Below are 61,558 nucleotides of genomic sequence, written 5' to 3' on the forward strand. Positions count from 1 at the left end.
ATAGCTTGAAATATTAATATTATAAAAGTATATATTAATTATACTAAGCTATTAAAAGAGTATAGCTTTCTTTATATATACTAGTATATATAAAACTAGGAGGCTATATATTATATATCTGAAGTATATACTAGTATAGCTTACTATTTTAATATAGAGTCTTCTTTAGACAAGTATTTAGCTCTTTGCCTTAGAAAGAAAAAAAGAAATATTTCAGGTTCTTTTATCTTATATATATATCTTTATATAAAAGACTTTCTAGATAAATAATAATTACCTCAGATTCTTCTATCTCAGGCCTTTTTTTATATATAAATAGTTATATATCCAAATATTAACTAGTATTTCTAATAGTTTATTTATAGCTTTCTTTCTTATTTAACTAAAATTCTTTCTATTTTTCTTATAAACTATAACTATAATCCGCCTTTTTCTCTTTTATATTTTCGCCCGGTTCTTTTTTCTAGTTATAGGTATATATTTAAATAAGTTATAATATATAAGAGAAAATTAAAAGTAAAGAATTATATTATAAAAAAAATTTCTCGAATCTTAATTATAGGTACTACTTATAAGTAATTTATAAAGGCTCATTTTCTAATATAAGCTATAGTATAATTAGCCTACTGATTTCCTAATCGGGAGTACCTATTTAATAATAGGAGGCTAAATATAATTCGGGAACTATAATAAGTCCCGATTTAATAATTATATAATATTTAAATATAGGCCTTAAAAGAACTAAAACTATTAAATTTACTAGTATATTCTAAATATATTTATATTCCTATATATATTCTTTTACTTTAAATTTATTAGTTATACTATATCCTATAATATTATAGGCTTTATTTTAGGAATTTTATATATTAAAAAGAAATTAAATATATACTAGAAAATAAATAGAAATATATAATAAGAGCTATTTATTTCTAAAATTATATATTTTACTAATTCTTTTATAAACTTATTATACTTTTTTTTAATCTATTTTATAACTTTATAATATATTTCTTTTAACTCTATAATTCTTATTATTTTTATATATATTATACTAGTATATTTATAACCGAATAAAATAATAATTTAATATTACTATTCTAGATATATATATTTCAGGTATCTAATTCCTATCTTCTTTTATAGCTATTAAGCCTACTAATAATTAGTTTACTAAAAACGAGATTATATAGAATAAAAGGCTTATTAAAAGAAGTAGTTAGAAAATTCTTACTACTTTTAAATAATATAAAATTAAATAATAGCTAAAGAATTCTAATATAGCTTCTTTTAATAAAACTAAAACAAATAAGCTATATTAGTCTAATATAAAGCTTGAATCCAAAAAATACAAGCTTTAAAATAGCCAAATATATTATAAGAAATACTATAATACTTGCCTTAAGAAAATTATATTAGTAACTTATATTATTTACTATAATAATACCTTTAAGATTCTTATTACTATATATAAGAAATTAATATATATAAATAAACTATTTATTTCCTTTTCTTTTCTTTTTAAGACTAATTTTACTATAGGCTTTAATATTATATTTAATTACTAATACAAGCTTTATTATAGCTTATCTAAGAAAAATAATACTTAAATATTCTTATATTATATATATTATAATAAATAAAAGATTCAGAAAAGTAATACTATAATTAAATCGATTTTTTTCTATTATTCTAGCTAGTATATAGTTTTGGATTTAATGAATTTTCGTGTAAGTATCTCTAAAGTTATATAATTTATTCTTATATTCCTATATTTCTTGCATTTTTAAGCTTTTCTTATAATTTTTACGATTTTCATATATTTTTAGGCCTTTCTTATAATTTTCGCGATTTTTATAATTCTTATAATTTTCATAAATTCCGAATCTTTTTATCTATACTTTATTAATACTATAATATTATTTACTAATATTATTTACTAATATTATTTACTAATATTATTTACTAATATTATTATAATATAATTCGAATAAAGAATATATATAAATCTAGTAATTAAAATACTACTTTTCCAAATTCGTATAAATCTATAAGCTTAAGGCTAAATCTATAAATAAAGCTACTAAGGAGCTTACTAAATAGTTAAATAATAATAGATATATTATTATTCTAGCCTATAATAATAAGAGTAAGTTTAAAGAAAAAGTAATTGAAATTTATAAGAAGAAAGAAATAAAGATTATATAAAAACAAGCTTATTACTTCTAATTATAAGGCTCTATTAAGGTTACTAATTATATTTTTAAAAAAGAATTATAAGCTATATATATAAATACTAGTATATATTTATAAATATAATTACTTTTTTTAATTATATAAATAATTAATACTATTTTAACCTCTATTTTATTTAGAAATTATATATTATATAAGATATAATTTAAAAAGTAACTACTAGCTAATTTCTAGGAAAATAAAATATATACTTCTAGGGCTAGGTTTTTAGAAAAGGAATTAGGAAAAGAGAATTTAGAAAAAAGCTTATTTATTAATAAGGATATTAGAATAGAATAAAAGTAAAAGAAAATAATTATATCTAAACTAACTAAAAGAGTTATAGAGTATATAAGGAAATAGAAGAAGAATATAATAAAAAGAGCTAATATAAAAGCCCTAGAATATAAAGCTTAAGAAATTACTATTTTATAGATATTAAAATAATACTATTTTAGTACTAAATCTATAAGAATTCTAGTAAAAGTTCTAGAAAAAATAATAAATATATATAACTAATTTAAAGATATATTATTTCTTAAGCTAATTATATTTAGAGATATTATTTAGTTATAAAATATAGCAAATTTACTATTTTCTAGCTAACTAATACCCTTAATAAGATTATTTCTCAAGTAACTTATAAGCTTCTAATAAAGGAAATAGCTTATAAAACTACTAGAATTATTTTCCCTAAAGTAATTATATAAGAGAATAATTATAGTTTAATTATATTAGTTTAGAAAGCAGCTAGAGTATCTGAGAAAGTAAAAAAGAAAATAGTAATTAAAGAGCTATATAAGAATAAAGCTAATATAAAAGAGGAATTAGCTAATTAAATTAAAAAAAAAAGAATAAAGAAAGCTAGGGTAATTTCTTAATATAATATAGAAATAAGAAAGTAAAGAGTAAAAAAAGAAGAAAAGAGAGAGAAAGAAAAGAAAAGAGAAAAGAAAAGATGAAATATATTAATATATTTTTATTTTTTATAAAGGCCAAAACCTAAATATTTCCCAATTAAGTAATAAGTCTTCTAATTAACTAATAGATATAAATAATTAGGTAATTAGCTCTCCTATCTCGTATTCTACTTCTATTAACTAATTATAATATATAATATACTAATAGAAACTCCCGATTATACTATAGCTTATATTAAAAAACAGGCCTTTATAGATTATAATTTAGTCTTAGCCTAAAAGTATAAAGCCCTTAGTTTCTAGTTTATATTATATAGAAGTACTAAATTATTACAGGCCTGGAAACCCGTTATATAAGTACTAATTACTAAATTATAAGTAGAATTATTTACTAGTAAAGATATTTATAAATAAAAAATATTATATCCGGTAATTATAAAGCTAATTAAAGTTAGCTATATTTAATAATTATTAAATATATTAGGAATTAGAAATAAAACTAATTAAAATTAGCTATATTAGATAATTATCTAATATAGTATTAGGGATTAGAAATAAAGCTAATTAGAGCTAGCTAATATTAGAAAATTATCTAATATATTTATACTAATTCTATTAGCTTTTTATTATAGTAATTATTTCTTTAAATCTTAATAAATAGATTTAATTTACTTATTTCTTAATATAACTTTATTATTTTTAGTAAATATTATAGTAATATAAATTATATTAGTATTAAACTATTTTATATCTCAATAATAGAATAATTTCTTATTACTAGTATATATTATATTAGTATTAGAAAAGCAAGTTTAGTAAGTTTAAAACCTGAATTTATTAACTTACTTAATTATTATAATATCTATTAGTATTATAATTTCAAATACTAATATATTATAAGAAAATAAAGGAAATATATTACTTCTTTTACTTTTTTTATTTCCTCTATTTCTTCTATTTCTTTTAGTTCCTCTATTTTTATCTCTAGACTCTCTATCTCTAATCTTTTTATCTTCTGCTATTTATCCTATAATACCTCCTTATAATACTACAAGTATATTAAAATTAATAATAACTACCTTATTAATAGCTAGTATATTAATATTAATACTAATTCTATTAATAGAAATCTATAATAAAAATAATAATTATAACTTATTATATTTATTTAAAGAAACCCGGTCTTTTTAAAAGCCAGAAGCTTTATTTAAATATATAATAAAGGATTTAGAGAATTATAATAATAATATAAATAGATATTTTATAAAAGAAATAAATAATATAGAAATAAATAAGAAATTATTAGTATATTAGGGAATTTCCGAAATAGCTAAGCTAGAATATTTTTAAGGTTAGAATATTAGAACTAGTATTATTAGCCTTTTTGGGTATACTTCGATTATTATTATATCTAAAGAAGCTATATAAGTATTATATTAATAGAAGAAGCCTTTTTTTTTAAATAAGTTTTAATAAATTTCGAAAATTATTATTTATATTTTTAGTTAAAAGAAATAGAAATAGAATACCGGGCCTTAGCGGGCTCACTAATTCTATATAACCCTTTAAGGCCAAATATTAGCCTCGAGCTATTATTATATTCATTAAATTAAGAAATAGTTAATATATTTTTAAATATAATAATAAAATTAATAATATATAAAATAAACTCAAAGTACTAATATCCGGTATTTATATTATAATATATAAGTATATAAGAAATAAGAAAGAAGCTTTAGAGCTTTTATTACCTACTAGGGAAATCCTTATTTAATATAGTATTACTAAATTAAATTATAAAAGAAAATATAGGATTTAGATAAAGGCTTAGGAATAATTTAAAGAATTCTAATACCGGGCTAAAGAACTATTAAATATTAGTTCAGGAAATATAAATACTTATATAAGTAGCTTAATAATTACTTTTTCTAACTATTTTATTAATAGAAAAAGTTTAATAATTACTTCTTCTAGTTATTTTACTAATATCTTTACTAGTAGTTCTTTATTAGTAATAAAAACAATTCTATATATTCTATTAATAATTTTATTAATAGCTATTTTAGTATCTTTCTTAAATATATCTATTATAATAATTATATTAGCTCCTATTTTAATAATAAGCTTATTCTAAATAATTTCAATTATAATTTTAATAGGTATTATATTATACTCTAGTTTAGGAAATTTTAATATACTAGATTACCCGGATAATAAAAACAAATCTATTATAGTAATAGGAGAAAATCTAGTCGCTAGTAGAAATGGTTTTATATATAACCTGTATTCTATTTATAATAATACTTATCTGGTCTAATAATATAATATTAGTAGAGATATTACTATCTGCCAGTAATAACGAGTTTAATATATCTGGAAATCTGGAACTATACTTATTTTAGTTTATAGCTATTACTATAATTATATAACTATTACTTAACTAGTATTTTATTGAATTTAGTATTATATAGGAACTAAATAGAATAGAAGAAGTATTTATATTATAATATATATTAAATACTTCTAGATATATATAGTAAGTCTTCTTTTATTATAATATAATAAGTTATATTTTCCAAAAATTATATTATTTTAGTAGTTTTAAGGTTTTAGTTATATAATAAAGGCTATAGCCTTTTATATATAACTTGCAGGAATTATATAAGAAAGCTAGTTTTTCTATAATCCTAAAGAATAATTCCTTTTCAAAATTCAATTAATTAAGCTTTTATATATTATATATTATTTATATTTTACTATTTATACTTTTAATTTTATTATCTTACTATTAAATTACGTTTTATATTATAGTATACTTTATATAGGCTTTTATCTTATTATAGTTTCTCTTTTATATATTTTATAATAAGTAATATAAGAGAAATCAAAACTTTATAATTAAGATAATACTTTTATAAAATTCTAAGAAGTTTTTATAAGACGAATTATTAGCTTAGTAAATTTGAGAAAAAAAGAGCTATTATAATACTTTAAGCTTAAGGCCAAAATATTAAGAATATATAAATATTAATCTTAGTATCTTATATTAATTTCTAATATATCTAGTAACTTAAATACGAGTTAGTTATAAGATATAATTATTAGTATAGTATATAAAAATAATAGAAATAGAGGCTAATTATAAAAAGAAAAGAAATAAAGGAAATAAAATAAGAAATATTATACTAAAATAATATAAGTTAGACCTTAGTTAGAAATAGATTTTAGTACTCGGAAATAAAGTTATATTATTAATTTATATATTATTTTTAGTTATAATAAAAACCGGAATAAAAGTAATATTAGTTTTAGTAAAAAGCTTGCTTCTAAATTAGAGAAAAATATTTAGAAGAGGAAATATTTTTAATTTTAAATAAAATAGTAAATAGGAATTAGAAATAAGAATTAAAAAGAAATAAGAAATAAGAAATTATATAAATAATTTAAAAAAGCTTCTAGAAAAGTCAGAAAAATTAATAAAATTATTTTTATTATTTTTATTATTATCTTTAATAATATTATTAGATATATCTAGTTTAGTAAAAATAAGAAAAAATATTATAGGTATTAAACTAATAAAATAGAAAAGAGAATATAAACAATAGAAATAAAACTAGAGAAGCTATTACTTTATTACTACTAATATTAAAATTCGAATTTAGACTATATCTATTATTATTAATTAGTTTCTTTCAAATTCCGGTTTCTAAACTAAAAAATATATTTAAATAAAAAGTTAGTTTTTTAGAAATTTTATTAATAGAAGTCTTAGATATAGAAATTCTATAATTAATTATAGAAGAAATTATTAAGATTAATATAATTAAGAATAAGTATGTATTAGCACCGGATTTGAATCTACTATTTATAAAAGCTTCTAAAATACTATAGTTTTAGAAAAGTAATATTTCTATATTCTTAGAATAATATATAAATATATATAAAAATTATTATATTTCTAATAATACTAAAAAAATAAAAAAATATCTATTATATTTCTTCTATTTATAAGGATTAGATCAGGGCTATATTAAAGTATTATATTAATAATTTAGGAGATTATTAAGAAACTAAGTTTTTTAAGGCTTTACTAAAGGAATTCTAAGAATATAACTAAGAAATATTTAAAATTAGCTATAATTTTCTTAATTAGATTATTATATAAGTTTAAAATAAAGAAATCTTTTTCAAGTCTTATATTAATATATTTAATAGAGTATTAAAGAAGTTATTAAAGAGAAAATAAATAAATAAAATTACTTAGTATTAAGAATTTATAAAAGAATTATCTATTTTAGTAAAAGATTATATTTTTAAGAATATAAATTTTAAGCCTATAAATATTTCTATTTATAAATATAATAATATTCTATTAGTATAAAAAGAAAAAATACTATTTTAATATTACTAATAACCCAAATATATCTAGATTTAAATAAGAATACTTGAATATAATAGTTTATAATATAGTTCCCAAATTAGAAAACAATTATTTTTTATTAGTTCCTTTTATTATATTTCCTAAAGCTATTATAAATATAAATAAGAAAAGAATTTAACCTATAACTAATTATATAAAGCCTATTAAAAGTAGTAAACCCAAAAGAGATAATATTAACTAGCTAATAAAAAGTCTAGAAAAACTATTTATAATTACTATAACTTAAAAGAATTTATAAAAATAGCTTAATATAGCTATTATTATAATTCGGGAAAATATTCGTAGTCTATTTATATAATCTAATTAATTATAATAAGAATAATAGTATTAATAGCCTAGTAAATATAATTCGGGTTTTTAGAGAAAATATATAAAAAGTTATAATAGGAATTATAAAGAATACTATAATAGCTATAATAGTTAAGCTAAAATAAATAAAAAGTCTAGATAATTATATTCTAGAAGAAATTAATCTCAAATATAATTAGAGAATATTACTTAAGTTAATATAGCCTATAATATAGACCTAGAGCTAAGAGAACGAATTTGCTATAAATATTATAATAGAAATAAGAATAATAATATTAATTCAGAATATATTTATATTTTTTAGTTCTATTACTTACTAATAGAAAAGCTTATAAATCGTAAATATATTTACTAATTTAATAGAAAATAGTATAAAGGACTATTTAAGCCTAAATACGAAAATTTTTCTTTTTTTCTTATTAATAAATACTAGTAATTTAACTAAATTATTTCTTAAATCTAAGAAAGAGAATTTAATTATAACTTAAAAGTATAATTTAAGAATATTCAGAAAATAATAGGAAATATCTAATTTACTAGATAAGAAAAAAATAAAAGAACTAATTAACTGGGATTTATATATAAAAATAAATAAGTTATATTTATAAAATCTATATAATTATTTTATTTTAGAAAAAATTATATTAGAATTACTAATATTTCAAGTTCTGGAATTAATAAATAATATTAAAATCTAGCTATAAATAGTATTTCTATTAATATTATAATAGGTTTCTTATAAAAAAAAAAGAAAAAATAGAAATAGCTAAAGAGGTTTTCCGAAAATAAGCTAAAGTAAAAGAAAAGCTATTTTATATAAGAGGCTAAAAGAATACTATTTCAAGAAATAATAAATAAGAAAATAGCCTAATTAAAAATATAAATATTAATATTTCCGGAAATAAATAAAATAAATTAGAAACCTAGTATACTTTTAATTATAATAAATATAAAATTCCTAAAATTAATAATATTCTAATAAGGCTATTAAAAAAAGTAATTATTTCATTTCTAAAAACTTAAAAAAGAATAAGAATATTTATTAATACTTTAAAAATACTAAATCTAGCTATTATATTTTAGAACTAATAAATTAAGAATAATATTCCCTATTTTATTATTCTATAAATAGGAAATACTATTATATTAAATATAGTTAGATATATTAGGAAATCTATAGAGCTAGTAGCTATAGCTTATATAATAAATAGAATATTTAAGGAATTAGAAAGACTAGTTCAAATACCTAATACTAATAGAATTATTTGATTTAAAGATAATAGTATTAATATTTGAATATTATTAGCTTATAAATATATTATATGATTTTTATATTTCTGATTTATATTTTAAGAATTTTAAAAAAGTATTAAATATAAAGAAATAATTAATACTAGAGCTAAAATTAATATTTTTTCTAAAAAGATCTTTAAAAAATACTAGTAAAATAATATATAATACTATAAATTATTAAATATTTATTATTATTAGAGCTAAATTTAGATTTATAAAAATAATAAAGCTTAGAACTAAAATTATAAATAGAATAAAATATATAAATGCGTTTTTTCTAGTTAAAAAATCTTTAAAAATCTTATTTAGTTAATTGTTTTTAGTAAAAATAAAAATAAATATTATATATAGAAATAATAATTTATAAAATAAAAGATTTATTAATCCTAAAAATAACTAAAATACCTGTATTATTATAATAATTTTATTTTCAAAAATACCGGGAAATAAAAGAAAATAATAATTTAAGAATATTAAGTTTCTAGAATTAAGAAATTAAGTAATATAGAATAAAAAACTAAAAGTAAAAAGGAAAAATAAAACCTGGTATTATAACTAGTAATAATATTAAGAGAAATAGGAAAATACTAGAATTTCTTATTAATTTTTTTATTTTAGGTTTAGGAATTTAAGAAATTAATAAGATTTTTAGGAAAATTAAAATAAAAAAGGCTCTAATTAAAATATTATTAAAAATAGTTCCCGATTCAATAGAAAAGAAAGCAAAAAGAATATTAAGTAAAGATATTTCTAAAAAAGAAATAAAGTAGTATTTTCTAATAATTAAGAAATATATTTCCGAAATTATAAAATATAGAATCTAAGACTAGAAAGAATTCTGAAATATATAAGAGCTTAAAGAAAATATATTAGAATATTAAATAAAAAGGCACTTTCTATATTAAAATAGAAAGAAGCTAAATGAAAAGAGTAATAGAGAAAATAGCTATAACTTTTTTAAAAAAAAAACTATAATTTATTTCTAGTTATAAAAATATATAAAATAAAGAATAAAAGTTCCTTAAAAGCATTTTACTAATAGATTTAAGGTACTTGAAATATATTAGCCAAATAGGCCTTAAATTACTTCTAATAAATCTTATATACTAGTAGGCTTTGCTTTATTATAGCCTTCTAAATATTATAAGATTTGTTTCTAAAAGCATTTATAATAGAGTTAATTCTAGAAAAGTATCTATTATAAGTTCAAGATTGGATTTTTAAAGACTGCTTTTTAGAAGAATATAAAAGTTCTCTATTTCTTAAGGAACTTTCTATAATATAAATTAGATATTCGAACCTTAAAAAGTTTCTTTTAGTTCAAATATATCTTTAGAATTTTATATAGTAGCTTTTAATAAATAGTATTGAGATTATTTTTGAAGCTTATTTTATTAGAAAAGAAAATGAATTCTATTTCTATTTCAGGGAATTCTTTTATAGGAATTATTAAAAAAGATAGAGTGAACTTATAAACGAAGTTTCTATAAGATATAATAAACCGCAAGATATCCCGAAGGGTATCCTTATATTACTTTAATTATAGAATACATTAATTAATTATATTTACTAATTCTTGCTTTTATTAGAGCGCTTCGACTTTAGTATACAAGCCCCGCTCTATATCTTGGGTAGTAGTAATCTGGGCATTAATTGCAGTATCTTAATTATTACCGGAATTATTATTATTATTATTATTATTATTATTATTGACTCTCGGAGGCTTCTGAGAGGCTCCGTTAAATGTATTAGATGAGCCTTCGCTATTACCCGCGTCGGGGTTAATTAGATCGATTTCCTCTGCAGGAATAGCTTCGGCGAGGGGTTGTGCATTTCACAGATTTCGAGATATAATTGCTTATCGAACTACCTCCTTTAAGGGTAGAGAGATTAGCTTGTGAGGTGTTTGTTAGTAGGCAATAAGACAATAGAATAAATCAGTGAGTTGTGAAACTACAGTGTCAAATTCAGTACAGAACTAATCTCTGTCCCTCCTGTGAGGTCCAGGGAAGCCTCCTCTAAATAGGAGGCCCCAATAACGTATATACAATTAGTGATTTATAAGCCTAAAGCTTATAATGTAAACAGTGGTTGGTTGTGACATCGAAGGGCCGTCGATCTCCCTGATCGACACCCGCGACATCCGAGGTTCGTTACATGCCCTTTGGTCACGTGCGACACTGCACACATTACATTTTTGGTGAGGAAAGTTGATCCCTACCATGGAAAATACAAGGGTATTCTCGCTAATTGATAGTAGTAATCAGCTTAAGCAATAATAGGGCTCAGCTACTGGCTCGAAAGGGGGGATAATCGGAAAACCATCGCCCGTGTAGTGCGGGGCAAAAGAGGAAGGGTATACTTAACGTAATTGGAGGGGCAGGGCAGGACTTCCCAGTCATTCAATTCGTGTTTGTGTCGCAAACCCCTTTTTGCAATATATGTGATTCAAAGGATTGTATATGATTCTGGCAGGGACTTCTAGGCGACCTCGATTAAATTTACTTGATAGTGGCAAGTTCTTGCCTGTATCCTATTCTGATTTGGAGCAAGAAGAGAACCACAAGGATCGAAGGTAATACGTTCTTCTAATATGTTATCAAACATGGATTTCTCTCGCCATCACTACTTCATCTTATGATACAGTTGTCATCTGCGTCAAATATCGCGATCCATACATATCTATATATACTGTGAAACCCAAAATCGCTATGCACGACTCCCAAGATTTAAAGTTATCCAAAATTACCGAGTCCTCAGCTCCAATCTGGACTCTGCACAATCTTATATATCTCGTCCACGCTCAAACTCGCCGCAGGACGGGGCTCAGTTTTCGGGGATCCTTGTTCTGGCTGCGTCATTGCACGCGCTGGCTGCTTTGGAGCGAAGTCTTTCGTCTCGGTGGTATCCGTGTCCGTGTCCCCTGCAAAGTGGACCGAGCCCCTTGCCTTCTTCGGCGAAGGAGGCTTTGCGTGGAATTGCTTGGTTGGAGATTCTGACATCGTAGTCGGTAGGATGGATGTTCCTTTCGATGCCGGTGGTTCAGATATCGTGTTGGAAGAAGCTTGCTCTGGAGGGAGGGGGGGTGTTGAGACGGTTACGTCTTTGATTGTGGATGTGCTTGTTGTGGTGGTAGGACTGATATTTTCTGAAGGGATAGGCCAATCTGTGTGTGGTGGCGATGAAGTATAGCTCTTTTGGGGAGAGTTGCTGGCTTCGGGGGGTCGAGGAGTCCGCGGGATTGGAATTACTGTCTCGGATGGGGCAGCCAAGAGAGGTTGGGGAGCGGCCACTTTTGGCACCACTATGTTTTCTGGTTGCGATCTCGTTGCGCCCTTGCGAGAAGTTGATGTCTCCGGCTCCAGGAGAGGACCATCGCTCTCGTGATCCTCGGAGCGATTATCATCAGAATGCCTAACGTTATTCGAATTATGATACGTCGGCATCCTCGACCGCGGGATTCCTCTTCGTTGATGTTCTTTGAGCCTCTTTTCATCATATCTCTCGTACCTTCCCTCCCACCACTCCATCTCGTCTTCTCGGAGCTTTTCTATGCCTCCGGGAAAGAACTCGTCGAGTAAGGGTCGTGCCTGTCCGGGAAATGCGATTTCTAAGTCCATGAGTCCGTCCATGACTTTTCGAGTAATTATCTGGTCTACGACGATCAACGGCAGATTCCGCTTCGATGAATCACGGCTGACGGCAGCTACGGCAGCATTTTGGAACATGCCCAACGCACCAACGGCGAGGACGAACCAGGAGTGAGACTTGAGACCCGCAACGGTGATCAAAAGAGCAATCCAGAACACGGACTGGATTGTGCATAGAGTGCCAGTCATCAGGAAGCCAAGAGGAATGCCCCAAAGCATTCTGGCTATTCGGACCCTGACCCCACCCCCATGGAGCATTTCCTTGCCATCTTCATCGTACACTTGATTTGACAAGAAGTCAATCTTCTCCCAGATTCTGGTTGATCGTGGAGACTCTTGGACCGCAAGTTCTTCCAAGTCTAGGCAGTTCCCGCGGCCTAGAATGATCATGATATCTCTTGAGCCCTATACAAAACATCAGAACTTCGCTATGTAAGAACGACGTTTCGAGTAGCGAAAGAGGATGTGACTTACATTTCCAGACGAAATAGCAAAATTCTTCTTCGAATTCCTCCTCGACGGTAACTTCTCCGCCCTCCACTGCGGCAGCGCCCCCGCAGCCAGAGCCCCCAAAGTCCCGGCCCCAGTAATCATCATGACTCCCCATTCTCCCCAGACCCCAATCGGGATCGCCGCAATCCCAAACTGCAGCACCATCGTAATAATACTCCAAACCCTGACTCTCCCTGACCCAGACACCGACGTATCCGTCGTGCACTTTCCCGCCTCGAAAACCGAGATCCGCAGAGCATTGCCCTCGAGAGGATGTTCCTTCGTCATGAAGGTCTCGTTATCCCTGCCTATGCGGCCGATAACCCAGTGCTTGTTCTCTCTCACGTAACCACTGTCCAGATTGAAAATCTTGACTGGGTAATCTGGCTCAGGAAGGAGTCTCCCATCACCGAGGACATTGACGAGAGCAGTGAAGGAGTAGGCTACCCATCCGAAAGAGAAGCAGACGGGCGTGCAGAGGCCACCTGACGTTTCGGCGAGCGCTTTTTGCACGATGTCGCCGCCGATTATCATGAGGACCGAGAGGACATCACTGGGGTTTGTCCATTGGTCTCTGAGGAGGCTTCCTGTGCTGGTTGAGGCTGTTGCTGCTTCTGCTGCACGGGTGCTGAGGATGGTCGCGGGTGCTGAAAGCTCGGCTGGTTTGAGCGCGCGTGCAACATTTTGGAGGAGAGAAGGCGCGGGCATCGCGTCTTCCAGGCCGCTATGCCGGCCTCGTGAGAACTTCTCACTGTGTGTAAGGAATGTATAGACTCAATGACGCACTCCTTCTCCACCGGGGTCTGGTCGATTCATCGAGGCGAGAAGCGTGTCGCGACGTTGTTCACGCGATGAGATGAATTTGAGTCTGACTAGGTACAGCCTCAAGCCACCAAGAGCCACCAATGCATGGTGTTGCAGGGCTGTGAAAAAGTCGAGTCTGCCATTACAGGGTTGCTTGTGGCAGCGCTTTATTGGGTTACAGCTCAGCCACAGCGGCACGTCGCAGATCACCGAGTCCACCCACTTGCTCGGCTTGAACTGTGCGGTTCCCTCGGAAAGGGGGGAGAAAGACAGGAGAATATACTTCAAGACTCATTCGAGTGGTAGAGTGGTGGGGTGGGGATGAATTCTGAAAGCGTTCCTTTACTTATGATAAAGTTGGGAAGCAATTGTAAGTGAGGAAGGGGGGGGATCAAGTACTGCAGGGCCGGAATTATTGTCCATTTATTTTCCTCCCAACTATTTCCGAAATCCCAAGCAGAACCTTCCCAAGTTTTGTGTATTTTCCGGCCCCGGAGCGTACCAATTACAAATACATCAAGTCCGGTAAGGGCTGTGTCCGTTCTCCCTTTCGATCTAGTTTCCATCCCGTCACTGCCCAATTTTACAAATCCAATCCTCGCGAAGTCAAACACCCGACAAAAATATCAAGCCTCCCAAATCCAATTCCCCGTCTTCCCTCTCAGGCTGCTCTGCCATTTGCACTGCCAGCCGCAGCACTCCCATTCGCACTCTTCACTGGCTTTATCGGAACCGGAAGCCTCGATCGTGGAGAAGGAGAAGCCTCCCTCTCGGCGGGCGGCGAGGTTCCTAGGGTCTGAACCGAAAGTGATGGGCTGCTACCATGCGGATGATGCTGGCCAGTCGATGGCGGTTGAGTGTTATATGAGCTGCTACTCGCTGCTGATATGGAGCGAGATCGAGTACCCCTTGGTGTGGCAGCTTGAAGCCCATCTGGTGGCTGGGCCATGAGCACTTGGTGATGGGCTGGAATGGCTGTTTGAGCCGGGGCAGGAGGCTGGACTGGGTATTGTTGTTGAGGCACACTGGAATCCCCTTGAGAGGTCTGGACGGATATAACTTGCGAAGTCACTGAAGTAGAGCCATTGTTGGCAGTCGGCCTCGGTGATGTGACGGTGTACGTTGGTCTTGAGAAGGACGTCCTTCCAGGGCCACCAAGTCCATTTATCGTGAAGGGTACGGTTCTCTTGACTTCCGGTGCGTTCGCTTTAGGAAGTGTCTGCCCTACTTCCGCTGCAATCTGAACCGTTTCTGCCATCTTGTGCGTGACGAGTTTCTTGACCTCCTCCTCTATTGTTTCCGTTTCTGTTTTCCGTGGCGGTGGCCGTCCTCCCACGTACCACCTTTGATCGCTATCAAGTGCCTCTCCACAAATCATCTTATCTTCCTGTTCTGAATCCCCGGTAGCTATCTTCTCGTCATGGTCAATCGAGGCCGTAATGTAATCTCGCCATTTCGACAGTAGGTCTGTATTCGTCTCGCGCCATATCTTGACTCGCCAGTCGTAGGAGACATGATAAATGGTTGACCGGTGTTGCTTGTCGCTGAAACTCCGTTGGACAATGATTTCCTCGATTTCGACCAGGAGGGCAATTTCTGGGATCTCTTTGGGCTTCGGTCGACACAGAATGATAGCAAGCTGCTTATCATCCTTTTGGACCCCTATGGGCGGATTGCTTCTCAAGCCGACCAGCTCGACACCATACCACTCGAGAAGTGTGCTGTCGCTAGGGAAGTGGAAACTGTTCTCGTTATCCCCGAGAATCGCACGCCGACTTTGAGCATGGAGAACGAATCCTGGATATTGCACCAATAGGCCTTCCGGAACCAACTTTGCTGCTCCGACCATACTTGAGAGTGGATCCGGATACTCGAGTTCTTCGTTTGAGAGCCAAGTCTTGGGAGCCCAGCCGAATGAGGGGTCCTTGAGTTTTTCTCCGGGTAGGAAAATGATTCCTGGCGGGATAGACCCTGGACAGGTCTTGTCCAGGAGCTTCCAGAGATCTATCATCATGCCCTGGAGCTGATCATCCTCGACTTTTGCAGCATCTTTTATGAGCCCGGCGTCTTGGAATTTGGTATTCTGGTAATCTAAGTTCAGGAGTGTTGCCAGGGCCAAGGTTTCATGCTCCTGGTGGTTTGTAGTCTGGAGTTGCGTTAGCACCACGAACTGCAGATCATGAGTTGGACTTACCCTCCACCTGGCTGCTCGCCATACACTGGCCAGTATGTCAGTACCATTACCGGCCGGTAACTCATTGATTCGCGCCCTCCGATCATTTCCCAGCAGGTTGTGGAAGTAGTTTCGTGCGGCGCTCGGAATATTCGAGGTCAAAATGTCACTCGCCTTCGGGTACATTTCTTCCAGATCCTCCAGGTTCTTCAATCTCTTTTCTCTCGGCCCCCCTGGTGCAAAGGCAAAATATAAACGCCTGCTGAGGTAGGCTTCTTGCAAAGTCCAGAGTCGACGCATCCATCCACTTGCTAGAATTCGCATAGCAGTTCCCTCATACGAGTCCGCCGGCAACATTTGACCTAGCCCTTTGTCAATGACTACCGTGTATCTTGCATTGGTGTAAACTCCGTGTATTTGCCGCACAGCAATCCTTCTTTGTGCCTTGTATTGCTCATGGATAGGAACGGCCAGTGTATCAATCCAGAACAGTCGTTTTTCTCCAGATCGTGATTCTTCATGTGCTTCTTTGATTAAATCGTCAAAGAAGTCAAGTTGACATTTCCAAAGCTTGTTTGCTTCAGGGTTACCATACCCATCAGACCAGACGTGCGAAAGAGTCGCATATGGCATGTACGGTTTGTATCCTACAACACGGACTGCGCCGTCGTCCCTGTCATACTCCATGAGAGGGACGCGATGCTGGCTTATGAGCTCCACGACTTCTCCAATCTCGGGCCCCATTTGCCAACACAAGTTCTCATTGTTGGAGGCCAAAGGGTGTTTAGGATGGCGTCGACACATTGGCTGATGTTGAGTCACATATTTCCCATCAGTCCCCCGGACCTTGATACTACATTTTTCTTTGGTACAGTCTTTGTGGCCCTCGATGAGGTAGGATGTTACGGCATCCGTTTGTACATGTGATGCGTAGGCTGCCAGTAACGAAGTAGCGTGTGATCTCAATTGTAATTTGAGAATCTCGACCAGTTTCCGGCACCATCCATTCCGCTTCATCGTCTCCAGGACACATGAAGGCGTGCCCCAACCTTCCATAGCATCGCCATGCCACCCGTGGATATTGAATCCGACCTTTTCGACGATCTTGGATTTGGCATTCGTGAGAGTCTCTCCCAATACCATCAGCGACAACCCCAAATTCGGGTGCACGTGGCAGGGATGCCCTTCTGGTTTTATCTTCTTGCCGTCATCGGAGCAATATTCCGTGACGATGTGACGAGCTTTGTCCAGAGCAACTTGGGCGCGTATCATCCTTAGAGAACGGGTATGGGGTTTCTGTTGGGCCACATCATTCCTCCAGTCCTCGAGGTAGCCATTCAATCTCGAAGTATTGATGTACCCAGCTTCCGACACTAACGTCTCAGAGAGCGTTTTCGCTGGCTTACCAAGAATGGTGGAAAGAAGACCGAAGAAAAGCCAAGACTGCAAAAACTTGTTGAAGCTGATGTCGGTTTCCGTCTCGAATTCCAGGGTGTCGTTGGACAGCGTCCACCCGATCTTGTTCGGGAAGTTGTGAAAGTCATGCTTCTTTGAATTGAAGAGATTCCCGTAATACGCCGGCTTCCAAAGGTCTCCCAGTTGAAGGTTCTGAAGATGATCCATCCGTAAGGCAGGTCTCACACGCCGGAGAATTGAAATGGCGGCTCAAGAATCAAAACATGGGGATCTGAACTTCGCCGTGGACTTGAAACGCGGCCAAATCAGTCGCCGATGCGCTGATCATCAACTTGAGCATCTCTCCTTGAAGTATAGAGTGGTGTTTTCGTACCTCAGTGCCAATGGACGGTTCTTCTACCAAGAGGCTGACCCCATGTTTTCCAAGACTTGAGATAGATATTGCGACGATCCGTCCCGGAGCGCGACCCCATCTTTCCAGCTTTCCCTTTCCCCTGGCCCCTGCTTGAGGCTCTTTTTGGAAGACTCGAGAAGCTAAACATGTTCCAGACGATCGAGAATAATTGGAGTCGCTTGATTGGTTTTTAGGGCGGGCTATTTCAAAGAAGAAATGACTGTGGAGCGGAAGGACGGGGGCTGTGTTCCGTGATTTGTTGCTGGGGGGAGCAGCTGAACAATGGGGCATTGTTGTGCATCCGGTGGCGTTCAATTACGACTCAGTGGTGACACATCCTCACATGGGCGGCAAAGCCCGGGCAACCCCGCTGAAAGCCTAGCAACAGTGACACAGTGACACGCATCCACTGACACGGTCTCGGGGTGAGTGGGCGCAGTCAAGTCGCACACTTCACTGTGGCTGTTACCTTCGCCAACAACCTGAAATATGGCCCCAACTGCCTCGTGCGGGAAACTCCTTCTGTTCACCGTTTGAAACTGTATACGTAGTATTCTACACCGAGCATGAACGCTCTCAAGAGGGTGAGGAATATCAGCAGTGGCGACAAGACGACCGCTAATCTCCTCGAGGTGCCGGTTAGCACCTTCAAAGAACTGGACCCAGATGCCTTCATCAAGGCACCCATCGCTCTCGAGTAAGTTGTTCCAGTTGCCTAGAACAGCTTTATTACCGAGATCGCCATACTAATGATAGGAACAGTGTAATATTCGTCCACGGATTAGGAACCAAAGGCACCGCCGGCATTCGAACGCGACTCAAGACATGGCTCCGCAAAGTACGGATAGAAGTGGGCTGTCGGGTCTGGAGGTTTGGGTTTGACGGAAGAGAACTTCTCACTGAGGGGCGACAACGACTTATGGTCCTTGCTGGAAACCTGCTCAAAGATGTCCAACGTATACCGGGAACTCCAACTACACGGAGCAAATCAGAGGCTGGGAAACAGGACCGGAAACTTGTCTTCATAGGATACGATGCTGCAGGCTGGGTTATACAAGAAGCATTGGCATGGTACTCCAATACCTCGACACAAACCGCAAGACAGACGGCGTTGGTTATACTTTTGAATGCGCCGCATATCAAAGATGAAGCTGTATTGAGGGCGTACTTGGAAAGCTTTTCGAGATTGTACCCCGCACAAGACAAAGCCACGCTGCCGTATTCCGTGGTCAAAATCATCCAAGACAACTTTAAGCAACTCATCGAAAGCTCCTTTGGACCAGAGGAGGCACGTATTACCATCGGTGCGAAAGCCAACCCACCTCCAACACCAACAAACTATTTGAAGACGGAAGTCAATATACAGGATGACCCAGCAGTTCTTAGGCGAGAAACCACCGATACCCATCATACCACTGATTCCACTGGGACGAACAGCTCAGAGGGGACGAACAGCTCGGATTCTAGTAAAGATAGCAATGGCAGCGGCACAACGGCGATACTCAAGCCAATACCACTTTGGGAAATTAGGGCTGGGGACGAGACGGATCGAGAGGTTCGGCGCCTACTGCACACTTCGTTGACGCTCCCGGAAAAGTCGGACAACATGGTCTCGCCGAAATATCGAAGAGTTGGCACTGGGATATCCTCTGTATCGCCAAAATCACCAAACAAGCTCCCACAGGGTTCTTCACCACCAACACCACCGGACGAAATCGATGACCCAACCTTAAAAATGGTCCTTGCAAGAAAGCATACTGTGGTCTCAGATTCTCAGGCTGTTCAACATGTTCCGAACTTGCTGGAGGCGCCTGCGACACCCGCACCCTCCAACAGAACAATGTCGGGGGATACCCTCACTGAGGTTTATGTCGAATCCAATCGAGAGAGGAGCCACACGCCAACTGAGATGGAATTTGTGCCAGATATGGATCCCATTACTGAGACAGATGAAGAATCTGCCTCGCAAGAAGACTCACCAGAAACAAAACCTGCCGCTGAGGATGCCCTGACACCAAACCCAGCCGGACCGCCTCCCAACTATGGACAACTTCTGCGTCTCGCTGCTCTATACCAACAAAGCGGAGAGCTCCAGAAGTCCAAGGCGCTCTATGAGCGGCTGGTAAATGTTCCCGCGCTCAAAGACGGGTCTGATATTATTCGATTCCAGATTGCGATCACATGGTTATACGAAGGCCGTGTGAAGATGGCCCAGAAAGTATTCACCGAGCTGGAGCCAAAGGTGAAAGAATCGTATGCCAAACAGCCTCAGCGAACGTGGGAGGTCAGACGCTGGCTCGCAGTGTCTCTTGACATGCAAGGCCTTTACGAACAGGGCAAGAAGAAGCTGATCGCTATCAATGACGCGTTCAGCTCTCTTCAACAAGCCACAGATGTCGGCTTGCTAACCAAAAGTACATTAGCTCTGCTATTTGGGCATCTTGGAAAGTACGAGGAAGCACTGAAGCGTAGTAAAGAGGTGCTCCAGTTAGCGCTCGAGGCAGTTGAAAAGGCCAAAAAGGGAGGAAAGGGCGACACAGCTTCTGTGACAAGACAACGGGGAGCTCTTGGTTCAATTCAATACGATCGGGCCGAGGTCCTCACCTACGTCGGACGATACGTGGAAGCCGAGGAGATGAATACCCAAGCTTTGGAGAACATACAGAGGAACTTGGGCAGCAAGCACGTGTCAACGCTTAACTGCTGGAGTCTCAAAGCACGCCATCTCGCCGCTACCTCTCGGTTACCGGAAGCCGAAGAGCAGTGCCAAAAGACGTTGAAAGTTATGCGGAAGGAAATTGGCAAGGAACATCCTTCTACCTTGAAGACACTTGGTGTTCTGGTCTACGTCTACCGGCTCCAGGCTCGGCTGACAGAAGCGTTAGATACGGCCAAGTATCTCCTTGAAAAATGTAGGACCAGCGACGCATTTGGAGAGGACCATCCAGAGACGATCAGTTCAATGTGGCAGCTTGCTGAAGTGTACCTTGCACGGGGAGACTTCAAAAATGCATTGCATTACCAGGATCAAGCTGTGAAGTTGGCAGACAAAGTCCTCGGAAAGGTTCACCCTACGGTGGTCAGTTACAGAGCCTGCTTGGCACGCGTCTATTGCAATAGAGGAAACTGGGCACATACAGCAACCCTTTGTGTCGACATTCTCAAAGACTATGGTGTGATCATCTCTGAGGCGTTTCAGGATGGTCAGAAGCAGGAGAAATCCGAGCATTCGAGAGATGTGCTTATATCTAGCATCCAACAGGCCCTTGACAGAAAGAAGGCCAAGTCTGCCACCGAAGCTAGACAGCCGATCTATCAACAAGCACTCGACCGAGCTCGCCACATTTTCATTGTGGACAACGACGACTTCGAAACCCTTAATCTCTCAGTTGTCTCGACAATGCAATGTCTCGGTGTTACCGAGCGGGAACGCCTTCACGGAAACCTTGAAGTGGCAGAAGAAATACAAACCAAAGCCCACGAATACATCGAAAAGAAGCTAGGCAAAAACCACGCGGATACTCTGTCCTCGAAATGGGACTTAGCATTGACGAAGCTGAAAAGAAACCAAGACGGCGCCCTGAGCGAGCTCGAGCACGTCACTGCATCGCGAAGAAGAGTTTTAGGAGAAGACCACCCAGACACACTCGCGGCACGGCATCACCTCAGTGTGGCAAAGTTCAACATGTTCCGCAACCTGAGCGAGCTGGCTGAGCAAGCTGAAGTTCTTCGTTTGTGCATCCACCTCTTAGGAGAGGAACACCCAAGCACAAACTCGGCACGGATCGATCTGTCGAACGGATATCATCTGGTAGGGATGCTCACGGATGCAGAGCAGCTGCTGTTGAAAGCGCTCAAGGTCCAGATCAAGACGTTGCCTCATCCAGACCTCATTGGCGCAGCGAGAAAAACGTACGAGACTGCTTTGGACACCTTGGGGCTGAACAAACACAAATCTCATTCCGCCCACGAGCAAAACGAGAAGGATGAGCGCTCTGGAGTATCTCCAGTACACTGCCACGCCCAGGTTGTCTCAAGTCTCGCAGCACTGGCTCTAATTTACGTCGACATGGCCCAATCCGCCGACGAAGCAGCCTTAGCATCTGTGCAAAACTCGAGCCCGGAGAGCGAGAAAGCCCATCAGCTGCTCGTCTCAAAGTTCAACGAGAAAGCCATCGCTCTCCAGCGCGCTGTCATCGAGCAGCAACGACTTCTGGGCGGCCCATCATCCCGCGAAACACTAGAGAGCATCAACACGCTCGCCCTGATATATCAAGCGGCCGGTCTGACAGCCGAGGCGATCGAACAGTTCAAGCTTGTCCAGTCCCGAGCGGATGAGTCGTCGATTTTGCATTTCACGAGCCAGTCGAATCTCGGCACGTTGTTGTTTGCAGCCGGCGAGTTCGAAAAGGCGGAAGAGATACAGAGGATGGCATATGAGAAGCGCACGAAATTTGGAGAGGGGGTCGTGGGACCGAAGGAGTTTGTTAAAGCAGTGTTTAATCTAGCGTTGACGCGGAAGGAGTTAAAGAGGGGTTGGGAGGCGTTGGATCTGATGGAGCAGGCGCTGCGGTTGAGTAGGGATGCATTTGGGCATGGAGATCCAACGACGGAGAGGATTTTGGATACGTGGAGGGATTGGAGGGAAAGTTTGGCGAGTGAGGAAGGGAACAAGGCGCCGAAATACCACGATGCTTCTCGTAAAGACCCAACGGATTGGGACGAATTCTCTGCATGGAAATATGAGGATGATGGTGGTGAGGGTGAAGAGGAGGATGTTGACAGCTTCTTTAAAAAGATCTACAGGGATGCGGATCCGGATAGTAGGAGAGCAATGATGAAGAGCTACCAGGAGGCTAGAACTGGGAGCAGTCCCGGGAAAGGGAATGACGTTTAAATGTATTATAGATACGTGTGTGCTGAGCTATATACCCAGATGTGTAGGATGATACTGTTTCTAGGAAGAGATTGAGGGGGAGGGCAGAAGTTCGTACAGCGGGAGAGACCCCTCTGCCTCCGGTGACTCGGCGAAGAGTAGCGGCAACTTTATGTCCTTCGTACAGAAATGGGACATTGATCAACTCTTCTGCTTTGCATACGCCAAGGATACTCTCTTCAAGTGCTACTGTGGTTGCGACTTGTTATTCGCATTATTTTAACTTCGCTGACATTCTACCCGTTGTCTTCCTCCACACTTCACCGGGATACTATCAGCAGAGCCACTCACAACCCGACCATTTATCCTGAGTACTTTAAGCACCGGAGAAGCAACTATCGAGGTTAAGAGCAGGATCGTCGCAGAACCGTTTATCTTAGAACTCGCTAATGCCAGTTTTCTCAAAGGCTAACACGGATTTCCCCTGAACGGTAACTGTCGACGTGATTATATTAGCCGAATGAGTAGAAGGTAACTCCCTATTTGCCTCGTCTTAGTTTCGTTTCACATCCATTGCCTCATCCTGTGTTCGTGTGAATTTTCGAGTTCCGACCATATTTAGGGCAGGGATTTCACGGTGTGGGAGGCATTGCGACTGTACGACGCCACAATTGGGCCCTTGATCCCCTGCATGAGGCCAGGAGACCAAATTCAGGGCTTGATAGGTTCTCTGTCGCTAAGCTGAGCTTCCGGGTATTGCATGCAGCCACGCTTGAGGATGTTCAACGGACCTCGTGTTTTCCACGAGGGGTTCAACCTCGTTCTTGCATTTCAGTATCGACACATCAGCTTTTCTTCCTTTCTTCCATCAACGTTCCATCCACTCTCATCTCAGCTTTCTCAACGCTTCAAATTCATCTATCCAATCATTCTCTCATCTCAGGGTTTCTTGTACGGAGGTACAGCCCATAAGTATTCACATAGCAACCGAATCGACAGGGGTCTATGAAAATTTAAACCCTCATAACTCTTTCAAAACGCGACATAAAAGCGCCTAGTAAACTCGATTATTATCTCATACACGTATTCTATTATGCTACCTCATTTTTCTGTTTTTTATAGCATTTTGTAGTTGCGTTGTAAGGGTTTGAAGTTCGAACCCCTGCTAGCGCTATATGAATACTTATGGGCTGTACCTCCGTAGTAGTACGGTGGGTCTTGATAGCCCCGGTCGCATTAGCTGTAGAGTGGTTGTTCCAATGCTCATTTGCACCGAGTCAAGTGACGTGTGACTGGTTGAGGAGACGCTGTGGTGGTATTCGGATCCAATTGGCATTGTCTTTGGCCCGGCTGATCGTAAGCTAACCAATATAATCTGCGCCGAAACTGGACCTCTCCAAAGTTCACCTCCGTCTTTGGACCTGAGCAGTCGCTGCTCTAACCTGAGCCCTGAACCCTGAGCTCTGAGCATGCTGGTGAGTCAGCTGGATTATGCTCAGGGGGATCCTCTTCTAGCTCCCTGGAGAATCGGTTACAGTTTCCATGTTGTCTAAATATAAATCTTGCTAATGCCTGCTAGTCTGGAACATAGCCAGCTTTTCTAGCCTATTACGATGCGTGATAGTATCCGTTCTTGCTCCCCCATTACACTCGTTAAGGATCCTTGAAGGTTTATTCCGCCCGGCTAGTTCTTCGACTTTGCTGGTCGAGTTCGCTAAGTACGGAAAGCCGTAAGGATCAGAAGACCAAGCGATTTTCGAATCTGGTTTTCGACCTTCGATATCTGATTTGTGGTATGTGTACACCCCACTAAAAATCGCCCGTAACCAAAATACTATATTCTGCGGGCGTAATTACTATTATACTTATATATATAACTTATATAGAGATAGCCAAAATAAAGCTATTTGCAGTTACTAAATATACTAATATTTGTATTTGTCTTTACTATAATATCTTTAGTATTCCCTCTATCTCTACTCCTGTCTTCGCTCCTCCTTTTTAACTACTATTAATCTTCCTTTAACTTATATAGTCTATATAATAGATTCTATAGATTACGAGATATATCTTCTTTACTATTATTATTCTTACTATTATCTCTTATAATACTCGAAATATTTCTATTTCTATTATCCTTTTTATTCTTATTCTTATTCTCTTTTTTTCTCTTTTCTTTTCTCTTTATTACTCTCTTTGCTTTATTATTCTATTTCGAGGGTATTTATAGTTTTAAAGATTAAGGTTTTACGGAAACTAATTTAGGAAAAGCTAGATTATTTAGTACTATATTAAGGTAATATAAAATATATATTCTATTATTATTATTATTATATCTATAATTATAATAGGCTTAATTAAATTTGCTCTAAACTTATATATACTTCTATTATAGGCCTTTAAAGTTCTTTTTTATATAATTAATATAAAATATAAGTACTAAATAGCCTCAAGTTTAATTATATACTATTTCTAGATTTATTATAATTTTCGGATTATCTAAATTAGTTAGATTATTTCTAGAATAAAACTTTATATCTTGAATTTCTAATATTTTTTATAATTTATATTATTTTATTAGAGATATTAAAAAGCTCGAAATAGTATTATTTATTAATAGTAATAGGAAGAGACTATATGTTATGAGTATAAGATCTTGGGCCTGGAAGGTATAGTTAGACTGTTTCTATTTTGATAATTTAAAGCTAAAGAGAGAAGAGGATCTCGAAGGAGCCTCGGATCTAAATAATTACAAACTATATACGGGCCTATATACTAGCTTAAGCTCGGGATTACGTATAATAATCAGGTGACTATAGATGCCTCGCTCAGATACCAGATGCCTTTCTAGCTCTAGTCTAATCCCTACTAGTACTATATATTATAATAACTATAATATTACTCCCTCTCTCGAAATAAGCTCGTTTCCGAACTTCGAAAGTCCCTATTGAATTTCCAAGTTACAGGTTATATATTAAAGGCCAGGGCCTTTTATATATAACTTTAAAGGATTTCCGTCCGTATTATATAGTTCTGGTAGTATATTATTCTTAGTATAGTCTAACTAATAGGGGAGATTCTGGGGCGGTCCTGGCTATTCGGGATTCTTATTATAGAAGTTCTAAAGAGCTAGGATACTATTACTTAATAAGAAAACAGGATATTATTCCGGATCTGGATCCTATTCTTTCTACTAGACTCGGTATTTTAGCTTTCTATAAAGTAGTTTTATTACTTATATTTCTTAAACTTTATACTCTATTTCTCCGTCTTATAGTTCTAATAGCAGAGGCTCCGGATTTGCTTATCCGGGAAGAGAATTACCTAAATCTTTATATAGCTTCTCTATATAAAATACCGGATATATTCTTATTAATTCCGGAAGCTTGAGCCTAAAGAAATATCCTACTTATTCCAGGATTTCGTATAGTTCTTCTATTTAGTAAGCTAGCTTATGGCTTAAATAATTATTCTTCTAGTACTTAGTAGTAATTCATATCTTGTTTCCTATTTCGAAGTTTACTAGTTAGTAGTATTTATTAGTTTAAATAGTATAATATTCTTATATTTATATTATATTTTCTTATATCTTTTATTATAATTTATAGAGCCATATTACTAGGGCCTTTGCCTCTTATTTATTTAACTCTTTCTTTAAGGTACTTAATTATATTTGGGTTTTCTAGTCAAATAATATCTATAGTTTATAGCCTTTTTCTATAAGAAACGGGAATTAGCTTATAGTTTTATAGACTAGAGCTACCTATTAGTAGTTAATTATTACTATCTATTTATTCTAATTATCCTAATAGTAATTTATATAAGAATATAGCTATTAGTTAAAGTACTAGTTAATAATTTCTATCTGGCTATTAGTTTGGAAATAGTTAGTAATTAATAACTTGAGCTTTATACTAATATATTTATAGAATTCGATCTAGAAATCCGATACGAACTAGGGGCCTTAATTAGATACTATAGTCTCCGGGATACTAATTTAGTAAACTATATAGGTAAGAAATAGGGGCACTAACTCTTTAGCTATTATTATATCTCGGACAGAAATCGTAATAGAGCACTTATTTAGGTAATTAATAAAGATTACTATTATATTATACTTATTTCTATTCTCTGGGTATTTCTTGAAATTTACTAATATATATTACTAGAGGTAGTTAGGGACTAGTAATAGATATAAAAGCCCTAGCTTCTTATTTCTGGAGATATAGAATTATTAATAGATATAGCAGTTATTTCTATACTAATTAATATCTATATCTTGGCCTGGCTAATAGTAGCGGGTCTAAAGAAGCTATTAAAGCTTGGTTCGTCCTAGATATCTTATTAGGGGCTATATATATGCCTCCTAAATAAGAGTAGTATATAAGGGCATCTCAGATATTATTATATTATTAGATATAAATAGTTTGCTATATTATAAAAGGAGGCTGTCTTATAATATTTAAGTATCTTTCTTCTTATTTCTTGCCTTATCCCGTAGCTTTTCTAGTTCCGGTAACTCTTGGTTCTTACTTAATAGCTTATTTACTAGCTAGATACTATTATACTAGGTTTCTTCCTAAGCCGGGCTTACTAAGGCCTTAATTAGGGCTAACTAGAGATCCTATATAATATTATTATTAATCTTTTATTATAGAAGGAGAATTTAGGTCTAGTAAGCTATTATTACCTTATTCTGGATAGTTATATCCTTATACTTCTTATTTAGGATATCTGCTTATTTATTTAACTTATTTATCTAATATATAAACTTAAAGTAATAGTAGGAAAAGTATTCTATCTAGTAAGCTTATCTTACTAAAAGCTTCTTTATAGTTATAAAATACTTGAGAGCTCGGTAGTCTAAGTAAATTATAAAAGATACTTCCTATAGGCCTTTTAGTTCCGCTTATTATTTAGTTAAGAAAAGAATAATAGCAAGTATCTTTTTATTATAGATATTATAGTTTAGCTTTACTAACTATATAGTCTTAAAAAAGAATACTACCGGATACTAGAGTCCTATCTGGGGGTCTTATTATAAGAGAATACCGGCTATAATTTTATTTAATATATTTGTCTTAATTATAGTAAAGAGGTTTAGGTTATAGTAATATAGAATTAGTACCGAGAATATAGCTTACTTTAGCTTAGTAAAACCTTTTTAATACTAGTCTATTTATTTAAACGGAACTCCCTTATATATTAGAGCTATTAGAGGCTTTACTATATAGCTATATTCTATAATAAAGTACTAATAAAAGTTATAAAAACCCAGAAAGCCTTATATTTCTTTAATTATTTTTAGTAATTACTAGTTCTTAATAACTATTATCTTATCTAGGTCTATTTTAATACCTCTAGTAAAGATAATAAAGCCTAGGTATTTTATATAAATAACCTTAAATTCTGATTTCTTAATATTTATTTAGAGGCCAGTATCTCGTAATTACTAAAGGATCTTTTATATATAGTTTTTATATTCTAGGGAATTATTCGAATAAATTAGGATATTATTTAAATAAGCTATATAAAAGATATTAAGATAATTAAAGAGGATATTATTTATATACCTCTAATATATAATAAGGCTATTAGTTAGGTTTTTCTAAAGAACTTTATATTTATAGGCCCTATATCTTATATGAAATATTATAAGTTCTTCTAATTCTGGGTCTATTTAGATCTAATAAAATACTTGCTAAATATCTAGCTTTATATAGATTTTGGCTTAAGCTAGCTATATAAGAATCTTATAAATAAGAGAAAGAAAATAATAATTCTTCTATATTAAGTTATTTAGCTTATAATAATTAATATAGAATTAGAGAGCTTTATTAGTCTTTTTTATAAAAAGGATTAGAAATATAAAAGAGAACTGGCTTGGCTTAATAAAGCCTTATTAGAAGTTCTTTTTAAAGAAATGCTTGATTTCCTATAGCTTATAAATTAACTATTAATAAAGCGGGAAATATACTAGGCTCTCTGGGCCTTTGGGATTATTAATCTAAATCTTGTAGTTATATAATTAATATAGGAATAAGATATTTAATATTTCTTTTAAAAAGATATCTATAAATTTCTTAAATTCCTTTAGTAAAACTCTTACTAGCTACTATAGCTCTATTTCTCCTAGTTATTATTTACCCGAAATAAATTTATTCTCTTATTATAATTCTAGCTTTTTATTAATCTCGAAAAATAGTATTATAAAGAAAGAGTTCTTTTTCTTTTATTGGTTTATCTAAAAAGCAGCCGGCAAAATACCTATAATATTAATTATAGGCCTCGACTGGCTCTTATAGCTTTTCTTTAAATAGTATGGTTTTAATATTTCTATTTCTAGCTTAAAAGAAATCTTTATATTTCCTAAGACTACCTGTATTTCTCTATAGTATTAAGCTTAATTCTTTTATTATATATAGCTTTCTGAATCCGGATTAGAAAGAGAATAAGAAGGTTTCCTTTTTATAAGCTAAGGTCTCTAGGACTTATTTATAGCTATGGCTTTATTCTTTTTATTTATATCTTTTTAGTATTAGTTACTTTTTCCAGGTTCCAAGTTCTTATATATAGTAATTAGGACCTTATTCTAACTCTTTTTTCTAGGCTAATTATCTGGCCAGATTAATTTTCTATTCTTATAATTAATTAGAATACTAGTACTTATAAACTATTATTATTCTAAAATTATATTATACTTTCCTAGTCCTATAACTAGTATAGGTATTAGGACCTTCCGTTTATTAATTAAAAGTATAAACTTAATATAATAAGTAATAGATATGGCCTGCTTACTATTAAATCCTCTTATATTATAGGGTAATACTAATTAAATAGGCTTAATATCTAGAAATTATTTAATTATTCTTATAAATTTGAAATTAATAAAAGTATATCTATTTACTTTAGTATTAATAAGAAAAGAAGTCTTAATATCTAATCTATTATTACTAATTATATAAAGAAGTATAAATGCTTTACTTTCTAGTAGCTAGCTTAAATTAACTTCTGCTATATTTATATAATATAGCCCTAAAGAGGAAACTTCCTTTAGAAGTCCTTATTTCCCTATTCTATATCCTTGGATAGCTTACTTATAATAAGTACTACTAGCTTAGCTACTAAGACTTGTTTTATATATTTGGTTTTGGGCTCTAGATAGCTTCTAGATATATAACTAAATTTATTATAGTTATAGTACTTGAGATCTGAGGATCCAGGCTTCGGGATAGCAGGCTTATCTATTACTAGGGTCTTGGGAGCAGGCTTTATATAAGGGGCGCCTTCTGAACTTGGCTTATCTATATCTTTATTAGCTTTCTTAGATATCTGGTTTTTCTTTTTATAATAAACTCGGATTTACTAGTTATTTATAATATAGTATTATATAAACTTTGTAGTACAAATAGCCGGGTTATTATAGTATATAGCTATAGCCTCTTAGAGCTTCTAGGTAAGCTTATTATTTAGGTTATTCTTAAGGTTTTATAGGTTAATATTTCCGTTTATTATATATTTCAGGAATAGAATATAGAATTCCTAAAAGATCTAACTCTTCTTTATAAATAGCTCCTTAAAAGCTTACCGAGTATTATACTTCTTATTTGGGTTACCGTATAGCTTCTTTAGGTAGATATATAGTTCTCTAATAGTCTTATATATATATTAACTATTCTAGTTTAGGCAGGAGAAGATTAGTATAAGGGTATAACTACTTATATGGCCGGAAATATAGATAATCTTGAGGTTTTTTATCTAGTAAGTATTAGAGTTATTATAGAGCTTATTCTTGATCTAAACTAACTAATTATTAAAGGTAATATTATCCTTAATTATGTTTTTAAAAATAAGAGAATTAGAGAATTTAACTAAGTATTTATTTTCTAGAATAGGGGAACTAGTTATTTCTATAGACTATATAATAAGCTTTTTAATAATGGCTTTATTCTTTTATAGGGCTTGCTTGGTTTCTTTTAGCTAATTATAATAATTCTTACTATAGGTAAGGATATTATATATCTTTAGAATTAGCTTAATAATCTCTTTATATAAAGCCTCTGGGCTTCGGAATAACTCTTGGAAGTTTGCCTTTAATAGAGCAGGTTCCTCTTCTTTTTTAGCTTTCTAAAAGAGAATATCTTTCTTATTATAAGTATTAATAGGATATTTGGACCTTTTAAGAGATTTAATAAGAGGCTCTAGTCCATCTTCTAGTAGTATACTAGTAGTATCTTATACTAGTAGTATCTTATACTAGTAGTATCTTATACTAGTAGTATCTTATACTAGTAGTATCTTATACTATAGCTTCTTCTGACTTATCTAGTTATTCTGGGATTTGCTTTCTTATAGGTCTTTATTTAGTAATAAGGTTACTAGCCTATCTGCTTATCTGGCTGGTTTAGGGCTTTCTTATCTAGTTATTCTAGAGCTTTCTTTTATTCTAATATTAGTTAACTAATACGGGAATAGCTATAGTATATTATATCTATACTTATTAAAAACTAATTAGATAAGTATTATTTAAATCTTTTATAGGATTAAGAAATAGAAGAGCTTTGAATTATATTATAAGTATAAGATCTTGGACCTGAAAGATATAGTTAGACTATTTCTATTTCAATAATTTAAAGCTAAAGAGAGAAGAGGATCTTAAAGAAACCTCGGATCTAAATAATTACAAGCTATATATAGGCTTATATACTAGCTTAAGCTCGGGGTTACATATAATAATTAAGTAACTATAGATATCTTACTTAGATACCAGATACCTCTCTAGCTCTAGTCTAACTTTTACTAGTATTATATATTATAATAACTATAATATTATAAAGTTTTTAAGAAAAAAGAAAAGTTTAGTAGATTTAATAAATTATTATTTTAATATTTAATTAGTACTATATTCTAGCTTTTTATATAAGAAGAATATAACTTATTACTTTTCTATAATATCTCGAGTTTTAAAGTCTTTATATTTAAGCTATATTATATTACTTATTTTTATTAAATAAGTATTAGTTATTAATATTACTAATATTATATATATTATATTTCTTTTCTTTTTTAAGAACTTCTTTAATAGTATAATAAAGGATTATATTTATTTTATAGTAAGAAGAAAGGCTTAAATAATACTTGGAAAAAAAAAGATAAAGAGAAAATTAGATATAATATTATAGTTAAGAGAAAAAGAATTAGTTAGAAAGAAAAGAAAGCCTTTTTATAATACTTTTTTCCCGAGAAGTAATTATGAATTCGGAATTACTTTTATATTATAAAGGCCTAAAAAATATAAAAGAACGGATTTATAAACGAATTAGAAAATTAGATTAACTTTTTTAAACTCTTTCTTTTATAAAATAATAATTAATTTGCAAATAAAAGTAATAATAGAATTAATAAATTAATTAGAAAATAGAATTAATTTTATAAGTAATAGTATTTACTATACTAATATTACTTTTATAAAAAGAAATTATAAAATATAATTTCCGGGCTAAATAAATAAGTTAAGTAAACTATATTTATAAATCTATTACTAGTATAATACTAAGATATAAATAAAGAATTTCTAGTTAAACTTAGAAAATATAGAATTAGATTAGGAAGTCTAATAATTTTGAAATTATATAAATAATAAGTTACCTTCTCTAAATTTTATACTAGTTTCTCGGATTTAGGGAATTATATAGTTATATAATATTAAAAATAAGCTTTCTTTATATATAGGAAATGAAATATTAGTATTATTTTATAATCTAAATATAATATATCTAGATAATATAATATAAAAATAAGACTATTTTTAGTAGTTATAATATTATATTTTATATAAATATAAAAGTAGGGTTTTTATATTAGTATAAACTAATATTTAAAAATTATATATTTCCTTTTTTTTTCTAATTATTATTATTATAATTTATAAACTATATTATATTATAGAAACTAATAGAATTAATTCTTAATTATAGGAATAATATTAAACTCAAATTAAAGAGCTTTATTATATTTAAGAAAAGATTCTTTAGAATATTAGATATGTCTTATAATTAGAAGAGTTTAATACTAATAAAACTAGCTATATTATTTAATTATAATAATAAAATACTAAACTCTTTCCGGATTAATAATAAGTAAAATATAAGATATATTTCTATAATAAGAAGCTAGTTAAGATAATATATTACTTCTAGTATTAGAACTATTTATTTAAATATATACTTTAAATCTTTAATTATAAACTTAATTATTTTAGGCTTAATATATATATTCTAAAAATAATTTAATATTATTATAAGCTTTAATTAAGACGAAATCGATTTAATACTAAGTATATTAATACTTTTAAAAAAGCTAAAGAATTTATTTTTAAGAAACTAAAAAGTAATTAATTAATCCGGTATAGCTATAGGAGAATATATTACTAGGTTCAAAAAAATACTAGTAAATTTATATTCTATAAAAAAGTATAATAAATATTTAGGATATTAAATAAAATAAAAATAAAGATATAATATAAATATAAGAATTAGAAATATAAAAGGTTTATTATTAAGAGGCCAGGTTAATATTAGTTTATAAATAAATATAATAAGTTATTTTATTATAGCTTCTAGATTTATAGTTAATATATATAAAGATTATAGAATAAGAAGTTATATTAAATAGTAAAAGAGTTAATTAAACTAGCTAGAAAAGAGCTTAAATAAAGTATAAAGCTTTAGGAAGTAAGTATATAGATTCTAACTAAGCAGAGCAATTATACTAGTCCTAATTCAGTAATTCTTACTATAATACACTTTCCAGGAAGGCATAATACTGTATTCTACCTGTTTTACCTAATTAGAGAGCTTTAAAATAGCGAAATTCGTCTAATATATAGGATTTGCAGAGCTATATTAATATTCCGATCCGAATAGGCTTAGTATATATTGTTTTTCCAGATTATTAAATTCCAGGGAAACCTTATATAAACCCTCTCTTTTTACTAACTCCAGAGCCTCTAATTAAATACTCTTCTTTAATATTCTTCTAGAGATTTCTTCTTAAGCTTCTAATTATTATAAATATAGTTTCTATCTCTTCTTATACTACTATTAAGTTAATTCCGGCTTGTAAATCCAAGGTATTTTTAACCCAAAACATATTCTTGCTTTATTTTTTATTAACTTTAAATAGTATTAAGTAGCTTGCAAGTCCGCTATAAATATAGCTCTTGACTATTAATATAAAGCTTACTTTTAATAGAATATTAAGGTTCAGATCCCTATAATATCTTCTAATACTTTTAGTACCCCTTTACTAAAAATAAAGAAGTCTATACCAAAGCCTTATACTTCTTGTTCTGCTTATACTAGTCTCAGAGAGATCCCTTATATAGGTTATTATAAGTTCTTTATACTATTCCAAAGCTCGTTTTGACTTAATATAGTCTTATCTGCTCTAAAAGGCAAGAGTAATAGTTCTTGCTATAATACTATTAGCCGAGGTTCTCGTTACTAGAAATATACTTCTAGTTATTTTTATTTAGCTATTCCAATCTCTTATATCCCTATTATATAGCTCTTTCTTATAGAACTTCCGATTACTAAAGATACTATAAGCTTTCTTTTCTTGATTCTCTTTTATAGATTCTAACTATTTTAAAGTATTTATTTGCTCTTAAGTACTCTATTTATATTATATTTGAGATTACTAAATCTAATAAAGAAAATAGTAATAAGAGCTTTTCTATTAAGGTTTAAGAGGCTATTAATAGAAATAAGAAATAGTTCAATCGAGTAAAGGGCCTTCTATATAAGCTTATTAATACTATAATAAAGTGCCTTTAGATCTCCTGCTATTAACTCTTAAGCTCTATTATTTTAATAGATTTTATAAATAAAAGACATAAATAAAAGCCTCTTTTTATATGATTTAATTATTTCGATTTTTATTCTAATATCCTAAAGATTTAATAAAGCTCTAAAGTTCTCGAATTTAAATTAGAATAGATTTTTTATAAGTCTATTAGCGGGTATATTACTTATTTAAAGATATATAACTTAAAATATATCTTTACTATATTCTTAATATAGTTATATATTCTAGATATTAATATAATAGAGCTTTATAGTAATTCTTTTATTCTTTCTAATAATTAGTTAAATGGTTTGCTTATTATTATAGAATATAGTTCAGAGCTCTCTAAAATCTAAATATAGATCTCTAAATAGCCTCTAGAGAGCTATAGTTTCCTTTACTATATAAGTAACTTTATATATTTCTAATTCAGTTAAAGAGATAGTTATAGAACTTTATTAAGCGGCTTTCTATAATATTAAACCTCTAAATAAGGAGATTATATATCTATAGCTCGATTATTATATATTTAGGTTATCTATATATAAAGTATTAGATATAATCTATAGCTATATTTCTCTATATTTCCTATTATACTAAATTACTAAAAACCGGATTCTAAATAGGTATTAGAGAACCTAATTTATAGCTATAAAGTGCTTTAGAGCAGGGTTTATTAAGAACTGAGAGAGTACTAAAGTAATAAAAGCTATATCTAGTCTAATTATAATTATAATATAAAGTAGTAATCTAACTTTTTCTTAATATATCTTAATTTAATATAAATAAGCTTAACTATTATATCTTTAAAAATCGATTCTAGGTAATAGAGTACTAGGGCACTTCCTATTTACTACCCTAAACTTCTTAATAATCTTCTTAATATAGGTATTATAAACTAGCCAGAGCTTTTTAGCTTTCTAATCTCTAATTATATAAATTTCTAAGAACTATTTTATATCCCGTATATTATAAAGCTCGTAAACTATCTTAATCTAAGTAATAATTAATTAAGTATATATTTTATTATTCTTATAATAAAGTACTTAAAAGTTATTTATATAGAAAATAATAAAGATCTTATAATTTATATTTATATAAATACAAGGCTTTTTATTAAGTCCCGAGAGTCTAATTCTCTTAAAAGTATCTGTCTAGTACTTATACTATAGAGCAAAAGAGTCTTATAGCCTATATAGAGCTCGATTTACCTCTACTATATAGCCTGGTATCTTGAAACCGTCCGGTAACTTATATACTATTATAGGCCTATTAGAATCTCTTTCTATATTAATAAATATATTTATAATATTAAATTACTTTATTTCCAGATTAAAATAAGCCATAATTATACTAGTTACTTAAAAAGACCTTACTATAAATATAGCAGTATATATAAATAGAAGTAATGCCTTCTCTTAGAGATCTTTATAAATTACTAGCCTTAAGTAATACCGAGTAATATATCTATTAGAATTAATTTTATATATAAATATCTATTTTAAAGAAATTAAAGATATATTTGCTTTATTACTAGAAATAATTCTCTAGTAATTTTAAGCTTTAAAGTTATTAATCTCTAGTTTAGTATCCGATTTAAAGTACTCTCTAACTAGATACTTCTCTAGATTATTTTATGTTTTTAGAGCTTTCGGAAGATTATTAATATGAATTTTTCTTATTATTATATTATCCGGAGTACTTTACTCTAAATATACTCTTAATTAAACTACTACTATAATTATGGTATATATAGTCTTATAATTGAATTCCTTCTTATAATTCTCTAGCTAATTAGGCCAGAGAGACCCTAAAAGAGACTCTAAGTAATTAATCTAATTCGATTTACCTATTATTTATAGTAGTATACTTACTATAATAATTATATTACTACTAGCTTTACCTGAATCTCTGTTCTAATTATTTCCCTTATATAAGTATATTTGGATTAGCCTATTTCTAGTTTTAATAATTGGCTTCTTTATTTATTTTCTCTTTGGTTTTATTATTTAATCTTTTATTTTAGCTAAGCTATTTACTCTTTCTATAAAAGATTCTCTTATTTCTATTAAGCTATCTACTCGTTTTATAAGTAAGCTTCCTACTTTACTTATAGGAGCTATTAGTAGACCTTATTACTAGTCCTAAGAAAATCCTTTCCTACTTTTATTAGTTTAGTATACTTTCCTAATAGTTCTAATATATTCTATTATATCTCTCTCTATAGTACTAAGCCTTCTTAAGAGCTTAGTACCTTTATTTCTATTACTTCTAGGCTCTAGTATACTTTCTGGCTCTAGAGTACTTTATAAAGTCATGAGTTCTATTTCTAGTAAGGCTATAAAGCTTCTTATCCCCGAGTTATAATTCATTAATATACTTATAGGCTTTTCTAATTATTAGTTTATTTACTTATTATTTCCTAGTTTAGGCTTATTTTCTATTTACTTTAATAAGCCATTATACTATAATCCCTTATTCTTAAAAATTAATTTAGTATCCTGAATCTTATTCTCTAGGAATAGTTCTATTATATTCTTTATAATCTCTATATAGTAGCCGTCTATATTTTCATGATTCTTTTTATAGAGAATATTCTTATTAAATATAATATTATATATAATAATTACTTAATTAAGTACGGGAACCCAGATTTTATAAATATTAGATATAATATATCTAATTAAATATCTAATATACCCGTATAATATAACCTTAAATACTTTCTTATTCCGTCCTGCTTTATAGTCCTTAATTATTAGATATACTCTAGAACCATATATATAGATTCTATTCTAATTAGGCCTGAGATTAACTATTATTTATACTATAAGCTCTGGATTATACTAACGGAAATAATTACGGAATCACGAATCGAGTACTTTATTCGGTATTCTCTAGTTATATATATATAAGAGGCTCTAATTATATAAATAGATTATAGTTATAGAGCTTTCCGGCTATAGCTTTTCAGGCAAATTAGTTATTAAGTATATTATAATAGCCTTATTTATAATCTCCTGCCTTATTTACTTAGTATTACTATTTGGCTTATATATATATAAAGAAAAAAGCTTAATTTTAATACCTTATTTCTTTGCCCAGATCTAATAAACTAATATTTCTTAGATTAGAATAATTGCCTTTTCCTAATTATACTTAATATAAGTAATTAAAAGATTATATTACTTATATATTTACTACTCAAAATTCCTAATTATATTAAATACTAGTAAATCCTCCTTACTTAATAGAAGATATCTAAAGAGCTTTCTACTAAATTCGTTCTTAATTATTAGAATCTAGTTCGAACTATTATAGCTATTTGGGTAATTAAATAAGTCCTATAAGATTCTCTAAAATAGTTAAATAAACTTTCTCTTAGTTAGCCTATATGAGATTACTTGCCTAATATATACCTAAATATAAAATTCATATATAATTCTTATTAGTCTATTAATTTTCATATTATATACGTAATTAATAAGCTTTTATAGAGCTTTATAGGCTAAATACCTTATTCTTATATATTATTTTTCTTCTAAATTACTTCTTGGCTTGAAATACTTCCTTAATTTCTTATATCGAGCTCTAATTAAATATTCGAGTATTAGAAACATGAATATACTTCTAGTACTAGTAGGAATTTCGAATGAAATATTAGAGGAAGTAGAGAGCGGCTTATATTTAAGAAAAACTAAATTAAACCTATATTCTAATTATATTAATACTATATTCTCTTTATAATCTCTTAGTCTAATTATAAGATTATATCTATAATACTAAGCTTTTTTTTTTGCTAGGCAAGCTTCGGAAATAATATTTATATAAAATCCTTTAATAACTATAATATTATAGAGAATTAGATCTTTAGTATATAGTTTTATAAGTCTATTAACTACGTTTTTAATTATATAAGTACTATATCTAATAATTAGAAGACTAGTTATTCCTGTTTCTATATAATTATTAATTTTTACCTTAATAAAAGTACTAGAATTAATTAGATCCTTGCTATTAACCAGATATATAGTACTATAGTTATCTAATAAGATATTCTAAGAGAGCAGATATCTTAAGAAATCAAGTATTATATAGATCTCCTAACCTGGGCTCTGGATTATAAATATAGGATTTACTAGAGTAGTATTAAAGTTCCTAGGAAATTGGGTTCCGGATACTTTAGGCTTCTTTTTAGAACTAGTACCGGGCATTAGCTTCTCTATAGCTTGTTTACTAGTAATTTTCATATTATATTTCTTTTCTAACTAAGGTTTCAGATTCTTCTAATACTTGATTAAGATCCTTTCCCGGATTTTTCTAATCTATTTCTTATTAGGCTTGAATTTTGTTCAAGCTTTACTTAATTTAGTAATTATAATTTCTATAGTAATATAGCTAAGTAGATCCTACTTATACTTATAGATTTTAGAACTCTTATAAGGGCATTTATAATACTTATACTTATCTAAATTAGGCTTGCTATCTAATTCTTTATTAGTTTAATTCCCGAGTATAGTAAAGATTATAGGAGCTTCTAAATACTTGGTATTCTGGTTTTTTAGAATAATCTAATTAAATACCTGGCCATATTATTTAAGTATAAGAATTAGAAGCCCTAGCTCGTTTTTACCATATAGATTACTAAGCTATTCTATTATCCAAGTTAGTATGAATTTCTGCTAGAGAGCTATTAAGAACTCGATTACTACAGTACTAGTCGCTTAGTTCTCGTGTTTTGCTGTTTTTACCGCAAAAGTCACCTGATTCACTTCCCAGTTTTACGGTAAAGGCATCAATTTCACGTAACGCCCAATTAGCACCTAACTAATTCGAGTCTTCCGTACATTTTTATCTCTTTATATAGCGCTTATAAGCTAAGTTTTTAGGTTAATTCAGGAGTAAATCCTAGGAATAGTATTAAATTGTGATTTTACACCTATTTTCGCTTAATTACGCCACCCCGTACCTTTACCCTCATTAAACCTTTCCTACATTACTTTTAATTTTAATTTCAAGGAGATAGAACAATTGGAATTGTTCAAAATAGCCTATGTTTTAATTCTTAGATCTAGTTCTAATATATTTTCGTGGAATAATAAGTTGGTATTCTTACTGACTTTTGGTGCAATTCGCTTAAAACACGAGAACTAAGCGACAGTCACTGTACTAGAATACCTTTAATTTCGGCGATTTTGAGAGCTCTAGCCCTATTAAATACCTTTTCCTAATTAGTAAACTAGTACTTTAGGCTTACTTCTCCTTTACTTACTTATAGTAAGACCAAGCTATATACTCTCTAAGCGGCAGTAATTTATACTATATCTATAGAACCGTATTTCGTTAGTAAAGCCTTAAGAACCTTATAAATAGAGCTCTGCTTGCTTTCTTTAAGGCCCAAAGTAAAGTTTGTAAGAATCTCTATATTAATTATTTAATAAAGCTACTATCTAATTATATAATAGTATACTAGCTTATTTGTCTAGTCTAGTTTCTTAATCTTATAGTTCTATAAGAGTACTAAATAGTAATCTCTAATATCCCCGAATATTATAGGCTATAGAAATACTGGTTTTAATTCTTTCTTAATTATAGGTCAAGTATCTTTATCCCAATTTTCTATATTAACTTAGTATCTAGTATAGTAATTCTCTATTTCCTTTAGTATAAGCTCATTAATTATAGGGAGAGGCCTAGGAGAAGCTGCCATATTTATTTTAATTACTTTATTATTAAATAGGTTAATCTTATCCCAGATATCCTCGTTATTAGCTACTTTATAGAGAGTATTAAACCAGTCTGCCTAGGAACTGCGGTCCTTTAGGACAATAATCTTTACTATAGCTTCTAATATAATTATAACTATACTTTGGAAACTATAGGAACTATAGGAATAATTTCTATTAATTAGTTAATAACGGAAATACGAACTAAAGTATAATTTTCGAAGAAATGAATTAAATAAACTTTTAAATACTCTCTGCGGTATACTAATTAGGAAGCTTATTAGTATAAGGCCGGGCTCATAACTAATATATGTAAAGATTATAGAGTAGGGAGTTATATTAAATAGTAAAAGAGTTAATTAAACTAGCTAGAAAAGAGCTTGAGTAAAGTATAAAGCTTTAGGAAATAAGTATATAGATCCTGACTAAATAGAGCAATTATACTAGCCCCAATTCAGTAATTCTTACTATAATAATAGTATTATTAATATATATTCTCGAATAATAATTAGTATTTTTATTAGTATATTAAATTATATATAGATTACTATTCTGAAGTTCTATCTTCTCTATATTAGAGAATAGAATTACTTTCTAAAAAAGTTACAAGCTAATAAAGGCTAGAAAATACTACTTATAGCAGTTATATAAATCGAGCTCCGGTAATTAGTAAAAAGTTATAATTTACTATAGAAAAAGGCCTTTATTTATAGGCTTTTAATAAAGAATTAGTATATTAAGATATAGTAGAATACCTTAGCTAATAGGCTTATAGAGATTTAGAAATAGTTCTTTAAATCTTTTTATAATACAAGTATCTTTAATAGAAAGTTTTACTATAATCTAATTACTATTTAATTTATTTATATAAATATTCTTTATTAATAAATTAATAACTTTATTCTCTTTTATAATATTAGTCTAATTTGCTTTTAGTAAATAAGAACTAATTACTTCTAGTCTAAATTCCAGAAAAGCTATATAATTATTACTAGAAAGTTTATTATTATAGTATTTCTCTAATAGAAATAACTAAATAATTATTTTCTAAGCTTAAAAAAAATTATAGAATATAATTATATAATATATTAAATTCCCGAAATTAAAAAGCTTTATATAATTCTCCTTAAAAATACTAGTATTATATATACTATAAATAAGCTTAAAATAGGGCTAAATTAAGACTATATTAGGATATATTAGTTCTTTTATTATATCCTTAAACTTTATAAAAAGAAAATTAGAAAGCTTCTATTTAATATTAAGTCTTTTTATAAGAGAAATACATAATTAGAAATAGTTTAAGAAATAGAATAAAAACTAAAGAATATAATTATAGTAAATTAAGAACTAGAAAATATTAAAGAAAATAATCTTAATAATAAGATTTCTATAAATAATAAGAAGTAATACGAAAATAATTTAGGGAATTTAGAGAATAAGAAAATCTTAGATAACTATTTAATAACTAATATTTGAGCTATAAAAGTTTATTTATATTAAGCTTTTTAAAAGTAATATTATAGCTATATATAAAAATATAATTCTTTTAAATTAATATAAGGAATTATATAGTTATATAATTCTATAGAATTAGCTAGCTATAAAAATACCCTAAAGCCGGAAACTTATAAAGAGTCTTAAGGGCTTTAAAATATCTGAATTATTATTAGTATCTAGTACTTTTTTTAAAAAAAATATAATATATTCTATAATAGATAACCTATTATAAACTATTTAACCTTAAAATTAAGCGGAAAATCTAAAGACTAGGCTTATAATTTAAGTCTTATTAAGGTTATTAAAGTTTTTGCTAGCTAGTACTATAGATTTAATATAAATATTATAAGAATTCTATAAGTTCTATTTTAATTTATCTAGAAAATATATATAATATATTTCTTTATTTATTCTAATATTTATATATAATTCCTGAAAGCTAAACTATTATCTAAGAAAAGAATAAGAAGGCTAGACTAATACTTTTAAAAACCAAGGCCTTAATAAGTCTATCTAAAAAAGCTTACTAATTTTTCTAAAAATAACTTAAGAAAAGTTTGAGTTTATTATATATTATAACTCATATAACCAGAAATAGGAACTATTCTAATAAGCCAGAAAAAGTTTCTTATATAGTTTATTTATATAATTAGAAATAAGGACTTGAGTTTATTATATAAAATTATTTATATATAGAAACTTTTGCTATAAACTCCTTATTTAGATTAATTAATTAAACCTATTTTTAATACTAAGTTTTTATTAAGGTAACTTCCTGCTTTTAGAGACTTTAAATAAAATAGCTAATAAGTTTCTTAGCTATTAGCTAAGATTTATTAGCTAGAAAATTTATAAGTAATAAATAAGATTATAAAGCAGAACTTCTCTAATTATAATACTATATATTTTACTATAATACAAAATAATTAGATATAGAAGCCCTATTAAATATAATATATCTGGAGCTATAAATAATATCTTATAAAATATAGGAAGTTTTAGTATTTAACTAGTATTATAATCTAGTCTAAAAGTATTTACTATTCTTTATACTTAATTTAATAGAAATAAAAAGTGCCTATATTTTAATTCGAGAAATAATTAGAACTTTTATATAAATTTAGGATAGTAGTTTATTTTATAAAAAGAGAATAGACTAGAATTACTTATACTATATTAATCTTTAAGAAGAATTATAATAAATATTATAATTTCTAAAATACTTTCGAGAAAGCTTTTTCAAACCAAAATAGGCTAGTTTATAATTCCGAAAAATCTATAGAAGTCTTATATATCCGAAAGTATAAGTACTTAAGATAAATACTATTTGAGTTCTAATTTATAATAAAAGAAAAGTAAAATATATAAAATAAAATATATAAAGTAAAAGTAAAATAAAATCCCCGGGTATTTAATAAATAAAAAGCCTAATTATAAGTTATAAGAACTAGTATTAACTAGGTATATATATAGTAATATTAAAAGAGAGATAAGGTAAGAGAAATAAGGTAAGAGAAACTAAAAAATAAGTTAGTATATATTTTATAAAAAAGAATAAAGAAATATCTAAATAGTCTAAAGATAAGAAGTATATATTAAAAAAGTCGAGATTAGAAAGAAAAAGGCTATTTCCTATAAGAATAAATTAGTATATATTTCAAGATAAAGAATAGAGATATTTAGTAATAGCTTAAAGGCTTTTATAAATATTAAAGAAAAAAAGAAAATATTAGAGAAAAGAAGAAAGTATTAAAGTTTAAAGGAATCTAAATAGAAGTTAGCCTCTTTTTAGAAATTTGAAAGAGAATATTCTTAAAGAACCTAAAGATATAAGAAGTATTAGAAAGAAAAAAGAAATCTAAAATTTAGCTTTCTAAGAAATAAGTAAGTTAAAGACTTATAGTATAAGAGTTCCAGATAAAAGTAATCCTGAAGTAGTAATTAGATATTAGCTCTTGGTATTATTAGTAAAGGGATTAAAGAAGGAGGGATTTAAAGGAAGAGAAGTTTAAAGAAGAAGGGGTTTAGAGAAAGAGGGATTTAAAGGAAAAGGGATTTGGAGAAAGAGAGATTTAGAGGAAAAGGAGTTTAAAAAAAGAGAAAGAGGTTATAAGTAGTTAAATACTAGCTTTTAATATTAATAGAGGTATTAATAGAGGTATTAGTAAAGAGTAGTAAGATATTAGCTTTTAGTATTAATAGTAAAATCGAAAAAATATAGAAAAAGAATAGAGGTTTTAAAAAAAAATTAAAAATTAAAAAAAAATATTAGTATAGGGTAATTATATTATTAAATTCTATATTTACTTTTATTATTTATTAAGAATATATATCTTTTAGGGAAAAGTATTATTTAGTATTTTTAGGAAATAATAATTTAATAATAATACTATTAAAAAAACTAAACCTAATATATTTAAATATACTAAAATAATATAATTATTTTTATATTAAAAATTAAATTATAATATTATCAGATATAAAACTATTTTAGTTTATAGACTAGATTATATATAGAAATCCGAGAATATTAAAGCTTATTTAAATTACTTATAGAATAGTTATATAAATAGCTAGTAATATAATAAAATAGTATTATACCTTATTTAATTAGGTTAATAATAAAGCCCTTTACTATAGCAGATATATAATATTTATTTTTTAAGGTATTATATAACTAGAGAAGAAAGATATATAATTATATAATTTCTAGATTCTTGAAATTAATTAGAAATTAGTTAATTAGAAATAAATAAATATTATTTTTTATATTTCTAATTTAACTAGTTACTAGAATAATAAGATTCTTAATATAACTAATTTAATAATACTAGGAAATTTAGATAATTTCTTATTACTTATATACTTTTCCCTTACTTTTAGTAAACTATAAAAAGCTCTTATTAATATTAGGCCTAGTTATCTTAAAAGATTCAGAGCCTTTATTTTAAGCTTTCTAGACTACTAATACTACTAATCCCGAGCTTTTATTCTGGATCTCTTATATAACTATCTAAAAGGCTTCTTATATAATAGATATTAAGCTTTTACTTTTATTTTACTAAATAACTAGCTTACTAAGTTTCTTTCTTATTTTATATTATATAATTAAGACTTTATTAAGGAGCCTTTATTATAAGCCTTATTTTCTCTTATAAGTCTATAATCTCTAAATTCTTTTTTATAAGACTATTAAGATATTTTAAACTTATAAATAATTATCTTCTTTTTATTACTTTATCTTAAGAATTTCTTAAAAGAAAAGAAAATATCTTTATATTTAGCTTCTTAAGATTCTTTATATAGATTTTAATAAGACTTTATTTTTTAATTTCAAATTTCTTTTTTATAGCTTTTAAAAGCTATATTCTCTTATTAAGCCTATTTATATAGGTATTATTTTCTTTAATTACTATATTTCTTTTTTTTAAAGCTTTATTTTTATATTTTAAATTACTTCTTTTTTCTTTTAAGATCTACTAGCTTCTTTTTAATATATACTAATACCTATTAATATAACCTTTTATTATAAACTTCCTTAGTTACTTATATTATTTATTAAATATCTTATTAAAAGCTCTTCGGAATTACTAGCTAAAATAGGCTTAGTAACTAAAATAGGCTTATAAACTAGAGTTTTAGTAACTGGGATAGGCTTACTAGCTAGAGTTTATAGAGACTTAGATCTCTTATAGTTCTCAATAAATAATACTAAATTATTTACTAGTACTTTAATACTAATACTATTTCTTTTTAGATATATAATTATTTCTAATTATATTACTATTAGAATTATTAGTATTAAAAGTTTTTAATAAATTATTAGTATTAGGAATTATTATTAAATTAACTATTAGCTTTTTATATAGTTAATAATCCTATAAAGGCTACTTTTTTTTTAATAGAAATAAGGAAGTAAAGTTTAGGCTCTTAATAATTTATATTAAAATATATCTTTTTTATATATTTAAGGAACTATTTAAAAGTATAATTTTCTCTAAATAGAACCGGGAAGTCCGGAACTTTAGAGCAAGTAATTCTATTAGTAAGGTAGCCTATAATTAGGCTTTAATTCTTAAGATTAAGTTTATAATATTTAGTTCTTTTAATATCTTTTCAGATATTAGATTCTAGAAAATAATTAAGTATCTAACTACTAAGTCTTATAAATATCTTATAAGAATTAAGAAAAAATAGGAGTTTTAAAAAAGCCATTTACTTAAATAGCTAATATAGTAATAGATAGTTATTAATAAGCCTATTAATAAAGGCTTATTAGTAGAATTATAGCTATATTTACTAGTTAGTTTTTTTATTATTATTTTTTTATTTATTATCTTTCTTTACTTTTAACTTTTACTAACTATAAGCCTTAGTTAAAATATTTTTCTAGAGCCTCGATTTCTTTTTCTTCTTTCTAGTAAAGGCGAGATTATCTTCCTATATACTATAAAGAGTATTTCTAGTAATAGTTCTTTAGAGACTTTCTTTTTCCTTCTTTATTTACTCTTTTTTTCCTTTTTTTTTTTTTTCTTTTTTATTCTTTTAGAACTTGGCCTAATAAGTATACTAATTTCTAATACTTATCTCTTTAGTACTATTATTATTATTATTATTATTATTTCTCTTATTATTCTTAGAAGAATAAGAAATAAGAGGCTTTAGTTTTAGCTTATAGGCCTTTTATAAATACTTCTTCTCTAAAGTAAATTCGGTCGGGCTTAAGAAAAGAAAGATAATATTATAATAGCTATAAAAAGAGCTAATACTCTTCTGCTTTTAGTACTTTTTATAGTAAGCTATAGTATTATAATATATAAAGTCTTAGATAAGGTAGTTTTAAAGAAATTAGATTAAGAATAAAAATAAAATAAAATAAAAATAATAATCTAGAAAATAAAAATATAATAGAAAAACCTTTCTATATTAAAGAATTAGTAGAATTATTTATTTCTATTTTAGATATAGATTTATATTAAATTATTCTATAATATATTTTTATTTATTATTACCGGTTTCAGATATATCTTTTACTAACTAGTAATTCTATATATATCCTTATTTATTATTACCGGTTTTGGATATATCTTTTATTAGCCGGCTACTTTAAGTATATCCTTATTTAATACTACCGGTTTCGGATATATTTCTTATAAACTAGTAACTTTATATATCTTAACTTATTTTTACTAGTTTTAGATATATTTCTTACTAATTAGCTATTCCAAATATATTCTCTATAACTAATTCTCTAATCTAATATAATTCTATTCTTTTATATATATCTTATATATATAAAGCTAGTTATATATTAGTAAGAATAAAGAAAAGAAATAAAGAAATATTATAAGTAATAATATAAGGCTAGTATAATCTTATAAGAATAATTTAGAAATATTATAATTAATTATATTATAAATTATTTATATTTAGAAATATAATTTAATTATATATATAAGTCTTATAATAGATAGTAATAAAGGGACTTAAGTTAGGTATAGTTATGCCCGCAGAATACAGTATTTTGGTTACAGGCGATTTTTAGTAGGGTGCGTACGTGCCACAAATCAGACATCGAAGGTCGAAAACCAGATTCGAAAATCGCTTGGTCTTCTGATCCTTATCGCTTTCCGTAGCTGAGTCAGTTTAGTTGTTTGCATTGTTTGAGATATTGTCACGTGAGCAAAACACGTGGATTATGTAATATTGCGGCGTCTTTGCAGTACAAGTGGTCTCAGAATTATAGGCAAGGATTCCTTTTGACACCCTAACAGGGCCTTTTTGGGCTCGCTTGTGACCCAGTCGCAGCTTCCAACAAAGCTCGGCAAAGCATGGAATTCGCGCTCGCTCCCTTATAAGTATTAAGAAAGGAGTCGCACGAGGTTGGCGAATCTGATACAGGTTATAGTAAAGCAGGATCATATTAATAAAAGATTTACGTCGATTGACGCATCGGTATTAGAAGGCTTAACAGTAGTAATCGCTTGTGATGCTGCGTCAGGGAAGGAATAGTGCGTAAAGATCACCTGACTCGCCATTATTGTCTCCTATGCTGGACGTCACGTCTCCAGCTCAACGATACAACAAGAGAATCGCAAGCAGGACACAATAAGGACAAATCGAGTATATTTTCAACTATACAGAACAAACTATGGGGGCTTCCGGGCACATATAGGGACTACTAGTGAGACGTGCTTGAGACAAGTGCTGCCAGCCTCAGGCCGCCAGGCACACCTTAACATCTTACTCTCGATGAAAGCCACCTCACTATTTCCTTAGTCGGTTCTTCTTGAGCGCAATTAAATTCCCAAGTAAAGTTATTCAACTCTCTCATTTGCGGATGGCCTATTTATAGTGGGCATAAATTCTATATTTACGAGGTTATAGGGACTCTTGCCTCTGAAATCCCCTAAAGGCCCTGTCTGCCGGTTTCTGAATAGCTGTGCTTTCGGGCTATCCGGGAACCCTAAGTAGCTGTTTATTTCAAGCACTATTCTTCTCAGATCTCCTTCCGGCATCAAATTAGCTGTTTATACTCCTACCAAGCCGAAATACGTCCTCCAAGCCCAACCGATTCTGCTTCGTATGGTACTGGACAAGACGCCAAGCACGGCAATAGTCAAAGGCATGGTGAGGGCAAACCAAAACCACCCGACACCTGTTGTGTCCACTTTACCATGGTTTGTTGCTATCAGGATGCCACAGCTGAGGAGGGACTGTGAAAGTTGTTGGGAAACCTACAGAAGTAAACGCTCCGGGCAAGAATAATATCGTTAATATAGCAATGCCTTTCATGGACGAGCTGTCTTGGATCATAATGGAGCTATCTTATTAAGTGACGAGGTTGGACACTAGCGTTATTGAGGTGTACTTGCGCGCTTTGTACCTCTGCAGCTAGCGCAGTTAAGACTCGAACGATAAGTTTAGCCATCAAATTAAGTAAGCCAATCTCTGGCTGCCTGTAATACGCGCATTTCTCGGCTCGTTCTCCACTGCAGAGCTAAAACAAATTTAGTGGGCATATTTCAACTCGCTAGCTATGCCGAGGGCCATAAAAAAGCCTATGATAAAAGAGTCAACGTTCTGCGAGAGCAGAAAAGATCTGTCGTTCGTTTCTTGAGTTCCCCTCGCTCTCTAGCTGTGTTAATCGATTGCGTGTGCCGATCTGTCTTGTCTAGTTAATCATATAGCGTCCTTCGTAATCTAGATACGAATCCTTTAGAGAACTCGAAGGAGAGCCTTAGGATGAGATAATGGATCTCGAAAGGATCCAGAAACACGACAGGAGATGTAGTTCTAGAGCACTCTTTGATCTTACTGCGAAGGAATCCCTGGAGTTAGTTAATAATATAATTATCTTTGCCTCCAGAAATAAGGTACATCGTTAAGTCTCCTTCAGAGTCGTATCTCATATAGACTGAAATTGGCTGTTCACGGTTATGGATATCCCATCGAGGGTGTTGGCACCAGACTCTGTTATTCTAGAATCGCCAAAATGTCCTGGTGACCAATAATCTGGACGTCCGAAAACATTACCACCGCTGCTGGGAGACTTGGAGGAAAGGAAAGTAGATGTTCCGTACTGGGAGCATCGATGAACAACATGGAATTCCCATATCGAACTCCTGGAGAGAGATACAAAAAGCTGACAATGGATGTTGTTTAACCTGAATCTTAGCAACTTCTGCTTTCTCGACAAGCGAGTCCCCATGTGACCTCTCGCCGCTTTGCTCATCCTCGCCTCGCCTCACCCCCATCCATCCTTACCCAACTCTATTTTGGTAGGGGCAGCTTCCGGACCCTTACATATTTTTAGATTTAGAGCTTTATGCTTGGAGTTGATTAAACGGAGGGTGAATGCTTTGGACTATGTTCGCTCTGAACATCGATTTTCTGTTCAAATTCCATATGCACATCAAAATATCACGCCCCATGCGGCTTCACGTGCAATTGTAGGTAGCATGCGTGGGGCTTAATGTACTGTACGATCATGTATAATATGCGCCATCTGTTCGCATAGAGATTCTTGTAAAGTTGCCCAGAACCGGTCAATTGCACGGCGTTCCTTTGGCAACCGTACTAGTCACGTGAACCTGGTGCGCTGTCACTGTGCTGCTGTAGCAAGAGGACCCCCGGCACTCTTGTCGTATATTCAACTATGAGTGAGCGCTAAATTTGGGTGATTGCTAACTATGAATGAGTGCTAACTTCGAGGCGTTATATCATGTGACTATCAAGAGAGGTTGGTTCAATTATCTACCGTGGCGCAGCTCTATTTTTTCAGTTCACGAGGCTGAGCAAGCGCCGTAAGAATACCATCTCCCATTAGGAACACACATAAGTCTCTTTCTGTTCCTGATCTCTTACACTGTCTATACTTCGAGTATCACGCTTTTCACCCCGGCTGCGGACGAGATAAGCATGGAAGCCATTGCGGCAGGCTCCGCAGTCGTCGCATTCATCAGTCTTGCAGGCCAAATCACACAAGGCTGCCTGTATATCCGAACTCTCCTCGTTGATGCCAGCGAAGCCGCCGAGGACATACGACACCTGGGGACAGAAGTACATTTGTTTGAATTGACAGTAGACGACTTGCGGAAGTCTCTTGTTGATCTCGATGACGCTGGTATTCCTGAAGGGCAAACAAACTCGGTACAGCTCGCGCTCGACTACAGCGACGAGGCGGTAACGGGGTTGGTCAAGTTGATTGCAAAGAACAAGAAACTTGGGGGTAGATGGGGTCAAGTCAAGTTTGCATTTGCAAAGGAGAAGTGTGCCAAGTATATTTCACGGTTAGAGAGGGCAAAAGGCTACATATCGACAGCACAGGCTGGAATCTTACTGTGAGTGGTAACATCTGCACGAAAGCCTGCGCCTGCTAATCGCATGCAGTTCTTTGAAACAACAGCAAGCTCTCAGCACAAGAGCAACCCACAGCAGCCTCGCTGTATTGACTTCGACGCTCGACATCACCTCATCCACGATTGCTACAATACCCAACCGAATCAACGAACTCAGCCTCGAAACACGGAATAATACGGACGCTATTACCCGACTCCGAGGGGATTTCTCGAGCCGATTGCATGATCTATCTACCGGCATAAACGACATCCTTACGTCGAAATTCACAACAATTGCAAGTATTTTTTCGGAAAAACTTGAGCGGGTGGAGAATGGACAGCACACTGCGCTTGAAACACGGGCTGCTATTTCCAATCTTCAAACTGAACCCCATGGTTTGAGCTCCTTACCGATGGGAATGCCTGAGCTGGTGAAAAATACATTCCGTGGTGTGCTCGCTGAATTTTGTGCTGAGACACGAGTCACACCGCAAGTCGATGATAAAGCTGTTGGAGCTAGTGCTGGAATTATAGCTCTTCCTCTTCTAGGATCAATATCTCGCCGGATTGTGTCTCAGCAGACGGCAAAGCGAACATATATCCGTGCTATTGGAATCATCGGGATTTCGTCGATAACCACAACTTTTTGTGATTCTGTTGAGGGAGGTTTTTCCAATTCCTACAATACTAGAACATCAAGTGTGACTGAGACACATATCGATCTGAATCCTAACCCGGATTTCCTACGACTTGGAGTTTATTGGTCTTTTGTGCAGCAAGGATTTGCCTCCTTTAAAGCGTCTCCGGAACCTATTTTGCGGGTGTTCAACGTCGTGGATACCAATGCTCCCATCGTCATAGCTTGCGCCACTGGGGATATATCCCGAGTTCGAATTCTATTTGCAAATTCTCCGGCGTCACCCTTTGATCGCATATGGGGAACCAAGTCGCTGCTCGACCTCGTTCTTCTACGAGTTATTTTAGCAGTGGAGTCATCTACCAAACCAAGTCCTGGGTATCTTTCAAATCTCTTGAATTTGTTTGAGCTCCTCGTTCAGCATGGGGTGGATCCGGGAGCTCCAAGATCAAACGATGATAAATACGGCGCATCTCCTCTGGGAACTGTTGCGCTCTTAACCCAAAAGGCACGTACCGACAATGACGCTGTGCAATTGAAGAATCTTGCACGTACGATAGTCAGCCATAGTACTTATCACCCGCTGTCTGAAGAGGATATTGCGATGTTAGTGTGGACAGAGAAATTCCACGGTGTGAAAGTCCCCTTGCTCGACTTTATTGAAAAGCAAGAAGTGTGGCCAGTTGCGTGGCCAGGGCCAGATGAACTACGGAATATGAGTCGACGCCACTTCCGAGAAGTCCTCGCCGCAATGCCTGCGGCAATACATCGTAGCCCCCGGGATCTTGAAAAGCTTGAGAAAGTTTTAGTCTACGAGTACAGCGCCTTATTCTTGAACCAGATCTTGCAGGATTGCATTAACCTCGACGAAAAGCTCACCCTTCTCACTTGCATACCCTTGCTCTATCAACACAAGTATTCCGTCAAAACCTCTTATTTGCAAGGAGTCATTAAGGAAGACGCATCTAAGGACCTCGGGAAATTTACCCAAGATTGTTTGAGATCTTGCAAAGAATCCGGCTTGTGGCTTCTTAACACTATTCCGGATCAATTCCATTTAGTAATAAGTGCCTTCCGTAAAGCAAGCCTGCTCACAGTTCTTCGGTCTGCTTTATTTGCTCTTGAGGTTGAAGATGTTGACGGCCTTTTGGAGAATGAGCTTTATGCTTCTTTAGTCTACCAGCTGGCACATATATCTCAAGCTAGCGAGGCTGCAATTTTGGAAGGCGAGATCAGTCGAGAGCTTGAATATTGCGCTGTTTCTCATCCATATGCGTGGTACAGATATCTTGGAACCATGAGCTATGCTTCGAACCAAAGGAAGGTGTTCGACGCTTTCGGGCAGGTTGATGACACCTATCTCACCGATTTTGATTTCACCAATCTTGATTTCACCGATCTTGATTTCACCGATCTTGATTTCACCGATCTTGATTTCACCGATTTTGACTACAACTCTCTTGATGACACATATCTTGATGCTACTGACCAAGACGAGCTCATATTGGGCATGCTCTCTCGGCAGATAATCATCAAACACCCCCGGCATCTGCGTCATAAAGTATCAAAGACCATGCAGTGGGACTCCATGCACCTGACCCCATCACAAGTAAGTACAATATTGTATCTCTTACTAGTGACCGCCTCGGCAGTCCTGAACGTCTGACCACTACCAACCTAATCAAAATCTGGTCCTTCCATTCTTCCTTGCAGTAGTATTGATATATTTCAGGATCACATGTGGGATTCCAACGAGATTGGATATCATCTCAGCCTTTTATTCAACGAATCTCTAGACTCATCCTTATCAGGCTCTCTTCGCCTGGACTTTGGCTACAGCGAACCATCCGTTACTGAATTTAGCCTCATGAAACCGGTTCTTTCGTTTGAATTTTCCGGGGAGAAGGAGACAATCCAGATGCAGCTACTTCCATCCTGTGTATTTTCTGGAGAAAAAGATAAGGAGGGTAAAGCTAAAAGACCTGTGATGAAGACATTTATCGGATCCCGTGTGCCACAGACTACTCTGCCACAAACATACAAGAGGCATATCGCTCGGCCCGCGTCGAAGACCCACAGGTTGTCTAAATTCGTTCGATGATTGGGTTGGTAATCTTAACATTGCGTATAGAATCTTGATGTTCCAAAGGAGGCCGGCCATTGAGACTTTGCTCGGAAGAACAAGATGGATTTTGAGGATTATCAGATTGACGGCTTGATAAATGGATTGATGGATGTTGAATACTTTGTCGCTTGTCATCGTTGTATGTGCATATTCTATTATGAATTCTTATAACGAAAAGGCGGGTAATTGCTGCTTAGTAAATTAAGGCTATTACTCGAATAGGATAACGTCAAGATAATAATATTTGGCAAAGTGCGAGGCAGAATTTTATTATCTCGGCTACTCAATAAGATGTGTCCAAAATCGCACCCTAAATAACACTTAAAACTTTTTTTTTGTAATTTGAGCTGACTATAGCTGAATCGGTTTTCTACATGAACACACTTGGTTTCAAACGACAACAGGGAAGGGGAGCAGATTCGACGAAGAGGGAAATTATTTTCAAATCATACCATAAGATGAAAACAATCGCAGAAAAAGCAGAAAGAAAAGCGCAATTTAGAACTAATTCAGACAAAATACACGGCAGTTACCAGTTTGTATCTTTCAGTCGTGATAATTTCTAATTTCATGAACTGATGACGACTGACTGACTGACCGACTAACTTCCTGACCGACGAACTCCCTGACCGACCAACATCCACACAGACGTAAGTGAATTTCGCCTTAAAGTACGTGCTATAGAAATGCGTTTTGTTGTCGTATTAGAAACCAAAGCAGTTCGGGTTCCAGTGTTAAAATTCAGTGTGCTCCGAATTTTATTTTGCGGAAAATTTATACTTCAGGCCCGAGCACACTTATTTGTAGTACTACAACTGAGAGTGCTCGGGCATGAAGTGAAAATAACCGGTGTACGTCATCCTGCAGTACATTAAGGCAGCCTTGCAAGCTGACGTACCCACAGCTGTAGTACTACAAAAACCGTTACATTATTCCCACATTTTGTTTACGTGATAATCTTTCAAACAATGCAAACAACCAAATAACTCATCGAACGCTGGCACTTCCCATCCAATAGGCTGGTACTTCTTCCCTCTGCACTCGCCATTTTGCGATGTGCAACAATGCTTCGCGATATTATTGAAAGATGTTAATTTGAAGGAGCAAACTAAAACTATCCGCATGATATAATTAGATAAGGAAGGCTTGGATAATGTGTGGCATAGACATACGTGACTCAGGCTTGGCAAAAATACCAGAAATTTTGGTATCGATACCTTATCGCTAAATTTTCGCGAAAATTTAGGGGCCTCTAGCCTATAAATTTAGCGATAAACTGCCTAAAATTTAGAGACTGCACGCTAAAAAAAAATTAGCGATAAGCTTATCGGGATCGCAAAACTCATAAAATCACAAATTTAATAAATATTAATATTTTTATTAAAGATTTAGCTATTTTATATTTTTATTTAAACCAAATTCTTAGCATTCTTAATGCTTACAAATTTTCAATTTTTAAGTCATGTAAAATAATAGTAAATAAGAATAATTAAATAATAATTAAAATATGGGGCAAGTATCGATACTATTAATACCGGTATTTTTGCCAAGCCTGACGTGACTTGGCTCTCTTGCCCCAAGAAAAGTCAACGAGAATTGACTAGTTGCTGGTCGATACCCTCGGTCAAGGCCTTTTCTCCCTCTCCACACTGGTTGTAGGCAAAATGCAAAAATTCGGAAGGGAGAAAGTTCAATTATTGGATTTAGAGGCTAGGTCTCAAAACAGAGTATTACGAGCCGTAGTAGCAGTAACGTTAGCATGGATCCTTATATACCTATATAGGTCGATGTTTCTATAAAAAATAGAAATCCATACAAATCTTATATTATATATGGCTATAATTATTCTACTTTATACTAATAGCTATAAATAAACTTATTAAATAAATAAAACGAGAAAAAATAGAATAAATAGGAAAAGTACTTCTTATATAACTATTTGAAATAAATAATAATTCCCGCTTTCTAAAAGGAAATATTATAATAAAGTAATATTATAGTAATAGTAAAGAACTTGAATTAAGTAAAATACTAGCTATATACTAAATTATATATAATAATACGAATATTATAATATAAAGTTATATAACTATAAGGTATATAATATTTTGTGAGGTGTTTATTAGTAGGTAATAAGATAATAGAATGAATTAGTGAGTTATAAAACCATAGTATTAAATTTAGTACAGAACTAATCTCTGTCTCTCCTATAAGGTCCAGGGAAGCCCCCTCTAAATAGGAGGCCCTAATAACGTATATATAATTAGTAATTTATAAGCCTAATACTTATAATATAAATAGTAATTAGTTATGAAATCGGAGGGCCTCTAATCTCTCTAATTAATACCCGCAATATCCGAGATTTATTATATATCCTTAAGTTATATGTAATCCTATATATATTATAACTATACCCCTCTTCTAGAATCTTGTTCCCAAGATCTATTAATTTATTCTGGTAAATATTTAATTAATTAATTATTTAATTAAGGTAAACTTCTAGTATCTTGGAAGATAGTTTTACTAATATAATCTGAATAATAGATATAAAAATTATCTAATTAGATTAGGGCTAAGTAAGTAAGAAGAAAGAGTAATTATATCCCAGATATAGGAGCTAGCTAGTAATTACGATTTTGTTTAGGATCTGAGTATTCTAATTAGCTTAATCTAAAATACTAAAGCATTACTTTACGAAATTAATACTATTTATTAGATCTTATATTAAAATAATCTAAATAGCTATATAAAAAGAATTTAATAAATATTTATATAAGAAACCTATATGAATATTTCTGAGGTCCTAGAGATTATTTATAGGCTTCTAGAAATATGTATTAATTAGTTATACTAGTTTCCGATTAGAACTAGTATAAAAACTAGTAATTAATTTAGGTAATTCTCTATCTCTATAAAAGAACCTCTTTATATTATTATATATTCTTTTCCTTTCTAATAACTATATATATAATAATATTTTCTGTTATTATCTTCTAGTTTCTTTTTCTGCTCTTTTTTAAGCCTTCTTTAATTATTTTTAATTAATTCTATAATATCTTTTTCTGGCTTTATTATTTGCCTATATAATAATAAGTATAAAGGTAATTTTATAGCCTTCTTTTTTATTACTAGTAAATACTTAAAATATTTCAAGTATTTACTTATTAATTTCTTTATCTTATATATTATAGTATCTAGTAAAAAGAATTATAACTATTATAATAAGGGTTTTAAATCTTATATATTAGTAAGTTCTTTAGCTTTAATATTTATTAAAGCTAATATAATTTCAGATTCCTTATTACTTATTAGAAGCTTACTAGTTCTAGGAAAATATTATTATAATCTTTAAGAAATTTCTTGAAATATATCCTAAATAGTATTATATTAATAAGAATAATACTATTAATTAGTTTTTTAAAAACTAGAAGAATACTAATAAGCTTTAGAATTCTTCTTCCTATTTTAATAAGGTAAATAATAATATTATTTGGGTTAGTATTTTAAAAATAAGTTTTTTCTAATATATTTAGGTATTTACTAATTTCTTAAAGAAATATTATAATATTTACTTTTAAGGCATTAATCTTATTACCGAGCTTATTACTAAGATTACTAAATAATTTACTACTAGTATTTTAAGTATTAATAATATAATACTTATAGCTATTTGGAACCTGACTTTAGAAGTTTGGGCCTTTTATAAGATATATATAGCTATTATAAGTTCCTTATTTATTTCTTTTAATATCCTTAATACTAATATTATTATAATATAACTATATCTTATTAAGAAATAAGCGGATTTCGGAAAGTATTAGCTAATTCTTTACTAAGTCCTAAATAGGGCTAGTATTTAGTATTCTTATTTTAGGAATTAGAAATTTATAGGAATTAAAGTTTATTTATTTAAGATACCTATAGCTAGTTTATCTATAATAAATCTTTCTTAATTCTAAACCTTTTTCTAATAATTTAAATATAATTCTTATAAGCCTTAATAAAACTTTAGAAAACCTTTATAAATAAAAAATCTAGGAAAAAAGTATTTCTATTACTATTCCGGGCCTTTTCTTAGCTATTTAAGTTCTTTTTTTTTTTAAATAGCCTTTTTCTTAATAGTCTAGAATTCTTTTTAATCTTAAGAGATTATTAAAAAGTAATTTCGGATTCTAAGCTATAGTTTCGGTTATATAATTTTAGAAGTTCCTTAAAATTTTTAAGATTAGAGAAAATAAATAATTAGGTATTATAATCTTTAGGCTAGGCTTTTTATTTAATTAAATACTATTACTTTTTATTTCTATTATCTTATTAGTAATTAATAATAGCTTCTATTTTCTATTCTTATTCTTTATTACTATTTACTAATTCCGGAAGTTCTTTAGAGAAATATAGGTATAGCTTCTAATTCTTTTTTATTATATATTTTTTAAAAAAAGAAATATAGAAAGTTAGATATAACTAATTATATATACTTAGTAATTCTAACTTATATACTAAATTACTAATATATTTAAGAATTCTAAATAGATTTATAAATTTTAGCTTAAGCTTTCTTATTTTAAGTTTAATATTTCTTATTAATAATATTACTTAGGCTTTTTTAAAGTAATATTTAGCTAACTAGTACTTATTATAATAGATTTCCTAGTTATTTTATATATAATATTATAAATTCTTAAGCTTTCTTTATTTTACTTTAAGGGTTTCTAGCCTCTTATATATAGCTAGTATTTTTTTTATAATTCTATTCTTAGAATTCTATAGAAATTAAAAGTAATATTTATAATATATATAAAAAGATATATTCTATAAAACCTAATATTTTAAGTTATTATATATAAATTCCGTAAAAGATAATTTCTTAAACTAGTTATTTTTTTAGGTATTATAATAATATCTCAGGTAGTATTTTAGGGTCTAGTTTTACTTTTCTATCTAACTATTTATCTAAGAATAATAAGCTATATTCAAATACTATTTATATATTAAATAAAAGTAAAAAGCAAACTAGAACTAGCTAGTAAATACTATTTCTTAATTAAAAATAATTTTATTAGGGAAGCTAAAAATTAAGAAAATATATTTCTATATAATCTTAATAAGTTCCAGAAAATTAATAGTCTTATAATATATAATATATCTTATTATTTTAGAATACTAGTTAATAATTATAAGAATTATATTAAAATCGGGACTTCTTATCGGATTCTTATATAGTAGTAAACCTATAATAAAATTTATAGAGATCTTATCCCAGGGTCTTTTAGGCTATAGTAAACTACTAAATAAACTATATAGCAAATACTTCTTTACCTTAATTCTCTAGTAAATATTATATTCTTAATAATAATTATAAATATTTCCTTTTATATTCTTCTAATACTAGAACTTTTTAAGAAGCTTAAGAGTTTTCTTTATTCTATAATATCTGGCTATTAAATTATTATAATAAAGCTTTATAACTTCTTAATATAAAGCAGGATTATTAGATATAATAATTCTTAAATAGTACCTAAATAGGCCCGAATTATTTTTCTAGATTTCTTTTCCCTTAGTATCTTTCTTACTAAGCCTCTATTTTATAATATTCTAATATTAAGAATTATTTCTCTAAGTTACCTAGATAATATCTAGAAAGAATTTAGATAAAGAGGCTAGTATTATAGCTCTTTTAGTAGCTATATATATTTATATATAAGGAATTAGATATTTATAACTATCTAATTTAAAAACTCGAGAAATTAAGAAATTTTTAGTTCTATTAAGTAATATAGTTATAGATATCTCTATTACCTTAGTTATAATAATAGAGCCTTTAAGATATCTTCCTATATCTTATTTCTTAACTAATTCTATAGTTAAGAAATCTATAAGATAATCTATTTACTTGTCTTATAATAAATATTTCTCCTTAGTTATTATAAATATAGTAAGTATTAAATAATACTTATTTTAAAAAAAGAACTTTTTAGATATTTATAAAAATCTCTAAATTATAACTATAAAAGCTTTCTTTAGCTTATTCTAAAAAGTTAGAAGCCAAGTTATATTAATAGGACCTTTTTTATAATTAGGTCTTCTATTAGGTTTATTTATTAGATTTAAGGCGCCTTTATAATAAATAATATTAAAATTATATATTATAAGATATATTACCTAATATACTTAATAGCTTTCTAAATACTTTATTTTTATAAAGTATTAGAGGTTATTATAGTCTATAATAACCTTAATTATAAATCTAGACTTTTTAAGATAATAATACTAATACTTAAAGGCTTTAATAATTATAAATAGCTTCTTATTATAAGTACTATAGTTATATTTGGCTCCGGAGAATTTCCGGGACTAGAATATTACTAGATACTAGTATTTTTTCGGGCTATTATTAGAATTAACTTATTATAAAATAGTATTAGTAATTACGAATTTTAATATATTAGTTTTAATATAAATCTTTTTAGAAAAGTCAAAATAGACTAGAATAAGTATTATAATAAAAGCTTTTTTTAAAATCTTAAAGCTTTTAGCTACTTTATTTATTTATATAAAGAAACCGGATTTCCGGCCCTTTTTTATTTCTTTTAAAAGATCTATTAAGCCTATAATTACCTGAAAGTAATAGTAAATAAATCTATAATAGAAATTAGTAAATCTAAGAAATACTTAGATATTATAAAATAATTCTAGTTCTGGCTATTTAATAATATTATAGACCTATTTAGGATTTATATAAATATTTTCTATTCTAATAAGGAAGCCCAAAAATTTAACTTCCTTAATATTAAACTTATATTTACTAAGTTTATAAAACAGGTTATTTTTATATAGCTTAGTAAGTATCTAGTAAATATAATTATAGTATTTATTCTTATTTCGGGAATAAATAAGAATATTATCTAAATAAATAATTATAAAATAATCTAGAAGCTCTATAAGTATAGTATTAATATATACTTGAAATATAACTAGTATATTAGCTAGCCTAAAAGGTATTATAAAATATTTAAAATAGCTATAGCAGATTCTAAAAGCCGTCTTTTACTTATATTTTTTATGAATTCTTATCTAATAATATATATTCTTGAGATCTAGCTTTATAAAGATCTTAGCTTCTCGGAACCGGTTAAGAGTCTTATTAATAAGAGAAAACAGATACTAATTCTTAATTATAACTTAGTTAAGTCTATAATAATTAATATAAAGATATAGTTCTTTATTTTTCTTAGAAATAAAAAGAATAAGTGCCCCTATTAGGCTTTTATTAGGCCTTATCTAATATTTATAAAGTATATCCTATAAATATAGATATAATACTTCTAGTTAGGTTTCTAATAAATTATATAAAGGCCTATACGGGACTATATTATCTATATTAATAAAGTATTTAATATTACTAAGATTAGGAAGTTCCGAAGCTTTATTAGAATTAAAAACCTCTAAGAAATCTTTATATTTATTATTCCGGAAATAAATAAGTATTTCTAAGGCTTCTTTTTAAAAAATATTAATTTACTATATTAAAAACTCCTATTTAGTATTACTAGAATTATATAATAAAGTAAAGACCTAGTAATTATTATAAATATATAAAGCCTATTATCTAGAATAGTTATATTTGCCTTTAGTTAAGAATAAGACTTAAGGTACTAGCTTAGGGTACTAGTTAAGCTTCTTACTAAATTCTTTTAGTATTAGGATCTTAATATTATTAGGCTATATAGGTATATATATCTATTATTTCTTAATATAGTCTATATATTATATAAGGATTACTTTATAAAATTCTATACTAAAAATAAGGCTATAAGAGCTAATATTCTTATACTTATAGAACTAGAGCTTAAAAGAATATATCTTACTATAATTATCTA

General features: G+C 30.6%; 4 protein-coding genes across 4 annotated transcripts; 2 read left to right on the plus strand and 2 right to left on the minus strand.

Moving 5' to 3' along the window:
• Positions 1-11,954: 11,954 nt before the first annotated feature.
• On the minus strand, positions 11,955-14,048 carry K444DRAFT_633119 (uncharacterized protein; the record flags this gene model as incomplete). The annotated part of the gene is made up of 2 exons (XM_024883577.1): positions 11,955-13,253; positions 13,323-14,048. The coding sequence occupies 2 exons, from the start codon at positions 14,046-14,048 to the stop codon at positions 11,955-11,957; spliced, it is 2,025 nt and encodes a 674-aa protein (XP_024733007.1).
• A 757-nt stretch (positions 14,049-14,805) lies between these two features.
• Positions 14,806-17,940, minus strand: K444DRAFT_633120 (uncharacterized protein; the record flags this gene model as incomplete). The annotated part of the gene is made up of 2 exons (XM_024883578.1): positions 14,806-16,290; positions 16,339-17,940. The coding sequence occupies 2 exons, from the start codon at positions 17,938-17,940 to the stop codon at positions 14,806-14,808; spliced, it is 3,087 nt and encodes a 1,028-aa protein (XP_024733008.1).
• Positions 17,941-20,441: 2,501 nt separating this feature from the next.
• On the plus strand, positions 20,442-22,004 carry K444DRAFT_536576 (TPR-like protein; the record flags this gene model as incomplete). The annotated part of the gene is made up of 2 exons (XM_024875389.1): positions 20,442-21,330; positions 21,517-22,004. Coding segments are annotated over 2 exons (1,377 nt in total), but the record flags the coding sequence as incomplete, so codon positions are not given.
• A 28,493-nt stretch (positions 22,005-50,497) lies between these two features.
• Positions 50,498-50,923, plus strand: K444DRAFT_536538 (uncharacterized protein; the record flags this gene model as incomplete). Its single annotated transcript, XM_024875385.1, has 2 exons — positions 50,498-50,638; positions 50,678-50,923. The coding sequence occupies 2 exons, from the start codon at positions 50,498-50,500 to the stop codon at positions 50,921-50,923; spliced, it is 387 nt and encodes a 128-aa protein (XP_024733010.1).
• Positions 50,924-61,558: the final 10,635 nt, after the last annotated feature.

This window comes from Hyaloscypha bicolor (genome assembly GCF_002865645.1).
Source record: "Hyaloscypha bicolor E unplaced genomic scaffold K444scaffold_122, whole genome shotgun sequence".
NCBI lineage: Eukaryota > Fungi > Ascomycota > Leotiomycetes > Helotiales > Hyaloscyphaceae > Hyaloscypha > Hyaloscypha bicolor.